Genomic DNA, 61,170 nt, shown 5'->3' on the forward strand with positions numbered 1-61,170 from the left:
ACAACAACAAAATATCAAATACTTGATACATGCATACTACGACCCACCAACCCACATGGCTCAAAAGCCTCAAATAAAAATTTATTAGTCATCAAAATTCAAAATAGCAACTAGACAACTTCTTACAAGTCATGGAAGCAGCTTACACAAACAGCAAAGCCCTAACTCAAAGCACCAAGTCATCAAAACAGCAACAATGAACTGTAGATTGCAGAACATATCAAGAGACAATAGCTACCATAGGTTATAAGTTATAACACAGCATAAATCATAAAATAAGCAGCCAATTGATATTACATAATTCTAACTGGAGGAACCGAGGAAATGAAGCAATACAAGCAACCAAGCAATCATAACGAGAGACAACAATAACCAAATTAAAAATTAGAAGGAAATAAATAATAGGCATGAAAGTCGTTGTATTAGGTAGTTCATATCTCAAATTCTTAAAACATGAAGACGATAATAACCAAATAAAATCATCTGACAATTGAACTTTCAGCCCGCTCTATATCATTTGTGTTCACATCCAAATTGATGATATCATCATTTACAACATCAAGTTAAGAGTCCTTTGTTGTTGCAATAAATAGAAAAAATGAATTTGAGTTCTCAAAAATATTATAGAAATGTAAATGCACTTAAAGATGAACGAGAAAGCACCATGTTCTCCATATAATCAATCCATCACACAAACTACTGCCTCAACAATATCATGTTTCAATGCACTTTTGTGAATCAAAATCCTATTTTTGATCTAGGATTCTGCCACTATTGTTGAAGGCACTTTCAAATGTTACTATTGTTATTAGAATGTACAGTACATCACAAGCCATAACAAAAACACCAGGAAATCTATATTGATTCCCTTGTCAAAATTTAAAAATGTCTAAATCAACCTTCCTAACAAGCTTTGGTTCATCAAGATAATTATCTAATTCTAATTTTCTAGGTATTATGACTTCATGCTTAAATGAATCAAAATCCTATTTTTTAAAAAGGCATTAGAACTCTTAAAGAAAAAATGAATAAACTTGCTACTTAACAGGAATGAATATACAACCTACAAAAATTATGACTTAATCAATAATGATAATGTGCTCTTTGAAGTAACATCTGGTACCATATCATATACACATGAACATTGCCCTAACGAACTATTCCCTCTTGAACTATAGTTGTCAAATAAGGAGATTAACTTAAGTTTAATCTCTCTTAATTCAAAGAGGTATCCCCACTATACAATCTCCTATAACACCACTCAACGAAAGTAATTTTGTATATCAAATCTAAAATGATAGTTATTACCAATATATCACTGAATTCTGACCATTATTTCTCAAACTTGTCAATTGTCTATGTTTCCATTTTCTTTATGTATTGATGTTCATTTTACATTTCATTTTTCAGTTCTGCATAAGCTTTAGAAATATATAGGAAATACAAATCTGTTGTTGGGTGCTTTGACTCAAAAAATGAGACAAGTTATTTCATATAAATGAACTAAGAATTTGTAAATTGCTTTAACTTTTTCCCATATAAGAGCTGTTGGATAGTTCTTGTAATTTGAATCAACTAATTCTGAATGTTGAAAAGCACGTCAAAATAGATAACATTGCCAAGCATAATAAAGGTGGAGTTTCATCTAGTTGGATAATCCTGACACAACTCTTTTCCCATTAGGAAATTTTGTGTAACACAATCTAGAAACTTTTGTTTCCTTGCCTGAGATCCTTTCTTATACTTAGTAATCTCTCTTATTTTCATAATAGAACTATCAATCTTCTTCAAACCTTCTTGTACCATAACATTAATATTATGAGTTGTATAATGAACTTGAAAAAACCACCACCACATAACAAGCCACCACATAAATTTATATCAAAAGTGCTTGGACTCCAATCCAATTAATACATTAAAAGAGAAAATTGTGCATAATAATAGATGCAATGAACACGTCATGAAATTCTATGTGATTAAACTTATTATTCGACATAAACATGAAAGAATTAGAATTGGTTTGTAAGATCAACTATCTTATATCGCGTATATTTCTTTTCCTACAATTTTGAAGGTGGCACCTTAGATTACCAATTCCATTTTTTCCATCACATAAAAAAGTAGAGCCACATGACTTAAATTTATATTTTTTTTTATTTCCACCTTTATATTAGGAAACATCTCAAAATGGCCCCAAAGAACTGAATTCATCCTTTGCTGCTTCTTAGTAAGTGTCCCCTCCTCATTACATATATATTTTTAAGGGCTCTACAATATTTTCAGAAGGTTGTTGTTCATTTTGTGTTTAACCAAAAAAATGTGATTTCTGCAGTGCTAGATTGCAGCGGTTTTTTAAAACCGCTGCTATAGATTTCATTTGCCAGCGGTTTAAACAGATACTATTACTAGCGGTTTAAACCGCTGCTTTAGACATGGCAAAATATGATTTATAGGCCTAATCTCTCATTACCCCGCGAGCCTTCAAACATTTTTCTCCTCTCCGTTTAATATAGAATGCATTATATGGTGAGAGTTGGAAGAATCAGTGTTGATATGCTCGTTTGGATGGCAGGAGCATAGTCAGCGAGCGATATAGGCCAGAAATATCATAGTCATATAATATTGGTCGGAAGGACCGTAGTCGGGCGGCGAAGGTTGAAAAAACTATATGGTGGGAGTTGGATGAATCTTAGTCATCATGCGACAGAGGTCAGAAGGATCGCAGTCGGCAGGCAACGGAGATCAGGAGGATCTTAGTTGGCGACGACGGTCAGAAGGACCGTAGTTGAGGGGCGACAGAGGTCGGGAGGACTGTAGTCGGTGGGTGACGGTGGTCAGAAGGGTTGTAGTTAAGCTGCTTGATTTGACTATAATCATGCCATATTTGACAATCATTTGATTATCTAATTATTGCTTTGAACCCTTCAAACATGCTTTGGATCCGGATTTGATTGATTTTGGTGCGTTGGGTTCGTCTTTCCGAGGCATTCAGGTCGAATATAAGTTTGCTAAAATCAAAGTTTAGATGGTCCCCATTTTAATTTTTGATCTCATATTTACATGGAGATTAATTTGTGCTTGATTAAGACTACTTTTAGTGATGTATCAAACTATATATTTAACTAAATAATATTGAAATTAATAATTTTAATTTATTAATTTAGGAGTTAAATTAATAATCAAATTTATTGGAGCTTGAATTATAGGTCCATAGGTCCCTTCTTCATCACCTAAGCTCTATTATATATTGAACACTAAGAATGTAACATAATATAAATATTAATTATGATCACATTAATAACATATTTATGATCACCTTTTAATTTTATATTTCATGAAGATAATGATGACTCATCATTAATATTTTCTTAATATTAAAAGATAAAGATAAGATTGATGATAAGTCATGATGTGTCATGATAATTATAATCAAATATCTTTTAATATTAAAAAGATATAGATAAGATTGATGATGTGTCATGATAATTATCATTTTAATATTAATTAAAATGCTTCATGAAATACTAAGAGGTGCTTATGAAAGATGTGAACATTTCTTATAAATAAGAATTAAGTTCTACATGAAATTGATTGATGATGATACATAATTCCTTCATGAGAGATGAAAGAATATGTATGAGAAGAATGTTACTCTCATTGTCTTTTCTTTTGAAGGATTAAATTGTGTTTAGAACACAAATTAGATTCAAAAGAAAAAGTGTTCATCAATAATTGATTGATTGTACCCACTCACTAAAATATATTTTGTGGGGTGATTAGAAGAAGAAGGCCTACGGTCTCAATCAACGTTTCGACGAAGAAGATCTCAAATCTCAATCAATTATTCGGTAAAGTTTTCTTCATTTCATATTATAAAATTATTTATTAAGAAAATTAATATTGAGAATGTCTTAATTTAATTTTCTAAAAATCCTGATTTTTATTTCTGCATTTTATATTATGATATAAAAATTCCAACAATTGGTATCAGAGCCAGAGTTTATTACGGAATAAATCTTTTTGGTTTATTAAAATTCTTATTTTATATGATAAAATTAAACCCACTTTATAATCATTTTGTTCTTAAGATGAAAAATGATTAAATGTTATAATTTTGATAGTTATGTAATTTCTATAATATCTTTTTATAAGATAAAATATTTCTTATGAGATATTTTTTTATGTAAAAGATATTTGAAAAGTGTTTATGTATTTTTTTTAAGCCAAGAAAATCTGAAGTATATTTTGAATTTACTTTAGTAATATTGTTCTTGAAAATTTCATGATTTAATCATGAATTTTTTCTTATATTTTATAAGATAAAATAAATAATGAGTGGGAGCGGGTTTTATAGAAATAAAACCTTTGGTCTCCATTATTAATTCAACACCATGAGTTTTAAGTGGCGCCTAGCAACGCATAGATTTCGTTCCCCTACGGAAGGTGTCCATTTAATTCAATAACAAGGTTGATTTCTTTTATATAAAATTTTTAAGATATAATTTTAAAATTGACCTACCCTACGGCGGTAGTTTTAATTTAAATTTTAAAAAATTATAATAATGGGTTACACTCATAAAGATATATATTAAATGTGTTAATTATATCTTGACCAAATAAACTGTTATTAATAAGTAAAGATAAATATGAGATATTTATGATTATATTTATTAAATGATAAAATATCAATTTAATTTTATAATAATATGACTAACCCTACTGCAGCATATTATTGATAAAATTAGTATAATCGTGGCATTAACAATTTTTTTAAATTTTGTTTAAAAGCATAGATCATATGTGTATATGAATCGTGCTGATATATACCAAATTTTAAATGATATGTCATGCTAATTTTTAAAATATGTTTATTTATTTATTTCAGTTATTATGACGAATCTCATTCTCACAATCTTTTCAAATGAAAAGTTAACTGGAGAAAATGTTATGAAATGGAAAAGCAATATGAACCTTGTACTGATTTGTGAAAATCATAAGTTTGTTTTGAATGAGGAATGTCCTCCACTTCCTGCTGCTAATGCTTCTCGTACTGTACGAGATGCCTATGAAAAATGGATTGACTCAAATAACAAAGCAAGGTGCTATCTCCTTGCTAGCATGTCTGACGTGCTAAGATCGCAATATGAAAATATGATATCTGCATATGAGATTATGGAATCTCTCCAATTCATGTTTGGGCAACCTTCTGAACAAGCTCGTCAAGAAGCTATCAAAGTAGTTATGAATTCTAAAATGGAAGCAAATGTCTCAGTTCGAGAACATATTCTCAAAATGATAAATTATATTCATGAAGCTGAGATTAATGGAGCAATCATTGATGAGGGAACTCAAGTGGGGATGATTTTAGAAACTTTATCCTCACGATTTTTGCAATTCAAGAGCAATTACTTTATGAATCGTCTAAAGTATAATTTTATTGAATTGCTAAATGAGCTTCAAACTTTTGAATCAATTTCAAAAGAAAAAGAGCCATAATTAAATATTGCTTATCCTTCTTCTACTTATAAGAATAATAAAAGAAAGAAGAAAGATAAAAACATAAAATTCATAAAAGGAAGCAAGGGCAGCAAGAATAAAAGAAATAAAAAGAACAAAAGCTCTAAAAAGGAACCCAAAGGAAAATGTTTTCGTTGTGGGATCGAAGGGCATTGGAAGCGAAACTGCAATAAGTATCTTGCGGAGCTAAAAGAGAAGAAGAAAGAAAAGCAAGATAAATTTGATTTACTAGTTCTTGAAACATGTTTAGTTGAAAATGATTTATCATCCTGAATAGTTGATTCAGGTGCAACTGATCATGTATGTTCTTCATTGCAGATGCTTAGTTCTTGAAGGAGACTTGCTAGTGGAGAACATGTTATGAGAGTAGAGACGAGAAGTACTATATCAGCTCAAGCAGTGGGAGCTGTTAGGCTTTAATTTGAAAATAAATATCTAGTGTTGACTAATGTTTATTTTATTCCAGGATTTTCTAGAAATATTGTGTCTATTTCAAAGTTGTTTGAACAATGTTTTGGACTCTCTTTTTTATAATAATGAGATTGTTATTTCCAAGAATGGTTTGAATATTTGTTCTACAATAATATAAAATGGACTCTTTATGTTAAAACCCACTAGAAACACACTGTTTAATACTGAAATGTTCAAAGTTGGAAAACCTAAACAAAAAGGGCAAAAGATTTCATATGAAGATAACACATATCTATGGCATCTTAGACTTGGTCATATAAACTTAAATAGGATTGAAAGACTTGTAAAGGATGGTCCTTTAAGAGAACTGACAGTCGGAACTCTACCAGTCTGTGAATCTTGTTTAGAAGGAAAAATGACTAAGAGAACTTTTTATGGAAAAAGTGAAAGAGCAAAAGAAACCCTTGAACTTGTACATTCAGATGTTTGTGGACCATTTAATATACAAGAAAGAGGTGGTTATGAATATTTTATCATTTTTATTGATGACTATTCAAGATATGGTTATGTTTATTTAATGACAAAGAAATCTGAAACTTTTCGAAAGTTTAAAGAATTTCGTGCTGAAGTTGAAAATCAATTAAGCAAGTCATTAAAAATACTTCGATCAGATCGTGGTGGTGAGTACTTAGATACAGAATTCAGAAATTATTTAATTGAAAATGGAATTGTATCTCAACTCACTGCACCTGCAACTCCACAACAAAATGGTGTTGCTGAAAGAAGAAATCGAACATTGCTCGATATGGTTAGGTCTATGTTAAGTTACTCGTCCTTACCAAATTCATTTTGGGGATATGCAATACAAACTGCTATGTATATTTTGAATATTGTACCTTCAAAATCAGTACATAAGACACCTTTAGAATTATGGAGTGGGAGTAAACCTAGTTTACGACACATCCGTATATGGGGATGTCCGGCACATGTATTAAAGACAAAAACTAATAAGTTAGAATCACGTTCAGAAGTATGCATTTTTGTCGGATATCCAAAAGGTACAAGAGGAGGTTTGTTTTATAGTCCTCAAGAAAAGAAAGTATTTGTATCGACAAATGCTACTTTTCTTGAACATTTGCTTTCTAAAATAGAGTTTTAGTAAAAAATAAAAAAATTTGTACTAAAACTCCATTTTAGAAAGCAATAAAAATGCCGTCCCAAACGAAGCCTAAATCTCTACAATTGTGTTTGACTAGAAGCAAGTATAAAAACCTGTTTAGCTTTGAAATGGCATCTTTAGAACCGCTAAGAAGCCAAGTATAAAAGCCTGTTTATCTTTGTCACAGTTTTGTATGTCTCACTATCATTTATTTTATTTAATTTATAGCCACATTTTTCATATGATTATATAAATATATTTAAATAAAATTAATATTTATTAAATCATCCGATTCACCCCAATTTGAACCCAGTCGAACCATCGAACCATGAACCTCCCCTTCGATCTGGTTCATTGTCTGGTCTGATTATCACAACTTTGCTCAAATGTTAGATAAGATAAAAAGGATCAATATGAACCCTTTGATGAGTTATTTTTATTCTAGCTAAATTTACCAAAATATACCACTAAAATAGGCTATGAATATTGATATGTCATCAAAAATCATCTTGATCAGACACGAATCTTGATGCACATATGAAATGGAAACTTCACAAAATTACATTTGGGACTATCCAAACACCGATTTCAGTAAACTTACAGCCAAATTGAACGTTTTGACGATATGAACCCAATGACACCAAAATCAGTGTAATTCGAGCCCAAGTAGGCCAATATTGAGGGATCGAAGCATATTTGAAAGCTTCAAAGCATTAATTGGATAATAAATAAATAACAAAAGATAGGCATGTTTATAATCAAATCTAGCGGCTTGAGAAGAAGAATCCAACGAGCGCAAGAAAACTTAACTTTTATATCATTAAGGCATTTAAATTCTTGACAAACGCTTTATCTCTATATTTACAAAGTATTCCACTATAAAAATTTTATAAATAAGCCATCATTCTTTACTTGAAGTGCGGAGGAAGAAGGGAGAGAACTCTTGCATTTTCTAGTCGTCGTTGTCGACGACCACCACCAGCTATTGTTGCTAACAACCACCACTGCCATCGAAGATCAGCATAAAAAATCACTATCATCTCCAAAATATCAATGAGATTTAACCCTGCTATTGGGTTTAGTTGTCCGACTGTATGCACCTGCTTCTTATACTACTCTCTATTGAAGAAGTCAAGACCTGTTGTTAGGTGTTAACTATCCCTCTTTGAACACGTCATTTTTGTAATCTTCCCAAGAGAAAATCATATGTTTGTTCTTCCCTTTGTGAAGAAAGGAGAATTCTTGTATTACTTAATACATAATGGATTTGTCAACTAGGCTAGGCCATATGGTTTTTTCCTTTCAGAGCGTAATAATTTGACATCGTCTATAGAAACTACATTCCCAAATAATTCTTCAATGGTTGATCGAAGTAATACTAATAATATATTCTCTCATTCTTACTCTCACTGAACTAGAAATCTATCTTAGTCATGCAAGGGGGGAGACTCAATCTCTAACCTTAAAAACACAAATTTGAAGGATGGAAGAGCATCAAGCATGATTTTTATAACTATTGGAAGAGATTGGTCAAAAAAGGGTATCATCACAAAATAATGGAGTTCCCTTCCCATAATATCATCAACAAAATATGGGTGTACAATTTGAAGATTGCCCTCATTATCATTATGGTGCTCTGCTTCCCCATAGCATAAACCAAAAGCTGATTATGTTACCAGCTTAAGTTATCCTCCTCGCAGAGCTCTTCAAATGAAAAATTCTCCACCGGTTGTGTTAGATTTGACTCAACCTTAACTTATAGATATTCCCATTATGTTATACGATATGAGCTATGACGTCTTGCCCGAGAAGAATTTTTTATAAGGGATAGAAATTAGTTTAATTTTCGGCACAACTTCCAAGATTCATCTCCCATAGCAAAGAATGTCTTATAGCTTCTCTTATATTTCTCTTTTAAAACTTGAAATAGATTTTGGTCCATCACTAACACTACTAAATTAAAAATATTTAGTGTAGATATACCATTTCCTATATCTCCATGTGCACATTTTGTACAGAAATTCCAAAAATATTTTTTAAAAAACTTCTAGAAATGAATTTTTATCATCACTTATTTTATATTGAAACTCATTTTAATAAATATCTAAGAAAAAAAAAAAAAAAAAAAGAGAGACAATGGACACCATGTCTCCTCCAAGTGAGAGCAAAATGTGCAAAGGCAATCAGAGAGGTCACTAACGTGGTTCCATTCAACAAAAGCTGGTCTATAAATTTGAGAAGTGAGTACAAATGTTGTTCTTCAGTGCATTATTCAAAATTTAATATTAAGATAGATGATAGCTCATATATTATTTAATTAAAAATTTAGTTAAATATAACTTGTTCAAATACTTAGTTAATAGTAATATATTATAATTTAAAATCAATTATTGCTTGATAGAACATTCACAGTATTAGAGAGATGAGTTTAATGTCTTGATTTTGCATAAAAATCCAGCATACACAAATAAATAAAAGTTGCATGTAACACTTAAATTTTACATGCAAAACTAGGAAAGATAAAAAAAAACAAGGTATTGCTAATTGAAATGATTCAACTAGTATAGATTTTAAGTTACATATAATGTCATTTCTCGTAATTGAGAACAATATTGAAAGAATGTAGTAGACATAAACTATAGATGATGGATTATATGATGCAAATTGGAGGAGCCTTGTGGCATTTGGATTGGTTTCATGACAACATATGTGGTATGTTTGGTCATTGTATTCTAAGGTGAGGTTTTCAAAGACAAATGAGTGAAGTATAAATCTTGGTACTAAAGTCAAAAGTTGGTGTTTGCGTCGACGGAGTATGTCGGCGTTATTGACAATGGTGTTCTGTGTTCATCAATGTTGTTGGTGATGAAGTCGGTGAGAGATGGTAGCCATGTGACAATTATCAGGGAGCAATGATTATGTGACCCTAGTTGGGCAATGGTAATTAAGAGATCATAATCGAATTACAATGGTTAAACGATTGAGATTGGGAAAAGAAATTTGACTGACGGTTGGACAATGGCAAGCAGGCAAGTACAAGTGGGAAATGATGGATGAGCAATTGTGGTCGATGGATAGTGGTTGTTGGTGATGATCTTTGGTTCGAACATAGAGTATAGCTCTAGAGTTAATCTCTAGATTCTCTCCAATTTCAATTCAAGGTCCAAGCTTAGAAGTTTTCCCATTACATGAAGGATGAGAGACATTTAAAAATTTTTAGAGTGATATTTTGATTATTGTGGTCAAAGTGCCAAAACACTTCGTTGAATTCCCCGTGTTGATTTTCATCATCACTCTTTTAGCATTTAAGGATCTTAATGGCCTTAGAATTGAGTGATCATGGGCTTATTAGATTCCTCTGATGGACTTGCGCATTTTTTACTATAAGTATGCAATATTTAGAGATTATTTAATACTTTAATTAATATCATAAAACTGTAAATTATATTTTAAGTGTTGGATGGGCACCCATTTGGGCTTGGATCGAAATACTTTTTATGTGGTTGGGTTTTTCTCATCAAAATATTTATTTTGACTTTAAGTTTACTAAAATCAGAATTCTAGTCTTCAATTTAATTTTGAAAGTATTTAATTTAGATATTGCATCAAGATTTGAACTTAATCGAATGAATTTTTTAGTGATATATCATTTATCCCCTATTTTCAAACATCGAAGTCTATATCTTCTAAAAATACATATCAAAATTTTAAAAACTTCACAACATAAAATTATAATTTAAAAAAAAATTACAATTTGTGATAACTCCCTAGACATAAATGTTGACTTCCCATTGAGGTAATAAGCTAAGTAAAATATCTCCAACCATAACTTCAGCCTTTTCTTAAGTTTGTGTATCAATTAGAGAAAAATTATTTAAAATTTTAGCTTCAAATCTTCAAAATTAATCAACATTATTGTAGAGACACCACCGGATCCAAATATATCAAAGTTGAGTCCATAATGTTAAAAAATGATACCGAGAACTTCATATACCGAAACATTGAGCCCAAATATACATAGGTTAATCGACCGCTGCAAATTGAACACGGATACCAAGCCTGTGCAAGGGGCCCTAGCTCAATTTTTTTATTTTTTATTTACTAAGAAGGATAAAACTTTTTTAAATATTTTTTTAATAAAATGTAAAAAAACATTAACATTTAAATGAACCAGAAGCTCCTAAATATTTTATGAAAAAAATCCAAAATCTTGTAAAAAAATTTTGTAACTCCTATTCTCCTCTTCAAGTATAGATACCCTCCATGAATAAGGGGAGAAAATCACAATTATCAAATCTCCTTTTGTAGGCTCTAGTTTCATCTCTTAAAAGATATTAAGCAATGCAGTACATAAGCGAAGTGTAATTCCCTTTCACAAGCTCTAATGCATCATTGCTAAGACTACTAAACTATCATTCATATCTGTGATGAGAGAATTTTTCCTCTCATTTTGAGGTTATGATTTTTCTCCTCAGAAAGAGTTAATCATCTTGAAAGAGAGTTGATCGACTTTATTTTGAGGAATTTTTCACTGCATTTTGAAACATTAATTTTTCCCCAATATGGAGATTATCAGTGTAAAAAGTTGTAGCAATGATGATTCCAAAATAATATTGATGAAGCTTCAATTCATGAATTTTGATTTTCAATTCCATGCTGAAAGATGATGTAGGAATTTCAAAATCTTCTATGTTGGCATCACATAATAGCTTGGTATGTGGCTTTGAAATGTATGATTCTTCATTGCAATATTGATTGATGTTTGTATTAAATCTATTGGAAATAATAAACTCATTCTTATGTAAGAGTAATTTTGATTTGTGGACTTGCCCCCGATAAGAAACTAAGTTTTTTATGCATCTTTAAAATATTGTTGTCCCCTCTTATTCAAGCATAGTGATTTCGATTTTGTAAGACATCTTAAAATTTACACCTTTTGAGTTTTTTGGAGAATCAGACAAACCTATACATATTGAAGCATTTAGCCTCTTGAGATTTTTTATGTATTTCTGATATTTATGTCTTCTGAGATTTTTAGATGATCTTTTACTGAACGAAACTTACGTCTTATGAAGTTTCTGGTATACATATATCAATTTAGATTTTTAGATGAACTTTTGCTTGACCAAACTTATGTCTTATGAAGTTTTAGGTATACATATATCATTTGAGTTTTTTATCTTCTAAGATTTTTATTATATATAATCCTTTTGAGGCTTGTGCCTTTCAAAGTTTTTGGATAATCTTGAACCTTCTAAGGCTTTTATATTCTAGGATTTTTAGATGAGTGGGGATATTGTCAACCACTTATTCTCATGGAAACTTTCAAGTGAGGAACATATCTGAAGTTGTGAGTGAAGACCTTTTTTTCCCACTTGCCCTCATGGGGCCTTTCTAGTGAGGAGCATATCCATTACTAGCTTTCCATCAAAGTTGCCTCATGGGCATGCCTTCTAGGGTTTTTTGCTATACGCAATATTATTTATAAAAAAAAACTTCATTAATAGTTCAAATAAAAAACTTGCTTGAAAGATACAAGAGTTAATATGTAACTTCTTTGACCATTCTTAGGTGATGAACTTCTTTGAGTTGTTCAATATGATGGAACTCATGTCCAATCATTTTAATAATTTTTTTATCATGACTCTTCTGATCTCCTCTATTTTAAAACTAATGATCTACAAGTTTCCCTTATAAATAATCGCTTAAATACTCTTGACAAATTTAATGTTCAATATCATCATTCAATTGAAATATTTTTCTGTTGAATATTCTTTTGAACAACAAAAGTTATAATATGTAGATTGATCTCCGCCATTTTGATTTCTTAAAGATTTTGGCCACTTTATGTGTTTATAATATTGAATTTCCATCATAATATTAGCTTTGGATGTAATTAAGGGAATACAATTAGGTGACATTAGTTGAATTTAATGTATGTGGTCTTTTGACTGCTCCTGCTTTCTTTGTTGGAGAGGTCTATAAATTTCTTTTGAATTTTTATGTTTAGCAAAGGATTGCTTGAACAGATTTTGATGACCATTGATGGTCTCATTAACAGTTATTTGAACATTTACTCAATGAAAGGGATCAGCATAAGAATGAACAATCTCTCATATCAGTAAATAGTAGAAGGATCCAAGGCAGAGATCATTGATGGTATCATTATATATATATTCTCCTCCACTCAACCTCAAAACCCACCCAGCCCTAAGGCTTGTAGGAGAAAGAAGAGAGAGAGAGAGAGAGAGAGAGAGAGAGGGAGAGAGAGAGAGAGAGAGAGAGAGAGAGAGAGTTGAATTATGACTATTTTTATCTACTGCTCCAGTTAAGAAAAGTCTTCTGATTATAGTAAGTAATCTAAATCTCATTTTAGCTTTTAATAACTTTATGTTTATTGATTTAAATCCCCCTCAAAAGTGATAAAATTTATTTCTCTTGATTTATCGAGCTTCACTATGTAAGTGTTTATATATGATACATGTAATTGATATGAACATTTTTATTATGATTTTATAAAATTTCTCTCTTAAAATAAAAGTTATGATTTCTTAAGTTATTGATTAGTATACATATTTTTTGTATTTTATGGCTTTGTACATTTCATGTTGCATTTCATACATCAAGAGAGATTGATTGATACAAGATAAATGTAGTGCTTGCATGTAAGCAAGGAAGGTTGGCTATTAATATTATAATTAATTTATTTTTATTTTATTTTAAACTATAATTAATATGGATTGGCTCTTAAAATGTGATTTCATATACAAAAGAGCGAGCCAACAAGCTTTCCTTTAAAAATTATTTATGATATTATCCTAGTTGTAGCCTGTAACTAACGAGTGATTACATTAACAGACGGAGCTTAACGAATCGTTATAGATTATTGAAAGCTACATGTAATAATAATTCAATAAATGAATAAATGATAAGATTTGTGGATGGCAGATTGATGGATGAAAACATTACATTAAAACTAGATGTTTTGTGTTATTGAACTTAATGATATTGATGTATATATTGATAACATATATAATAGTGGATAGAGAACTGATGATTAGATAAGATAGATGATAATATTGGATTCATGCATTATTATTCATGTTTATACAACAATTTAATTTTTATATCATTCATGATTTTATAGATTATAGATTATTATACTCAGCATATATCAGCATTATCGATACATGACATGCTATTATAATACCTACACATTCATGATTCATAGTACTGGTATAATGATAATATTGAATGATTGACGTACCGATGTGTTGTTTCCCACTATATCAATTAATTAATTATGGATGAATTTATTTTCTCACACCCATTATTAATTATAGATTTCAATGTGATAATTTCTGCTTTTTATTATTGATCATATTGACTTGTACTATTGATGATTGGTCATTTTATTTCACTAAATTTATTTAAAGCTATATTAACTTTACTAATTGAGATGAGCATACATATTGAAGTGAGTTTTGAGTTTCTACTAGACTTTGTGCTCATTATGTATATTTGATTGATATTTAAATTCAAGAAGGGGACAAGCTAAGTGAGTTAAATTATAGCCAAAATTATAGGTTTAGTTTATTTTTTGAATATTGTTTTATTCTTTTGTAACATAAGTGTCCAATGATAGTTGATGTTATAGATTGAAATTCTGATTATTGTGAAGAAATTTTGAATAGTTATGTGTATTGATAAATGATATTATATATAGACTTTTTTACTATTTTAATTGATATAAAATAAAATTAGAGGCGCTGATATATTTATTAGAATATAAAAAAGATGCAACTCTTCGGCATGATAGCTTGGTATTAGAGTGAATGTTGTTGGAAGAATTGAATTATAAGCCAGAGTCACGGGATTGATAATGATTATGAGTAAGATAGAATTTAGGTAATATAGATTTTTATCTTTGCATATTAGATTGATTGATCTACATTTATATGAATGTTGAGTTGGTGTTTAATTGATTAGGAAAGAGAATGATATTAATGAATAGATGGACTACATTGATCATAATGTACATAATGGATAGAGTGGAGCAGTTGTTCTAATGAATTTTGATAGTTTAATATAACTTGCTAGTATACTTACACAAGTAATGAGTGATGCACAAAGTAAACATACTGGATACAAGGAATGAGAAGAAGATAGATAATTACAAATGTTCCATAAATTGAAATTGTCATTGTTAAAAGGAGATGTGGAACCCCAAACAGCAGAACATTGGTTGCTGAGGATAGAAAAAATATTCGACAATATGTAGTGCCCTAAGAGAAAAAAATACCACTGGCAAGGTTGCTATTTGAGGGAGAAACTGGAAGGTGATGGATTGGACAGTAATGAGAGATGTTTCGGAGAAAAGTAAATGCAGAGATTAGCTGGGCAATTTTGTTAGTACATTTAGAAATTGGTTTGTACCTTCATCAGCCGATAGCAAATGCAAAAGCCTTCTATGAGATTGAGGTAGAAAATACAATAATATAGTATGAATCTAAGTTTACATCACTCACTAGGTATGCTCTATAGTTAATCAGTACAGATGAAGAAAAGTAGTGTTGCAAATTTTTTAGAGGACTTAGGCATGAGATGAGGCATCTGTTAGTACCAAATAAAAATTCATGAGTTTTTAGAGTTAATGGAGAGAGCCAAATAAGTATAGAATGATTGGCTATACCACTGCTTAAACATGATACTAGCATGAAAAGATTAGGAGATGATGTGATAAGGAGAGATAATAGTAAGAAGAGAAGTAAAATTTTAGACAATAGGAGAGGATCTGAGATGAGTGTGAGAAATGTATCAAAACGTGCTCAATGTGGTAAGGGACATTGGGCATCTGTGCATGTGGTGTGTGTGCGTGCGTGCGTGCGTATGCGGGTGTGCGTGCATGTGTGTGGGTGTGTATGTGTGCGTGTGCGTGCGCGTGTGTGGGTTTGTGTGTGGGTGTGTGTGGGTGTGTGAAGGAAGAGAGAGAGAGAGAAAGAGAGGAGAGAGAAAGTTGTGTGTGTTTGTGTTTACTAATTTAAGTCCCACCCCCCACCCATAATGATAAAAATGAATTTTCTTCTAGTTTATCAAATTTTCACTCTGTAACTTTTTATGGATTATATATATGATTGATATGGACATTTTGATTGTAATTTTATAAAATAAAAAATATGTTTTTTGTAAGTTATTAATTAGTATACAAGTTTTCATGTATTTTATGGATTTCTACATTTCATATTGCATTTCATACATCAAGAGAGATTGATACAATTAATACAAAATAAGTGTAGTGTTTGCATGTTAGCAAAAAATACTGGCTATTAACACTATAATTAATTTGAGTTTGCTCTTAAAACATGATTCTCTATACAAGAGGGTTTGTCGCAAGCTTTTTCTTAAAGATATTTTATGGTGTTATCTCAGTTGTAGCATGTAACTGTTGAATGATTATGCTAACAAATAAAGAGTGATGACTCTTTATAAATAATTGGGAGTCACATATAATGATAATTGACTTAATAAATAAATGATAAGATTTATGGATGACAGATGGAAGGATGAAAATACCGCATTAAAGCTTGTTGTCATGCCTTGTTGAATTGTATGATGTTGATGCAAACATTGATAGCAAACATAATGGTGGATAGAGAATTGATGATTAGATAAGATAGATAATAGGATTCAGACATTGTTATTCATGTTTATAAAATAGTTTAATTAGCATATTATTCATGATTTTATAGATTATAGATTATTATATTCAACATATGTCAGCATTATTGATACATGGCATATTGTTGTGACACCTGCATGTACATGATTCATAATACTGATAGAATGATAATAATATTGAATGATTGGTGTACCAATGCGTTGTTTCCTACTATACTGATTAATTGATTATGGACGAATATATTTTCTCACATCTATTATTGATTTATATATTTTTGTATAATGATTTTCTGGTTTTCGTTATTGATCATATTGACCCATACTATTGATGACTAATCATTGTTTCACTGAATTTATTGAAATTTATATTGACTTTATTGATTGAGATGAGCATGCATATTAATTCCTTGAATCGAAGGCTTAAATTAGTTTTGAATTTTTGCTAGGCTTTATGCTCATTATGTATATTTAATTGATTTTAGGGTTTAAAAAGGGGATCAGCTGAGTGAGATTGATTAGAGTTAAAATTGCATGTTTAGTTAACTTTTTGAATTTTGTTTTATTCTTTTCTAATCATAAGTGGTCAATGATAGTTGATATTTTAGATTGAACTTCTGGTTTTTGTAAATGGATTTTAAACAGTGATGTATATTGATAAATGATATAATATATAGATTTTTTGTTGTTTTGATTGATATAAAATAAAATTAGAGGCTCTCGTAGATTTATTAGAAGATAAATATATGTAATCTTTTGATTTAGTCTTGGGGTGTGACATAAGGTCAAAGTCTCCATCACATGTATCAATTACGAGTAACTTAAACCCTAATGGAATAGGATTTTGAAGAATTGCATCGACCATAGGGGAAGATTCTTGAAAGTTGCAATGATAAGTACACTGATTCCTCTCCATCAAAAAGAAATCCTCTTGAATAAGTCAGTTATAGCACATCTCTTATAACATCATCAAAAGGCACCCATAAAGTGATGTTGATTTAAGTCATCTAAGATTGGTGGAGGATTACGTGTTGATCAAATAACATAGGAAAAATGTGTTAAACTAGCTGTGTTAGAGAAAATTTGATGAGATTGTGGTGGAGGAGATATTGTTATATTGGCATCAACTCCAACCGGTTGCTAATTTTGTAGGGAGAGAATTCTATAATGTGATGGTGATCTTTATTGTTCAGACTCCTCTAAGAGTTGTAGGATTTGAAACTGAAGTTTTTCAACCTATATATGTGTTCCTCCAAAGTGGAAGCTGAATGGCCTTCACCACCTACACTTTGTTGTCTTGATTGATGGATTGATTATCAGCTATTAAAAAATAAGTATAGTATGCTAAAAATATTTTTCACAAACGACACTAAACTGGTACATGCTAAAAACTAAAAATAAAAAATATATGTGGTAGTAGGATGCATTTTATGTCTTAGCTTTTGACAAAAAATCAGCACACACACAAAATTGTATGAGTCAAGAAACTATTTACATAGAAATCCTAGAAAGAGAATCACGAGGCTTTGCCCAGTTGAATAACCCACTATAGATCTATAAGTAAAAGGATCCTCTTTTCCTCATTGTTTAAGAGGATAAAATTAGTTGAGAACAAATATTTTCTTTTCCTTCTAAAATTTATAGAAGTCAACTAACTGCCCACATGCGACAAGTTAAAAGCCCAATGGGGTTAACTCTTAACAGGAATCTAGATGCGGTGGTGGCAATTGTTAATTGTATTCGTTGGCGATGATAGTCGGAATACACAAGAGAGCTCTTTTGTTCTCTTAGCTCTTAAACCTCCCCCCTTCTGTAGAAAATAGGGCCATATTTAAAAGCTTTTTGAGATGAATATTTTGTTAAATTTCAAAAGAATCCAAAACACTTCATCGTACAATCTATATCGATCCCTTGATCATAAATTATTGATTAAATATTTAAAAGACTTAGCGATGTCAAAATCAAATAAGATTGAACTCATTTAACTAATATCATCAAGCCGCTAAATTTAACTATAAAAGTATTATAATTTAAAGACATTTATTCGATCAAGTTATATTTCCAAACTTTCCAAACAACATTCTAAGTGATTGATTCAAATTCATTTAGAATCAAATCAGATCAGTTTATAACATTGCTAAATTGGCATCATCAAAACATTCATTTGACTATAAGATTACTAAAATCAAAGTTCAAAATTTCCAATTCATACATTGCCTCGAGAGGTTTATGTTGATCGTAGAAATTTTCTATAATCATATTAATTAAAAATATAATACTTAAAAATGTCAACAAATATATATATCTACATTTTAAAATATAATTGAAAAGAAATCAAAGTAATCTCCCTATCATATGTACTAACCAATTTAATCTATTAATATCACATTTTTTTCAATTAAATCCCTCAACTATATATGAAATTAATCCCAAATAATATTTAGATAAAAACTAAATAAAAAAACTAGTATAAAAAATTAATCTCGTTATACAAAAGTCATCCCAACTTAATCCAAAAGGACCATTCAAGATTAATTTATATAACAAAATGGGGATAATGATTTTTAACATTGAAAACATAACAGATCCCAATAAAAACAAACATACTTCGCATCTGAAACAAAGCAGATTCATGGGGAAAAAAAGTAAATAAAGAATTTTGTTATACAGGCAATGAATCCCATCTGAAAGCAAATCAAAGTTCAGTTTATACAAAAATACGAAATCATTCTTAGGCCTAATGGTGTTAATTAGATAGGATTTCACACAGAATGATAAAATGTTCTACTAGCCTGATATCATCAACTGATCACAAGATTGTATTGCTTGGTGGGCAAAATACCTCACATCCACATCTGGGTCTTCACTGAGCTCAACAAGACAAGGCCTGATGGTTTTCTCAACAACCTGAGGTAAGAAAGAAAATATATATATATATATATGACCTTTAAGCAAAAAGATGGAACGCCTCGATCATTAAATTCAACGATTCATTATATTCTATCACTTACAGATGAGTCAACTATAGGGAGGAGAGACTGTAGCACCTTCGCTACGTTGAATTTGATGTTGGGCACCCTGAATATCAATAATGATAAACTATCAGAAAACCAAACTTTCTAAGGCTTCGTTTGGGACGGCTTTCTTACTGCTTCTTAAAGCAACTTTATAGTACAAAATATAAAAAATTTCTACTAGAAAACTGCTTTAAGAAGCAATAAAAAAACTGTATCAAACGAAACCTAACTTATGATGGAATGGAAGGGCAAAAAAGGTACAAAAATCACCTGTCTTTTGAGGCATTAATGACAACGGGCAAAAGCCTCTGGTAGGTTATGTCAGAACCCATGACTGGAGATAAAAGAGCTATAGCATGCAGGAAAGTCATGCGGTACAAATAGTGTGGATTATTCATCTTGTCCAGCACCTGAAGAAAACAAAATCCAATAGCCCTTTGATATCCTCTTCCCAACAAAGTAAGCATATTTAATAACATTGATTACAAGAGGTAACACTTAACATGTTCTATGATTGTAACATGGCACAATTTTTAATTTAAATTCAAATACAAGAATAGCAATCACAAGCCAAAATTATGTACATAACTATTTTTAAATTGAAGCAAGGCCCTAATAATTTTGATTTTAAATAGTACACCTATTTTGCTAACTTGAATTCAAATTCAAAATTACAATTATTTTGTTTAACACCTAAATATTACCTCAAATATGAATTCAAATTTTATATTTAATTACATAGCACTCAACTAATTTATTTATTGGAAGTGGATATGGATATATGATATTACTCTTTAACATCATAAAAATAAATTTATTTATAATTTAATAAATATTTATCTCACTTTAATTCAAACCTAATACTTCAAATTTATCTAAACTCTTTTTTATCATTATTTGCAATTCAAAGATATTCAATAGTTTATGTAACAGGTATGTATTCATGAGTATTCATGCATGCAAACATACATGTATAAAAATAGAAATAGAAAAAAATAATAGATATATTTTTGTAAGTATCATTTACTTTTGCATCTATAATTCTATATAACCATGCAATATGCATGTATATATGTATACATGCATACGTTTCTTTATAAGCTAAAAATGTATGCAATATTATATAGGCTTATATATATTCTTTATAAATTTTATGATTGAAGAAGAAATTATATTAATACAGTATTGATTTAAATTAATATATTTTACGAGCTCATTTATTATTTGTATAGTTATGATGTATGCATGCAAGCATGTGTTTGTACATTCATAATGCATGTATGTGTATGCACACATAAATATTACAAAAATATACATACATGCAAAAAATTATTAAACGTCCACATTTCTTACACAAACCAACAAAAAGAATGCCACTTTCCAAGTAGACACCAAACCACCTACTTAGAAAGTAACTTCATCAATTTTCAATTCCAGAACTGAGAACTGCAGCTACACTTAACAAAAATAAGTCCATACCAACTAGTTACATCAACTATGGACATGTAGAACTGAAGAGTAAGACCATTCTAACGCCAGGGCTGAGCCGCTTATTCATGATAACTTCAGGCTAATTTTATTTCATTTGGTAGCTTATATGGCAACATAGGATTAGTGCTCTCTTGTTTTGAGTGCAGCATATTATGGGCAACATTTGCCTACAAATAGGTAGCCTTTACTTGTAATAGAGATTAGATTTGGATATGAATAATATATGAGTTTTACTCTTGTGAATTCCTGTATCCTAAGATTTGTTCTTAGGTAGTGGGTTCTTGCTCCAAGGAGTTTTTGGAGTGGTGTACGGCGACCGTCACCGGATCATCGACGTGGATTCGTCGAGCCCCCTCCGGTCCGGTGTCACATTTAAATACTTAATAATTGTGATGGGCTAATTTAAGGGTGAAAGCTTTGAGATTGAAATAATGAAAGCTGAAAAGATAAAAATAAAAAACTAGAGAATAAAGCACTTCAATGTAGCAAGAAACAATCAATAATGGCAGACCTGTGGAACAATATGCTGCATTGCCCATTCCGGTCCAAATTCCTCAGCAAGCCGCTTCAAATTATTGGCAGCAGCATCTCTGATTGAGAATACCTATAGGAAAAATATATCTAGATTAATACACACAAAGCAGATGTAAGAAGTCAATCTTTTACAAAACCTCAAATTTCCACTCATCATGCCATCCACTTCAATATTGAATTAAAACATTTAAAATCTAAAGCATCCAAGCATTCCTAGATAACAAAAGAATGCAAAGTAATGGCAATCTGAATGATCAATTACCTCATTGCTAAGAAAATACTCATGTGAATCAAATAACTTTTGAAGAGTTCAAACTTGGGACCATTTAAATCAAATAAGTTCCACATCAATGAAAAATACCTAGTTTTGAATATTGCAGTTCACCAAAAACAAAACTCTGCCATCTGGAATATCCATTTCTACATCTATTGGATAACTAGTTTCGTTCTATGAAGAAGGTAAACAGCCATAATTATAATAAGACCAAATTTCTAGCCTAATGTCTAAGTTATCCCAATAATGGAAGTACGGAAACTAAACATGGGTTTCTATAAAAGGGAGTTGATGCAATCTGAAGCCCAGGTTTATTAGACAACTTTCTAAGGCAGCACGGACACATAAAAACTCTAACTGGCAGAGACAGGCATAAAACTAGTGGTTAAAGTTCATGAAATGAGAATTCATATAAAGGCTTCTATAAGAAAGTTAAAGAAGTATCAGGTCAGTTCTCTTAGGCCAATAACAAAATAGCAGCAGGCATGATCAACAATAATTAACAACTTATATGATATGAGAATAAAACTTATGTTTAAAGTTCATGAAATGAAATCCTTCAAATATGATCATATTACTGCTCGACTGCTCGATCAAGTTAAGTTATATAGAGAATTATAATAAAATATCCACATTGCACAGACATCAAAAACCCCCACCTATCAATGTGCTTTCTACATGTAATCCAACATACCTTGTCTTCCAGCCACTGCATGCACAGAGCACCAAGCTTATCATCGAAAAATCTTACACCTAATTGACTCGCTAACAAGGGAATGTACTCAATAATGGCCAATCGGACACGCCAATGTCTGTCCTCTGCAAGCTCAACAATGGCAGGCAACAATGACTGGGACAACAGGTCAATTCCAATCACCTGCAGTAGAAATTAAAATTTAGTGCAAAACAAAATAAACTAGAAAACAAAAATGAATTGTTAATTTATGATATCAAGTTCACAAAATCAACTAGCACGTCAAGATCCAAGTAAGCACAATTACATCTGAATTAATGCAAACCAAATAACCACTACAATTAATAAACAACCAAAAAAAAGATGAAGTAAATCCAACTAATGGCGTTCTACATAAGATAATGAAGATATACATATTATATTAATTGCATAACCGAGAACAAGACCAAGAATTAAGCGACTGCCATATTTTTTAATATAAATAAACTTTTGTAAAAAAAAAAAATCCTACCATTCAGCACCAAATACATCAAGTATTCCAAATATGAAATGAAATATTAACACATCTTTGCATCCTTTTAATGCTAATGATAAATAATTTCAACTTTCCTTAAAGTTTAACAATCAATTGTACTAATTCAGAACCATACAATATGAATTTCGTTAAACTCAACATCTTTATAATTTATGCATTTGCTAACACCTCTGCTTATTTCGAGTATGTTTCTCTCTCAAGGGTGTTATACTTATATGAAGTTCCAAAAAAACATATTCATCCCCAGCAGCCAAAACCACCAAATGTAAGTTCAATATTCTTGTGGTCTATTTAGCAAAATCGTTACACTATTCTCCCTCAATCAACCCCACCTGGGTGATCAGTTGAGATACGGAACCCTACTACTCTATGCTTACAGGCTCTACTTCATCATCCATTACTGGTTTGAAAAAGAGCCGCATCATAGGCACAGGTAACACAATCATACAAATTATATTGGTGAGCAAAATTACCCTCTTTTGTACTATCATACACCATAATTTTAAAATTCTAAATTTACGGTTCCATAATGTTGAAACAAACATACTATTTTGTATTCAAGATCCTCCAAAAAGCCTGAAAGAAAGCAGCTGAATAGTAATGCATGTCTGGGTTAAGAAGAAAGTATAAAAAATACTTGCAAATAATAACAGCAAAATAATCAAATTTGCATGGATGAAAACATGCCTTCTAGTAAATTTGGTAACACAATAGACCAAATATAGCAACTGTGTCCAATTTTTCAGAGCTCACACACACTAATAAACATCAGGAAACATAAAGATAAAAAAGAAAATTACAATAAAAACCACTCGGGATACAATGCATCACAATTCTGGTATAATTTTAGCATACATTAACAATAGGATAAAAAGGAATCAAGAAAAATATACCTGATTTACTTGGTCAAGCTTGCTGATGATGTTCAGTCTAACATCAGGGAATTCATCTTTCAACAATGAAAGAAAAATAGGAAGAAGCTGCTCAATTGTTGCATCCTGTTTATTGAAAAAAAAAAACAATTAAGTTTGTAAATAGAGCGGGAAAAAAACAGCAACGTACAATAGCAAGACAACAAAAAATCCCTGTTCACAGATGTACGAGCATTTTTTGAGAACCTCCATATTTTTTTGAAAGCCCCTCAAAAGCTTTGATAACGCACAGCATGTTCAAATAGTCATAGCATTAGGATCGGATAGACTAATCTTGTTATACTACCAAAATACTTAAATACAGAGCTAGCATCTAAAGCAAAAGGTCATGGATGAGTAACTTTTGCAAACAACAGTAGATTCAAAACCAAACAGCAGGAAAACAACACTACGACTTTATCTTATAACAGATATTTTAGTGAAAAGATAAGTGTAATCCCCTAGCATGCAATGGCATGGATGGAATTTCACAAGTGGGGCGAGAAAAGGGATTCCAAAGGAAATATGGTTAGCGAGATTAAGGGTCTCAATTACATTGACATGAGAAAGGAAAAAAGGTTGTAGCAGCGAGGAATCTGATGAGCCTTGGTAAAAAACAACAATAAATTCTAAGAGATTCAACACAAAAACAGATTTATATTGATAGAAAATCAAATACAAACAAAGCAAAATACAATGATCACCTTTGATGTGGTATCGTTTAGCAAGGATATGATGGAGGGCACCAGAACACCTCCAACGGCTTGCCAGCGTGGCCACTTCTCCTGAACGATCTCCAGAGCTCCACTACTCTTATTCGCATAATTAGAAGTATCTTAATTATTGCTTTCTAGTTATTACGTTATAGCCCTTTACTCATTTTAGCTACTATAGTATTAAGCTAATGGCTGTGGAGAAACTCAGTAGAAATTATCAATATCAGTTTTACTGTTCCATTGCTTTGGTTGTTTCGCCTTTGTGGTCTTCAGTTACAGGTATAGCTCGAGGATTCTATCGCCGATTCCACACCACTTATCTCCCAAAACCTAGACGTCATTGGGATCCTTCACAAAAAAAAAAAAAAAAATCAAAAAAAAAAAAAAAAAAACTGCAGCGCTCTCAAATCAAATTCCCCATACAAAAATAACAAAAATCATACTACTTATAGCAAACAATAAACAATAAATACCAAAACAGCCCTCTCCCAATTCCCTCCCAAATCAACCCCCCTCTCTTGCGGCTCCCGCTCCAGCTGTATCAATACCCTAAACCCTAATGACTGAGGAACACCTTCTCCCTAAGGGGAGGGGCACCTGGCCAGCCCTGAATCTCATATCTTGAGAACAATTATTACGTCATCTGACCGGACGTAGAGCTACGTTCGGCAGCCAATAACATGTCGCCACGTGCTTTTACTCTTTACCGCGCGGCCCGACGACTTGACCCGGAGCGGAACCCGGGAATGCTATGTTCGAGATTTTCTCGGTATTGCTCGGTATTTGCTAGGTATTGCTTTGCAAAATGAGAAATACCGCTCTGTGAAGACCAATACCATGCAAATACCGAGTTGTACCGAGTTTTTTACAACTCGGTACAACTCAGTATTTGCTCAGGATTTGCTCGGTATTGTTAGGTATTTGCTCAGTATTGCTAGAAAAAACTCGGTACAACTCGGTATTTGCTCGGTATTGCTAGGGATTTGCTCGGTATTGATAGGTATTTGCTCGGTATTGCTAGAAAAAACTAGGTACAACTTGGTATTTGCTCGGTATTGCTAGGTATTTGAAATATATCCAAAAGGTGATGGGATGTTGTTCGGCTCGTCAAGGATTTAAAAAAACGCACATGCGAGAACCCAAAAAACAGCGGGTCGGGACGACGACTTTTCTTCATGCTACGTGGCGCTAAAACATTGGTGGCCAAACGTAGAGGAGCGTACGTTCACCAGACCGAATAAAAGCTCCACCTCCAGGCTCTGCAACTCCACTAAATAGCTCAGCCTTGCTCCTTGTATTTCCTTGACCATGGTTCTAAGTAAAACCATAGTTTTGACAGGCTAGGATCCCCTCCAATAATCACTTTCCTTCCTTGAAGAACTTCATCATTAGCATCTGCCAATCAATTTTGATATTTCACAACTTTTGCAGCCATTTCATTCCAGGATGATAGCAGTGCTCCATAACTCCAATGGGAAAAAGTCCTCCCTCACTTGGACTCCCTGTATGGTCAAAACTACCCCCCTACACACTCCTCTACCTGACTCCATCTTCTCAGTGCCCATCATCACCCCATAGCATCCTGTGTCCTTCAATTTCACCCCCAATTGCTCTACGACATAATTGGAGATGAAGTTGTGGGTAGCCCCACTGTCAAAAAACACCACTAACTCCATTTCTACTATTTCTCCTCTCACTTTCATAGTGTATTTCGGAGTGAATCCCACCACTAAGTTCAAGAAAACCTCTGTCATGTCTAAATGCAACTTTTCCCTCTCCACTGATGCCTCACTCCCACCTTCCTCCTCAGCTTCCTCGTCATCACAGACGGTGACAACCAAAAGAGTTCGATCCTTACATCTATGCCCCAGAGTATACCTCTCATCAAATGTAAAACATAACCCTTTTGCTTGTCTATCCTGCACCTCTATTTCAGTAAGGCGCTTGAAGTTGTCTCCAAGGAGAACTCCAGTGCCTTTCTCCTTCGGTGCTTCCCTCTGAAACGACACCGCCTGGGTTCTTGGTGCCAGGGTCATCGAGGTACTCCTGTCAGCCCCTCCCATGATGTTGCTCATGTTGGCCTTCTCCCTTCGATATTTTTCCTCCACTCTCCGAGCAAGCTCCATTGTCTCTCTTAGCCCTCTAAGTCTCAGCATCCTAAGCTTTATGTCCTCCCTAAGCCCCTTCATAAAATTCCCTTCTAACCCTTCCCCGGAAATTCTTCTCAGCCTTGGTATCAAAATCAGCAACAAGAGATTCAACACAAAAACATATTTATATTGATAGAAAACCAAATACAAACAAAGATACAATGGTTCTCTTTCGAGATGAGGACCTTCTCTGCCAAACCCTAGACGCCATTAGAATCCCTCACAAAAAAAAATATAGCAATCTCAAATCAAATTCCTCATACAAACATAATATAAATCATACTACGTATAGCAAACAATAAACAATAAATATCAAAACAGCCCTCCCCCAATTCCCTCTCAAATCAGCCCCCTTCTCCCGTGGCTCCCGCTCCCGTTGCATTAGAGTCTTGGCATTGATTGAGATGGAACATTGTGTCTGATGTGGAATTGAAGCATTACTGTTGGGGAACTACGGCATTTCCTATATTCTTCCAGGAGTGCAGCTTCTGTTATTTGCATCCTACCTAGCATGAGATGCCACTGCCACTAGACTGTTCAGTTGCCATTACATGCTACCGCTCTTGCAGGATATTCAAGTTCCGTTAAATAGAATTGATGTGAAACGTAATGCATGGAAACAAGAACTGCTTGGGGATTTTAATATAAGATTGTTAAAGCTTTGCTAGTTATAGAATTAATGCTTACCCAAATTAAGTTCTCGGAATTATCAAGTCGAAATTAAGTAAGGCATGTGGTTACAACTAGATTAATGGGACAATATCAAACTGACAACATAGAATTATATAGTAATGTTATGGAGAGAAACAATAATCCACAATTAACAAATAGAACTTTTCACCTTAGGTCTCTCACTCACTCTCTTGTTGGTGGCACTTTTAATGGAGGAAGATTGAGAGCAACCGAGCGATGCCACTAGGAGACAAATGGCGCACAAAGTGTAATCCGTTGGAGTGGTAACCGGTGGCGGGTAGTCCATGGGATGACTAGAGGGCATCCAACGTCTTATCCTTTCTTCCTTGATCATCAAAGACGAAGCCGTTGTCGATGTCGGGATCGGCTGTCCATGGATGTGGAGAACTCTTTTCTTGAATCCTTGAGCCGACCACTTGTTGAAACAAAAGAGGAGAAGAGGGGGGGAGTCGACTATGGTGGGGGCTAAGAGACAAGTGCAGGAAATCTGAAATAAATTTCAGATTTTGGGCAATTAGAGGAAGAATTAATTTGAAAATTCAAATCAAGCCAAAGAGGGAGAGAGGGGAGGCAAAGGGGAAAGATTTGGCCTGATTTAGTGGAGTTATTAATGTGATTAGGAGAGAGAAAGAAGGCCAATGAAGGTGGCCAACCACATGGAGAGGAGAGGAATTTGGGAATAAAGAGGGTGGGGCCCAAGTTTAAGTAGATAAATGAAATAAATCTGAATTTTATTTCAGATTTAATTAAGTATTAAGTAACTTCCCAAGCCTTATAATGAGAGGGAGATCAAATTTGAAATTCAAACTTGACTTTAATTTCATTAATGTGCTCGCTTAATGATGGGGCACCAATTAGGAAAGTGTTTAGTCAAGGGTTTGAAATTCAAATGCTATGGATTCAAGATTGGGGAAGGCGGCGGGAAAGGGGACTGCAGGGCTGGCCGGCGGGAGGCTGGCCGAGATCAAATTTGAAATTCAAACTTGACTTTAATTTCATTAATGTGCTCGCTTAATGATGGGGCACCAATTAGGAAAGTGTTTAGTCAAGGGTTTGAAATTCAAATGCTATGGATTCAAGATTGGGGAAGGCGGCGGGAAAGGGGACTGCAGGGCTGGCCGGCGGGAGGCTGGCCGGCGGCGGCTGGATTGGCCGGTGGGCGATGGAGGCAGGGTGGCCAGCGGCTTTGGGCTACTTGGAGTAGGCGGCGGCAAAGACAAGGGGGGGAAAGAAGAGATGGAATTTTCAAGGTTTCGACGACTGCGGATTTACTAACCTCGCTTGTCTCCATGTTGACTTTCCACAAGATTAGATAATTCGAAAGCTAGAACTCACTAAGAGATCTAGTTTTCTCCGGCGAACTCACTAAGAGATCGTGGGGGAATGAACTCACAAAGAGAACAAAGAGCCAATTTCATTTCATCCCAAAAACTACTATTACATAAGAAAACGGCCATATATATAGGCCTCAAAATGACAAAGAAAACAAAAGACTAAAATGTCCCTTGGGCTACAATAGCGACCAAATACCCATAAGGGCAAAAGCGGAAAAAACTGAAAATAAAATAAACTACTACATAAAATGACTCAAAATAAAACTCATGATCGTGGCCGTCGATCTCCGGCGTCTCCTGATGGTACATGTGTCGAAATCTCTAACGATGTCCTCATCGAGAATTTTTTCAGTTTACAGGATTTCAGCTGCCATCCACATGTTGCATATTAGACGTGCGGTTTTGATAGGAAGTGCTTGTATTCACAAGCAACCTATCCAAAATCGGCGAACCAACAGCAGCCAAATGGCTGTCCACAGCAGGAAAAACAGCAGATTTCTGCTGTTTACAGCAGGAAAACAGCACTTGTTCGGGAAAATACGAGAGAAAACTCAAGAAAAGACTTGTATTCCACTTAGACGATGAATAAAAGAGCAAGATACAATTGATCCTCAATTCGAGAGGAGGATCGATCTCTCCCAAATCTCTAGACGCCGCTAGAGCCCAAAGAAACCTAAATCTACGAGATCTCAATTTTCAGCCAAATTCAAGATGCCCAAACCCTAAGAAAAATAACTATTTAATGCATACAAATCAAAAGAAATTCCCTAAACAGTCCCTACATTCAAATTTCCCTCTCAAAACGCTAAAAAACGCTTCCTAAACCCTCGACGCTGAATTCTTTCGAATTCAGCACCTCGGCGATGAGATCCCTCTCTCCTCCCACCAAAATCACCCTCCCTTCTGTCATATCCCATACTCATCTCTTCCCTCGAAAGAGGCTCTAGAGGAGGCCTGTCGTTCTCTTCCTCTAGGATCTCCACCTCCACATTTCTCCTCCCCCGCAAGGGGTTCGGATTTCCTCCCATGCCATGGCCGTCGGCGATCTCTCTTACTTCCGATGTCGCCGGATTGGTTTTCATCTCAAGTAGTTTCTTCAACATTTCCTCCATTGCGGTGAACTTCCCCTCCAACCTTTCATTGTTGGAGGTGATTTGATTTTGAAGGTTGAAGAATCTTTCCTCCAAATCGGCTTTCAATTGGCCGACTTCGCCTTCCAAGATGTCAACCTTCTTTCCGGCCATCTTTCTTCCCAATGGATCTCAAAAATATCACTTCTGGAAATGATAAACTTGCTGAAATTTCAGAATTTCAGCCGCCGGTGGTCCCAAATCGACGCTCTGATACCAATTTGATAGGAAGTGCTTGTATTCACAAGCAACCTATCCAAAATCGGCGAACCAACAGCAGCCAAATGGCTGTCCACAGCAGGAAAAACAGCAGATTTCTGCTGTTTACAGCAGGAAAACAGCACTTGTTCGGGAAAATACGAGAGAAAACTCAAGAAAAGACTTGTATTCCACTTAGACGATGAATAAAAGAGCAAGATACAATTGATCCTCAATTCGAGAGGAGGATCGATCTCTCCCAAATCTCTAGACGCCGCTAGAGCCCAAAGAAACCTAAATCTACGAGATCTCAAATTTCAGCCCAAATTCAAGATGCTCAAACCCTAGGAAAATCTACTATTTAATGCATACAAATCAAAAGGAATTCCCTAAACAGTCCCTACGTTCAAATTTCCCTCTCAAAACGCTCAAAAAAACTTCCTAAATGGCTCTACGGGGGCGGACGGGCCGCTCGTTCTTCCGCCAGATTCGCCTGTTTCGCGATTTATGCCCCCGAACCGGTCCCGCCTGGACCGGCTGGACCGGTCCAGTGGACCGGTCTAACAGGTTTCTATTACTTCATACTAGGGCTTGGGATAAAATTGAAGTCCTTAAAATTATCTGAAACTCAATTTGACTGATCTTATGCCAACCCTATGTATACTAAACTCGAGATAAGAGAATATAACAGATATAGATGATCCAATCCAAGGCATGTAATTGAACAACTCTGAATTCAACGAAAACTTCTGGTTTTTAATCTTATTGTATTAATCGTATGCGTTTCAAGTAGGCATAAATGTGACAACCTAGTGCCTGGAAGTTAAATCCGTGATTTCTTACCTTGGTGAATTGTTTTCTAGACAAATTATTTCTACATATCCTATTATTGGCTTGATAGTGTTCCTTATTTCATTCCAATTTAACACAACTAGGATTATAATTGTGGTGAACAAATTAAATTGCTAGATAATTTTGTGTTTAAAATTTTTATTGATTTCTTTGAACTTATTTGAAAATTGCATTATCATTTGTGTTCTAACTCTTGTATTTACAAGTTTTTGCATCTAAAGAAAACAAGTTTGTGTATCTAGTTGTAGATCTATGAATCCTAAGTTCCCTAACAAGATCTACATATATTACATTATTCTATATGCATTAGAAAACCTTAAAGTGAAACCAAAGTCACAATCCAACAAAGAGAAATGAAAATGAGAATATTCGATGAATGGGGTATGAGTGCAAGCGATTGATTTGGTATTGTGGATATGAAATAAAAAATTTAGTTTTATATTTTAAATAAATAAAAATTTTAAATACAAGAAATTGTATTTTAAAAAAATTATAAAATATTTAAGAGACAAGCGTCTCAAATTTGTATTTAATATTTTTTTAATCGAACACGTTTTCCACGTGTCCGACACATGTCGGAGGCATGTCGGATACTGCACGCCTCTTTGAGGAAAAGCATCGGTGCATCATAGCCCTAAACTTAAATCATCCAACATCAAATTAAATATTAGAGCTTATCCTTGTATCATCAAGTTAACTAAATACAGGTCGTTTGACTAAATCAATAAAAAAAAATTTAATAAATGATTTAATTTTAACAAAATTGAGTAGACCTATAATTCTGGTCATGACACAGGATCAAAGAGATCATGTTCATTGAAGTTGATGCTCACATAAAATCATAACTACAGTGCCACAAGAAGCTGAATGGATTCCTACTGCCACTATTTTGAACTACACCGATGGGACTAAGCAATACAGTGAGACCTGTTGGTCCACCAGGAGCCGTTGGAAGGGAAATCTGGTGTTATCTTCCTTTCTGAAGACCCAGAACTTCTGTCCATATCTGTTTTCTGCTGCCGTAAGGAAGCATAAACCCCTGCTGCTTTTTGCCACATCACCGAAAATGAAAAAAAAATGGTTTGCTGAAAACACCAGAATAGATACAAAAAAACAACCATTTGAATGTTATCCCACTGTGGAAAAACAAAAAGCAAATAAGGAATTTGCTATCCATAATTGGAACGATTCAAATCAGGGAGAAAAAGTCATCTATAGCATGGAACGCACTCATGGTACATTTAATTGATTGATAAATCAATAGGAAACCCTAAAAAAATTTTGAACCCTTTCAGGATTCATTCTATCATCTGATTGTAGAATAGCATCATAATGTTAAGAAGTTAAGAGGTTGGCTACGAATCAAGTGCTCAAAGAACCAATCCCTGGCGTATGACAAAAAGGATATAAAGGGAAGGGGAATTCAGTTATTGTCTTGGAGTTGTAAAAGAAGCCAATAAAATGAGATAAGCAAGAAGAAAAACATAAGTGAATCAATAGTTGACAACGATTCTACACAAAACCTAGAGGATAAAGCGTCTAGATCGACAGAGAAAATTGATAACATGATAAAATGAATGAGGATGCACAAAACCACAATATGATTGGTGAGTCAAGTAGTATTACAACTTCCATGCAAGCTGCAAACCCTGTTCTAAAAATACGGATCATGATGGGAGAATGCAACCAATCAAAGTAGAAGCCAAAATAAAGATTCCTATATACATGGGACCGTTGATGCTAAGAAGCTCGCCACAAGAACTGACTAGTTGGAGACTTAAACTTATATGAGTATTAGCACTCATGAAAAAGTTTTTTTCGTCTAACCGAAGTCAAGTGTTCATGTATCAGCATGGCAGAATGCCCATTTGATGATGAATGACTATTAAGAGGTGACTAAGGGGATATTCAAATACTTGGTACACAAAGATTTCTATCCTGATGGGGAATGTAGAAGAACAATAGGATAAAACAACTCAATATGAGGCAACACCAAGGATAATTTGTGCAAGAGTATACTGCAAAATTCCGAAGTGTGATGGTTACATTGAAAGTAAATCTTGGAGATGCTCTAATGAATTACACCTCAAGACATTCTTTTTGAATTGCAAATGAAACCTACTTTGCTAATCACTAATCTCAACAGGCCAAGATGATTTGATAGGCATAGGCCGCAAAAAAAAAAACAATAAGAAAACCCAAAAATCATCCATAAAAGGTTCTTACCTCCAAAATAAAAAATGAAAAGAAAACCGACGACAGCCCATCTTATAAAAGCAATGTCGCCGATAAGTTCAATGAAATTTTTAAGAAAGATGGCCGCATTAAAAAAAAATGCTAGAAACAATACCCTTAACTCTTTCTTGAAAAGTGCAAGAAAGATGAGAACGAGAAAAACAACTACTGAGTCCAGTGGCCAAGACAATCTCATATATATCTCTAATGGCAATGTCAAACGATATAAGAATAGGGTCATCCTTCAATATGTACACACGAGAAGAGTTGCTCAACATAAGGATACAGGTGAACAAATGAGATAATTAGCACCATCATTGACATCGACTACTAAAAGAATCTTATTTTGGCCAATCTTGTGCATAAATTAGGATTGGCTATTCAGGATACAAACTCAAGTTCAACCTGGTTATAAGATGCCTTTACCCCATTTACACCCAAGTCAAACAGGGCTTGTTAATTCCAAATCAATTCAAGATTTGATCCAATCTAGATTAATTTTATCTCAAGATATAAATACTTACTCCAACATACAGACATACAAATAAATATACTAATTTGCATATATACATGCATAGAAACACATATACATTAATTCAAATCTAAATACACAAATAAAAATGTGTATATCCATTCATGCATACATTTATATGCATTTAGATTTGAACGTGAACTAGCTCGACGTAAAGCAAGATCAGCTAAATATAACTTCTATCCAAACACAGCATGTATCATTAGTCAGCACATGAACTTCAATCCAAGCTCAATCCAAGCCAGAAGCCAACATAAATTTCAAGCAATTTGCAATCCTTTAGCAAAGTTTTTATCCCTAATCTGACTAAACCTTATAAAAAAAATTCAACATAAAGTTGGCCAAACTCTAGTTCAGCTAACTTGTATCTAGTTGGGTTAATAATTTATTCACGTAGACAAATGAGGATTTAATGAAATTTGATACATATAAATCAAAATTCGGGCTTGATCCAAGCCAATGAAAGCATATTAGAGAATATAAAGTTGTCCCTTGCTTAGTGTAGGCTTGCATTAGTGTGGTTTCGTATTATATAAATTTGAAAGCAAAAAACAAAAAAGTTATAAACCATGCCTATCAAAAAGCATATGGTTGATATCCTGCTTGTCAATGGTGCAAAATAGTACGCATCATGACGCACGGCGTGGCGCAAAGGATCAAAATGGCCCCCGCCATATTTGTGCCATGTGCTCGCAATGACACATGGCACGTGCAATTTTTAGTTATTTTTTAATATAATTACAATATTTTTTTAATACTTATATATTTAAAATTTTTAAAGTAATACAATAATGAATTTTAGAATTCTAGTTAGGTTTCTATTTGAAATTATTTAGGTTTCTGCAGCCCGAACCCACACGAATGACGAGAGTTCATGTTCTCTAACTAAGATTCACGATTTCGGCTTCGTTCGTCATATGATTCCTTCGCTCACGCAATGTTTACTTTGTTCATCTGTTTGATTCCTTCAACAACAGTGGTAAATATGAACATTTTTTTAAATTATTGCTAGAAGATGGGAAGTGCAACTACACCAACCTCTACATTGAGTGACACACTTTTTAAATCCTGAATATTTCTTCAGTAACCCTAATAATACTAAGGATAAAGAAAAAGTTGATGATCTTTATTCATGTATTAGAAGATTATCTAAAGATGTAGATGAAGAAGACAAAATTAATAATGAATTAATCTTATATATTATGAGTGAAGGTCTATTTGGTATTTCCCCAGCTATAAGACAAAGAACTACCCAATCTCCAAGTACCATTATTTGCATAAAATTAAGATTGATTAGCAATACTAAAAAAGTAGAAAATAAATATTTCATTTTTTTCATCTGATTGGTTTTTGGCGCATGGCCAAGGAGCCCCTCATTTATAAAGTTTTACTATCAAAGTCCTTAGTTTAACATGTAGTTAATCTGGGTGCAAATGCAATTGGAGTATATTCGAACATGTAAGTATTTTTATGGAGTATGTGTTGCTTTTTTATGCATGTTTCTAGTATAGTAATTGAAGGGAGAACTAGCAAGTTAAAAGACCAAAGGAGAACACTAAGAAAGTAGAACACAACTCGATTCAAACCTTAGTAAGCAAAATCACCATATAACATTAAACAAATTGAAATTGTTTTATAAGAAGAAAGAAAACCAAAACAAACTACCCTTAAAACAATCAACTAGTGGTCACCTAACATGCATCGATAAAATAGGTAAATAGAATGCTCAAGGACATGCAAACCAGTGGTCCACCACAGCTACTTTGATCCAATCCAATGTATGCCGCAACTCATCTGTCAAATCCCAACAAAGTTGGCCAACCAACACCACTCTCAATTTTTTTAGAAGAAAGATACAATGGGGTGAAAACTTGTGGAGAGAAGAAAGGGATTAGAAGACTTGGAAGAAACAAATAGAAGTGAAAAATTAGCTCTCAAGCTAGAAAAGAAACCCTCAGGGGTTTTTACTTGGTTTTCACTTCCAAAACTTCTTCAAACGGCCAAAAACTTCCCTATAAATAGGATAGAAAATGGAGGCCAACAGCCATGTTCAGCCTCCCACCACATCCAACCAAAAGGACAAAAAAGAAGCAAAAAAGGCATGGTTGCACCCCCACCCGAACAGCCACAACAAGGGAACCAGAAAAGCAGAGAGAGTGAACTGAACAACAAGCAAGGGAAACCGGGAAAGCAAGGAGCAGAAACCGAACAGCCCAGCAAGGGAAACCGGGAAAGCAAGGAGCGGGAACCAAACACCCATCAAGGCTAAGAGGCAGCTTAGCTACTCACTAACAAACCCAAGCACAAAGGACCCAAAGAAGCTAGCACACCAAAGGAAAAAAAATATGTCCAAGAGCACCAAAACCACAAATGTTCATTGGTTGCCTTCCAACATTGGGTAAATAAAATAAAACTTAAAAATTACAATAGCATAAAATAACATAAACATTTGAATGCACCAATAATGTAATGTAATGATATTTCAATTGTAGCTTCATAACAAAAGAAACATAATGGATCATAGTTACTTCAAGGATTTAGTTTATGAAAAATAAAATAGGGCATTAATTCGTAGATATAATCATCATGATGTCATTGACACTATTTCTTTGACCGAGATTGATGATGCAAATGAATGGCTAACCGAAAAAATGTATGATGAGTCTGATGAAAAAAATGAATTCATTGTTGGAGAGGAAGATTTGACATGGATTACTGTTAAAGGCTACCAGTGTTTATGACAAAAACTACAAAATTTGAGAGCGATATAAAGTAAAAACAAGGAATCTTCATTTAGGCATGACATTATTGTTATTGAGAATGAGGATGACGTGGGTGATGAAAAGGATTATGAAATTGGAGATAATATTGATGAAGAAAATGTAGCTTTTTTAACCTTTGTTGATGATGATGATTCCCAAAAAAAGTAGATTAAATTATTACAAAATCATTATGCTTTAAAAAAATGATTGCAATAATTTGAATTATAAAAGTTTGATGTGTTGTTTAAGTACTTATATTTATGCATGACTTTAATTATCTTTTATTATTATGATAGTTTATCTTTCAGTTTAATGACATTTCATATAATGCCTATTTTTATAACTATTTTATATTTTGCGTCATTATCAAAATGGTACATGCCACACTGTGCACTATGAGGCATGGCTTCAAGGAAAACTTGGAACCGTGGTGCGTCATTCATTGTTGACAAGTATGGTTGATAGGACCATTAGGTTTAGATGAACATATACTCTAGTAACAGCAATATAATGGATGACTAAGTATTAAGTGCATCATCAACATTAATGTCAATTGTACTATTGGTATAAGGTACAACTAAACAAAATAGCATGTTGTGCACTATTTGTGGAATATGCGTAATAAAGCATACACCCTATTTTGTTGGTTTAGTTTCTTGAATGATTTTTTTACTGTTTAGAATGGAATAATGTTGCAAGAGATGCTATGCTTGGGCATGAAAAAATATACAACATTTGAGATTGATTTAAAGGAAAAAAAAAAGGAATATTCATTTAAACCAAGTAAACTTGTAGACCACCTGGAAATGCTGATGATGATGAAGAAGATTATGATTAAGGAGATCATATTAATCTAACGAGATTACTTTAGTTTATGATGATATATTTCTCAATATAACTACTTTAATTTTTAATGAATATGAGACTTAAAAACAAATTGCTTATTGAGGTTGGTGCCTCCATGCTCTAAAAGTAAGTCTTTTATCCTATTACTATGCATTACTCTAACCATGATGGTTTTATTTGCAAATTTAATTATTTTCTTTACTATGGCAGTTGATAATTCATCCTAATCACAATTCATCAACTTTCATGTATGTTAAATTGATTTTATGTTCAACTACATTGTTGTTGTTGTTGTTTTCTTCTTTTTTTTTTTTCTTTAAGGATATTTTCTATCTTAAATTCTTGAATTATTCATAATTTTATGACTCGTGATATTTTAAAATAGCATGCGCCATGCTACGTACTATGAGCTATGACTCTAAGAAACCCTTTGATACACTAGGGGGGAATACCTTGTGGGGCTCGGGGAGAGTTAATATTCACTATGTAGAGAGGAGAAATCAGGGGAGAAATAACTAGGAAATTTTATTTAGAAAAAGATGTCTAATTGAATTTAGATTTGGGAGGAAATTAGGAAAGATTTATTTAAGAAAATGGGGCTGATTTGAATTTAGATTTAAGAGGGAATTAGGAAGGTTTTATTAAGGGTAAGAGGGTTGATTTGAATTCATATTTGGTAGGGAAATATGATGCTTTATTTAAGGGTAATTAGGTTGTTTTATTTTCATTATGTAATTGTGTTTGTTGTGGTTTATCTTTGGAGTTGTTCCTAGAAGTGCCTAGGACTTATGGGAGAGCAGATCTACCTCTCCAATAGTAGATCAATTGTATATTTCATTATTATTGAAGTATTAATCAAAATCAACCTCTATCTTCAAATTCCTACAGTTTTCTACTTATTACCTAACTGTTTTAACCTAACCAAGATTTGACCGGGATTCCCTTGACCGAATCTAAGGGAAAGGAGATCTGGAGGAGTTCGATGAGGGAGGATCGGGAGGTGAAAATTTTGGGGGAAGAAGATGAGATGTCACCTTTGGAGCCACTTCCAAGGAGGGCCAAGAGTGAAGGAGTGGGGCTTTTGGTGGAGCTACAAAGTTTGGAAGGAGAAGAAGATGGGAGAAGATAGAAGCACCAAACATGGTTCAGCCACTCCTACAACAATATCGAGAGGTGTTCCAGCTAATTTAGTGCTGCAAGCAAAAATTTGGGAAGGGCCCCAAATTTTTTATTACAAAAATAAAACCTTAATAATCTTTAAAAAACATACATGGGATAAGAAAATACAAACAAAGAAGAGACAACTTAGAAACTTTAAAACAAACTCTTACATTTCATAACACATACAAACATAAAGAAACCGTTACAACCTTCAAGACCAAACTTAAAACAACCTAAAGATGATTTTCTTTCATTTAGAATAAGGATACAAGTGGAAGGGATACTTGTGGGTAGAAGAAGGGATTAGAAGACTAGACGAAGTATAGCTCGCAAGCTATAGAGAGGAGAGGAAGGAGAAGGACATAGCTCGCAAGCTATTCCAAAGAAAACCTGCAAGTTTTATCTTCCAAAAATCATCATCACAACCTCCTTTTTTTTATGCCAAAACAACTCCTATTTATAGGTAAGAAAGGGAATACAAACAGCCACTAAAACACATTAATATTTTATTTAAAAACAGGGAAATGAATGGCCAATCAGCCACAAAACAATTCCCAAACGTTACAGCAAAAACAGAGAAGGAAGTACACGGAACCAAGCAGGGAACCGCAAAACCAAACAGCCCAGCACGAAACCAAGCAAGGAACCGCAGAACCGAACAGCCATCCATGGGAACCAAAGGGGCAAAGGCACAGGAAATCCACCCAACACAGTCAGCCACGGGAATCCAAGGGACAAGGCTTGGGAAAACAGTCAGCACAAGAAAACAAATAGAAAAAGGGAGAAGAAGGGGCAAAGTCCATTCCAAAATGAATCCAAGATATAATAGCATACCTTTATAAATTAATGAGCTAGGAAGTGCAATTAATCCCCAATCATTGAGCTAAAACTTCAGCTCAAGCATTTATGAGCTAGCACCAAAAAAAATTCATAATTTTGAGCTCAATTCCAAGCAACCAAGGCTCACCCGAGAACACTAGAAGCCCAAGGGTCAAAATAAATTTTCATCTTGTTTTGACCCCCCCCCCCCCCCCCCCCCCCCCCCCTCCCCTGCCTACATCATTCAGAGGGTTGCCTCCTCCATTTCGGAGGGAATTAGGAAGTTTCCTAATCAAGAAGAAACTATTTATGAAGGTTTTTAATCGAAAGGGAATTATATAAGAAAATTTTTATTACAATTAGGAGAGAATTATTTAGGGCAAGAGATCTAATTTGAATTCTAACTTGGAGGGGATTAATTAAGAGATGTTTCCAAATTAAAAAGAGAATATTTTGGGACTAATTTGGAGGGGATTACTTAGGAGATGTCTCCTAATAGGAGAGAGCATATTTTGTGCGTGTGTGTGGGGTAGTGGTGGTGGTGGTGGTTGGGGGGTGAGGGCCCTGATTTGAGAGGGTATGGGGGAAGGGCTGCTTTGAAATTTGTTGTTTATTGTTTGCTATAAGTAGTAGGGTTTATGTTATATTTTGTATGCAGAATTTTGTGAGTATTTGCTGTCCAATATTTTTGTGAGGAATCCTAGTGGCGTCTAGGGTTTGGGAGAGGCGGTCCTCCTCTCGAAAGAGGACCATTGCATCTTATTTGTTTGTATTTCCTTTCTTATCAATAAAAATCTGTTGCTTGTTGAATTTTTATTGGTTCGTTGGCTGTTTTTGATACCAAAGCGTATCACCCTTGTGCTAGAAAGCTTTGTTCATTTTCAACAAGCATGATCATCAAGTAAGAAGGTGAAAGAAAAAATCTTGAAGCATAAATGACAAGGACCAGCAATGGAACGGCAAGGCAAGGCAAATTGAGAAGGATAGAAATGACTGAAATGTGACCAACCAAATCTAATATGGATAGAATTCATAAAAATAGATGGCAAAGGAAAGTATAAGAACACAAAACATATCCCCTATAGGAGGTGAGAGGATGATAATGATGATAATAATAACCTAAGCCATAGATATTTTGTGCTAAAAGAAAGCAAATGGAATAGGTATATGTGTGGCAGAGTGGCGTTGCACCAAACTTATTAAGGGAAAAGTATAAACATTGAACAATTCTTATTTACCCTTTTCAGATAGACAAAAAAACATCTACCCAGGAAATGTTAAAAGAGAAACAACTAACAGCAAAAATTGGGAAAGGAAATACAAATAAGAACATATTTCAACAAATACATATGTGAATAAGTCAATTATCAGAAGTTATTTCCTTCACCAGAATACTAACAAGAACATCAGAAGTTATTTCCTTCAACAGAATAATAACAAGAACAGAGCAGGATAACTCATACTTTTCCTAAAACTGGTGCCATTCCCATGATCACTGACGCCAAGGCTGAGCGAACATGTTGGGATGAATCTGATGACAATTCCTGAATTTACAGCATGAAAAAGCATTAATAAAACTAAAAATAATAATAATGAAAGAAAATATTAGGATAATGAACCGGACAGAATTTAAATTAAAAGCACCAAAATATGCATGACAATCATGGAATGGATACCTTGACACAAGGAAGAATGTGTTGGATAGCTAGTGCAGGGCCCAAAATCTGGCAAAACTTTGTTACTTTGCCAGCAGCTGCTATGCGAACTTCTGCCTCATTATCACGGAGAAGTCTAACATAAGCCGGAACCAAATCCGACCTAGCACAAATAAAAAGTTTGAATCAACGGAAATAACTCCTAAGAGATAAAAGAAAGGCAAGAAACTTAGTGAATAATACATGATCTCTAATTCAAATATTGTAGAGGCCAATCACACGAGAAGTTAAAAGTCCAAAAAATACCACAGATTGAGTGCTTTGTCAACAATGTACAATCGAGAAGGATGAGACGTAAGCGGAAAAGAGGACCGTGTAAAAACTAACAGAATTTCATAAGATGAAAAAAAAAAAGCCTTCTTAGTGTCATATGAACAGATTATGCATTAAGGCATTCAAATAACTTTTAAAAGGGTATATACACACGCACGCATATATATAATTATCCTACTTATATATTTAACATCTAAAACTTTTTATTTACTCATATAGCACTTAATATGGTGGGACAAAGGCTTGATGTTGTTGTTGTTGTATATAGCACTTAATTATTTAAAAAGCATCAAAAATACCACCTTCCTCACCCTCTCAATAAACTTTCCATCACAATGTGTTAGAGTAAACTCCTCTTCTTCTTAACTCACCATCGATCTCGTCAATGCGCTTCCCTAGCGATATCCAATTACAATTTCCTCATCTCTTCTTTGTCATCAAGGGCTTTGCAATTTTGAGTAGGAGCAACAGGACAATTGGAATATAAGTTAGCAAAGTGATTGCTTAGTAAATAGGAAGTTTAAGGTTTTGAATATGTAAATAAGATAGTTTTAATTATTATGTATGTAAATCTCCCATTTTCAAAATTTAGAAGGCTATATCAACAATATTAAAACGTTCAAAACATTTACTAAAGAGAAAATTCAAAAAATGATAATAAATATTGAAAAAAAAAATAAGCTAAGCAATAAGTGCAGAAAAACCATATCAGAAACCACAGATACTGTGAGAAATGAAATGTATGAGGGAGGTATGAATGAATTTATTGGGAATAGTGTTGCCACAATACAACATATAAGAAAAAGGAACGAAAAAAAATCAAATAAAAGTTCTACATAGCATGAATTTGTTCCAGAGACTTCTTGTGGGACCAAGTGCACGTCTTTAAGTGAATACGAACCAACACAAGCATGCATAAATTTAGGTCAATTAGCTTATAGAAGTAGCAATATCTCAAAATATTCTCCCACATATGGGATAAACAGAATTTTAATAAATAAGAAAACTTATAAACGCAAATGTATTTCTATAACAATATACAATGCTTGCCAAACACTACCTCGTAGTTTCTGGACCAACAGCTTCACTTAGTTCATACAATTGATTAGCAACCATATAGCGAACACGCCATGATTTATCCTATTAAAAATTTAAAAAATACACATTAATGCAATAAAGTTGTCAGACTAATTAACTGAATATTTATTAACATCTGTTAGACAGTGTAGCTAAACAATTTTGAACAAATTCTTCTGGTTAATGCAAAGAAAAAATAATTCATAAACAGAACATAATAGACAAACCTGAGAGAAGTTGATAATAACTGGAAGTATGTGAGATACACACTCCTGGGGTTCTAACAGTTTTCCAAGAGCAGCGCATCCTTCAACAGCCAAGAGACGCACAGAATCTTGATCTAAATGAAAAATGACAAAATATATCAATAATGAGGTGTACATAACAATGAAACTAACAAGAAAAACTATAATGAGTAGTTATCAGACCTGGCAAAAGTCGTTAAAAAAAATCAACAAACCAAATGATTTGTAGATACTTACAGCCATGGTTTAAAATTGTGCAATAAAAGGCGCGCCTCGGCGCAATATGGCCCCTTTAAGCCTCAAAGCCCACGCAATAAGTTCAAGTTTTGAGGCTTACGCCTCAAGTTTACTGAGGCGCGCCTCTCCTCACATTTTTTAGGCGCCGCCTCTAAGAAAAAATAACTAACCTAATATATTTTTGTTCAGTTCTGACCCCCCAATTGCCGACGTGGATTGTCTAGTGAGATGTCGACGTGGCTTCAACATTTAAACCCTGGTAAAGATAAAATGGCAGAAAAATTTCACAGTTCACACGGCGTTTCGGTTTTCAACTTCCGGCATACGTTTCAAGCATTCACTCCGGAGCAATTTCAAGCATTCACTCAGTTCCTTCTAAGATGTCGTCACCCCAAAAAGAAAGGTAATTTGCTTGCATGTTTTCTGTTTAAGTTCTACGTATTTTATGTTTATGCTATGTGTATGTGTTTAGGGTTTTGAAGTTCTTCGTATTTTGTGCTTACACTATACGTATGCGTTCCTTCTCGAAACTTTTTAAATGTTTGATGTCATCGTATTTTCTCTGTATTTAGGGTTTATGTTGAAATTTGAAACTTAAACCCTAACTAAATTTTAACAATTAAACCCTAACAAACTTTTAAAATAAAGTAGTTTGTGTCAATGTTGCGTGTAGGATGTGCATACGCTGTGCATAAGTACTGAGTACTCTATGCGTATGTTGTGCGTACGCTATGCGTATGTTGTGCGAATTTTTTTACTTATTTTATATGTTACTAACCTTGATTTTTCATATATATGTTCGTCCTATTACCTATCGATGCTATGTTTCGACTTTTCGAACAATCTGAGAAAATTTTGCTCAGTAAATTTCTCCTGAAGACGTGGACAGATTGAACTGTTTAAATATTATACAATTTTTGTAATTTCCTGGGTTTGAGCAAAATGTCCCACTTATTTATGAGTTGATCTCAAGGTGGAATATTTCAAAGCAATGCTTTATTCTAAAAGGTCAACCTCTTCCTTTCACTGCTGATGAAGTGGCCCTTCTTGCTGGTCTGCCAAATAAATAAGAAGAAATATCCTAGTTTTCCTTAGCACATACATCAATTACATCATTGAAAATTAAGGCAGGCATGCTGGAGTTGAACAAGCAAAACCCCCCACAAACTATGTTAAGAACGTTTATTATGTATTTATGTTCAAATTTATTTTTTCAACTTAACAACTTTAAAACCTCTCGGTTGTTCAAAGAATAGCTAATAATGAAGATGATTTTTTGTCAATAAACTGAACAGTGTCGATTAGAGAATTTTTAACTGAGGGTTTAATAAGGCCTCCTCTAAGATTTCAAATAAGAAGTCAACATGTTATATCAACGGTTTTGTACCTCTGTTAATTATGAGTGTTAAGTGCTAACTGCTAAATTCATTCAAAATTTTATTTAATTTCAATAATTCATTTGCTAAAACTTTCTTTCATCTTAAGCAGGTTTGATTCCTGGAGTATACTTCTATTCATGCTCCTATGAATGCTGACAAAAGGCCTCGTTTACTACGATGGGTTGATGATATTGCATACACTACAGAGGTGGTTACTAATTTATTTGTTAATCTAAGGAAAAGTCAAATTTTTTGTCCTCCAGGGAGTTTCCTAAGCTGAAATTGATCTAATTAATATCAAGAAATATCCATCAGACAACCATCCATCCCTTGATTCCCCTCATGAAATAACCACCCATCAACGCACCCAAATCTCCCCATCATACCCCACCTCCTCAACAAGACCCCCACCAATCTCCTCAGCAACCACACTTAAGTTTTTCTGCTGAAGCATTGAATTCTCTCTAAGAAAGAATAATCAAATCCTGCCAAGAAACCTGCACAAAACTCTTTATTGAATTTGAAGGTAGGATGAGCAGAAAGTTTGAAAATCTAGCTAAAAAAGTAGAAGTTCTTGAGGTCAAGCTCAATAATTACATTGATCAGAGCAAATTATTTCCTCAGAAATGATCTGTTAGCTATTATACATCTTCCAATAAGAAACATAAATCAAACATCCCTCCCCCCATGTTGAAGAACATTTGGTTGTACAAGTTATGACAGATAATGCAAGTGCTTACAAGGCTGCAGGTAAAGAACTTATGGAGAAGAGAAAAAATCTATATTGGACTCCATGTGCTGCACATTGCATAGATCTGATTCTTGAGAAGCTTGGGGAGCTACCTCAACATAAAAATGCACTTAATAAAGCAAAAAAAATAACCAAGTTTATTTATAACCACTCATGGGTTCTAGCACTTATGAGAAAATTTTCAAAGAAAGAAATTCTAAGGCCAGCAGCAAAAGATTTTCCACTGCTTACATGACCTTAGAGAGCATACTGGATGCTAGACAACTTTCAGAGGCTATGTCCACATCTACACAGTGGTTGAGTTGTGCTTGGGCGAAAAAGGCTGAGGGAAAAGAGATTAGAAAAATTGTTTTAAATGACAGATTTTGGCAAAGTGTCTTATATGTCATTGCAATCACTAGACCTTTAGTTTATGTTTTAAGGATAGTGGATGCTGAGAAGAAGCATGTAATGGGTTTCATCTACAATGCCATGGATGAAGCCAAAGAGATGATTGCCTCCAACTTAGGAGGCAATGAGAGAAGCTTTAGGGAAATTTAGAATATTATTGATAATAGGTGGGAGCTACAGCTTCACCGACACTTGCATGCAGCTAGCTATTACATAAACCCTCAATATCGATATTCAGAGAAGAAGTCTACAAACCCTGAAATAAAGTTGAGATTGTATCATTGCATAGATCATCTAATAAGTGATGCAACTAAAAGATCAAATGCTGACATGCAATTGATACCTTTTAGGAACAAAGAAGGCTTTTTTTTATTACAGCAATCAAAGGATACAATTATCAAACGATCTCCAAGTGATTTTATTTGATGTTTAAACATTCATTTAAAAGTTATTTTTTCGCACTAATTAAACTCTCTTATATAAATATTAGTTGAATGGTCGATTCAATTTGGTGATGGGACTCCAGAATTGCAGCGTTTTGCTGTGAAAGTTTTGGGTTTGACATGATCTTCATCTGGCTGTGAAAGAAATTGGAGTATCTATAATCAAGTACATACAAAGAGAAGAAATCGCTTGTCCGACATTGAGGATGAATTCACTGGTGTACATTATGTACAATATGAGACTCAGAGATAAGAATTTGGAGAAAAAAAGATTAATGGATGATGAAGATCATTTGCTTTGTGAGGATGTGGCAACTGATGATGAGTGGTTTGTAGATGATGAAGTTGAAGTAATGCCGTCTAAATTACAAGACGAAGATTTAAATGTTGATTTCTTTGATGGTCTTAAAGCATCTACATCAACCACAACTCAAGAACAAATCAAAAAAGGTATATAAATAATATATTTTTCTTAGACTTTTATTAATGTATTACACTATTATTTATTATGATATTGTTCAAAAATATTTAGGAAAGAGGAAGATAACTAATAATGAGGAAGGAGCTGATTGGGAGACATTGGACTCTATATGAGAGGAGGAAGAGGAGAGAGCATTTCATCATAATGATGATTCAAATGAAGACCCCCTTAGTAATGACTGATGACAGTATTGATGACTAGTGAGTTCTTATGTGATATGTCAATGTCATTGCTTATCTTGTGCATTTTTATGTTTTATATATTACTCATTAGTATATACAAAATTTATCATTTTATGTTTATGCAATTTTTTGATTTTGAGTCTTACGCCTCAAAACGCCTTAAGGCTTACGCCTCGCCTCACGAACGAAAAATGCCTCAATACCCGATTACGCAATTTTAAACATTGCTTACAGCCGGCATCAGAGTTGAAGAAACAAAAAATCATAATAAATTTAGATACCACAACTCACAAAAAATGCAAAAAAAAAAAGTACAAGTGAGTTATAGAATCCAGCTTACAAGAATAATATTCAAAGGATGAATCAGACTTGTCAGGATACAAAAGATAACGAGAACTTTCTCAGCAGCAATGATTTTCTACTAGGAGACAACAACTTTAGCATTTGCTGTATCCAAAGAATTTTCTGAACAGTTACAGCTTTGTCCAGGGCTTGAAAAAACAGCTTAAATGCACAAAATCACCATTCACGTTAAATTAGTTCAGATTAATAGGGCATTAAATACTAGTGATTTTTCTCCCATTAAAGACATGCCTTATTTCTTGACGAGATGTGAAAAAGGGGCTTTACAATCTTAAACTAGCTAGTGTCCTTCCTCTGGTATTCCACTTACATAGCAAGCTAAGAAAACTGCCACAAATTCCTTTATAAAAAAATTAAAAAAAAAAAACTAGGGTCCAAATAAAACAAATAAGAATATCATTTAGATAAAATGTTCTGGGGACCCTTTAGCAAACAAAAATATAGTCAGGTACTTCATGTTATAGAAAGTTACAAACAGCTGTCTATTTAACAAAATTCTCTGTTTAGCACATCAGCTGTCTATTTAATGGCAATTATTATTCATGATCACAGAATCCGATCAAATGACTACACTAACCTAAATAATTTGTCATTTCTATTTTCATCGTTAGCCTTGTATCAACCATTTATAGTGGGCAGAGATGGTGGAGAAGAATTTAAAACAGGTACGATGAGTTGTATGATGACTTCAGATGGGGTGTTAGATGTTAAGGAGGGGCAGGACCAACAACATAGGTATTTGGTGGTTGCAAAGTACAATATGTAGTAGACGTCTGTAAAGAAAAAAAAATAACCTGTGAACTAATTTGCATCTATTTAATATGTAAAGATTCTATCAGTGCAATGGAACAGAACAAGACCTTTGAAGAAAAATAGGATCACAATATGATTCACTGAAATGAGGGGCCAAATTAGACGTCTGCAATTCATTTTTTAAGGCTAAAAAATATTTATTTCGCACTTCAATTTTCAATTGACTTCGCAAGTTTTAACGGCAAAAATAGCAACCACACTGTTGTATAGAAACCTGTCAACTCAAACTGGGAAAAGAAAAACAAGTGGTTGAAATAACATACCATCTTGAGTAAGATCCTCAAACATAGACATCACATCTGTCTTCAAGTGACTTTGTTCAACAGTACTTGCAAATTTTCCCAAGTTGGATGCAGCAGATCTTCTCACCATAGGCATGTCATCTTGACAAAGCTGACCATATATGGATCTTAGTTCAGCTTTCAACATATCAGGAGAACTTGGATAGGCGATATGGAACAAGCCACAAGAGGAAACTCGAGCTGTAAACCATTCACCAGCTGCTAATCTCTAGACATTGGCAACATGATCAAAATAAAAAATAAGTGAGGTTTCAAAGTACAAAATTTTATTTACTGTTTTCTATAGTACAGAGAGAATAAGAGAGGAGAGTGAGTTTATAAAAACAGAATAAGGAAATGACAGATAAAACTAAATAAGATTCAGAATAAGAAAACATGAATATATCTAAAAATTATCAAAAGAGCATAGAAAAACATTATGTATCTAAACAGACAAGATAACAACAATTGCTTCCATGTAACATACCTACTGCACATGTAAGATACAAATAATCATAAACTTTAAGAATCACATAATTTGCTGAATGTGAAGAAAAAGGAGATTTTGGTCCAGAAAGACTAGAAATAATAACTCATGTCCTCTACATATGGCAAATATATAATTTATCAAAGTTTGAAGAATCAATAGCTTTGAATCATGCTCCTGAAAGGTGTCAAGTTATATTTATTCACTTTCAACAAAAATCAAATATGAGAAAACATGAATTAAACTCGCAAATTTTAGAAAACTTTCGTATCAATATGAAATCTTACAACAACAACAACAACAAGCCTTTATCCCACTATGTGGGGTCGAATATGAAATCTTCATTGCCAGAAAAGTATAATATAATCAAAATGAAATAATAATTCAGATAAGAAAAAATAAGAAACAAACATCCTATTTTACCTCTCATTTCTCAAATTTGAAAACAACAAGGATGAAGATCTTTCTCTAAATAAAGGGAAATGGTGTGAATCAGTCTTAGGTTTCATATATAGCTTGCATGACAGCCATAGTTTCTCAACATCAAAATGTCATAATTTTCATTAAACATTGGAGTTAAAGTATGCAGGTACGAAAAAGGAAAATAGGAGAAAGACGGCCAATATAATAAAGCAAACATAAAGAAAGAGTAAACTTCTCACCTTCACCAAAGGAACAAACCAATCTACAATATCACTTTCCTTCATCTGAGACCCAATTCGACACAATGACTCAACAGCTTTATCCCTGACACAAGTTTCCTCCACAGAACACAAAGTCTCCAAAGGAGGAAGCAAAACATGAGCATATTCCACGCCTCCAACATATGGAATAAATACACCCAGCTCCTCCGCCATTGCAAGAAGTACTTCGTCGTCGTCATCATTGTTCTCACTGAGGAAAGGAATCAGCTCCTTCCTAGTTCTTTCTTCACCAAGCGCCCTTGCTATAGTGGAGAGCCTGCGGATGGAGTTCAATCTCAGCTGAATATCTTCATTTTTAAGTTCATCAATTAGAATAGCAATCGGATAGAGTGGCTCATCAAGCATAGCCATTACGCTTCACAAATCCCTTACAGCTGCAAGACAGGAAGGAAATAAAATCAAACTCACATTTTATACTGATAATTAGAGAATTACAAAATTGGAGCATGGATAAAGTGATAAGAGTAAGAAAATACAATATCAATATTTAATACTAGCAAACACCACCTCATTCTCCAAAAAGAATACCTACTACAAAAGAAAAGCAAGCATTTACCTGTGATAGTCAAGAGACCGTGGATCTATTATAATAAAAATTCAATTCCTAAGTATTTCATAGTCACATACCACCCAACTTTTTTATATTGAGTTATTTACAAACAAACAAAGTCGGGGTTTGTTTATTGTTTTAAAAAGGAATTTCACAAGTCAAAAATCATGAGAAATAGTTGCTATCACAAGCTAGTAATGAAATTTCCAATCAAAACAAATGTAGACTGATTTTATTCAACCCCTATGTAAAATATTTTGTGTTGCATATCAGAAAGAAAGAAAAAATTATTCCATTAGGCATCACAAATGAAGTTTATAAAACATCAAGTATGAGAAACATGTTATCCTATGCTCATGCTAATAATTCCAAATAAAGCCTCTATAAAGTGCAAAGTGTCAAACACTCCACTGAGAGGAGGGAAGGGCGGTGTAACAGAATGATCACGGCAGGGGTTAGGGTAGGGGAAATCAGGATGAAGTTGAAGTACCCCATTAAAAAAGAATGTTAAACAACTTCGCTTCCTAGGTCAGAAACTTTCATAAGTATACATTATAAATAAATAACCACATCAAACTGATGCCAACTTTATAACTAAAATGGCATATCGACAAACATCATAATATTATATCAATTAGTGAGAAGATGAACTAAATATTGAAGTTGAGCATCTATCCTGGGAATAAAACAGATAGTTAAAGTTGCTCATATAAACAAACGATGTTATCTCATTTTTCCAAAGCAAAAAAACTTGAGCAACAACATAAATACAAATTGCATGAGTTTTAATACTGAATTTTCCTTACTCAATGCTTATAATTTGATATAATTACAACTACTATCAGATCCCTGAGTCCAATGTTGAGAAAAATATAATCATTTTTCATTTTTATTTTCCCATAAAATGATGCCACCATTTTTTATAAATTGAACTTACAATTTTTTAAAAAAATAACGATCATACATGAACAGATAGCTTCCTTTCATATAGGTTCTCTTAACTTGAACTGTTATAAGAAATTAATGGATAAATACTTCATGAAGATTCCACCTAGGTCCTCCGAATAGCCATGTCACTGCTGTTAACTTTAACTTCTTTGAATACACAATGACTTACTGGAAATTGACTTTTAAAAGTGGTTCATGTTTCAATGCTCATTACTATCAGCATTGCATAATAAAGTTCAACTTTTCTTTTTAAAAATAGCCTTTGCATGTGCATATATCATATAAACAATTACAAAGGTTTGTATGACACCAAGAGGGGTTAAAACAACTACTACCAAAGTCACTTGCATAAGAATAAGTGAGCTCAGACATGTTGGTAGAAATTCCTCAATTGCTCCCATTATGCATAAACAGATTATAAATAGTTTGCCTCCTTAAAGCATTCAAATCGTTCCTTAGTTCATCTAGATAATGTATTTCTACATTTATCCATGTTTTTTAATAATCTTATTTGAAATTTCATAAATAAAGAATACAATTGAAAATTATTGCTTCATTCATGACAATGGAAGAGTGTAACAAGACATATTTTTGCATATATCTACAGATGAAATTTAAGAAGCCATATTAGGGTACACCATTTCATCATTTTTTACCGCATCTGTTACAAGCTTTCAACAGAAAATAGTAGTGAAAAGAATTAAAATCCAATGTAAACTATATATTTCAATATAAAGAAATAGATTTGTTACTTAGACACTATGATAACCATCAATGTACTTGTTATATCCCAACACGGACCGAACTAGCCCGGGACTTTTCACGAATGCAAGCAAGCCGCCCCGCTCTCTTCCGCGCGAACCAAAGCCAAGCTCCCCTCCTTCGCACGCAAGCGAGCCAAACAGCCTTTTTCGGCCGCAAATCTCCCTCCAATCGCTATTCCTTCCATATTCGTCAGATCTTCACGCTGGATGCCTTCCTTTTTATCATTTAAGATGAATAGGTGAACCTAGGACATCATTCTAAACCCCCTCTTTCCTCCCTCGTAGCAGCCGCCACAACCCTTCCTTCTCCCCCTTCCTTGCTTCTTTCTCGCAACAGCGCCTACAGCATGTTTCTCCTTCAATAGTAAGCTTCTTCATCTTCTCTTCTCACCTCCCTTTATTTTATTTTCTTCTTTGTGTTTATCAAGTTGTATAATCATGTTTCATTCCCTCATTTCATTAGTTTTATTTAGATTTTATTTCAGTTTTATTTTATTTTATCAATTTAGCTTGCTTTAGGAAGAAGCTTTATACGTGTTGATGTTTCGAATCGACCTAACCCTGTTTTATCTTGGATATTTTCAAACTTCGTTGTTTATGGCATAAATCTTTCAAGCATGGTTATTAATATCTAATGTATTTTTAGGTTTGATTTATAAGTTTTATGTTACAAACATTTGTTCCCTTTAGCATCATCTTCAATGTTAAATTACAATTTATTGTTTGTAGGACCCTTTGAGTTTTATCTTTGAGGCGTGAGCAGTGAAGCATCTTTTGGGCTTTGAGTTGTGTCACTCGCCTAGATGTAAGCATTGTTATTTATATTTGTGTAAACGTACTAATCTTTGTTAAGGATGCAATCCATGCCAATTGTAGAAGGCTCTCTTATAAATATTTAGATGAGTCCTATGTTGAATTCATTAGCATAATAATACATGTACTAACCTTCTTTATCGTTCATAATGAATCAGCTTAGGTATAAACATAACTTTACCTTGTATCTTTTGGGCTTTGAGTTGTGACATTCGCCTAGATGTAAGCATTGTTATTTATATTTGTGTAAACGTACAAATCTTTGTTAAGGGTGTAATTCATGCCAATTGTAATAGGCTCTCTTATAACTATTTAGATTAGTCCTATGTTGAATTCATTAGCATAATAATACATGTAGTAACCTTCTTTATCGTTCATAATGAATCAGCTTAGTGGTAAACATAACTTTACCTTGATTTATTCATCATTAGTTCTTATTCATGTAAGTTAAATTTATATATTGGAAAAGTTAAATTTATCTAATTAAGCTTTGTTAAATAAAATGAACCTCATTCCCACAAATCATAACAAATATACAAATCATATATGACATATTGATTTATATAATATGTGTTGGTCATTCATAAAAGCAATTATCTTGTATGATTGTATGCATGTCGATGGAATCCTATTTGTTTTTAGCTAGCCAAGGTCGATATGCCCCCACAGTGACGACTCTACAGGAAATTAATGGATTTCCTTGTGTTGGTGTCTACCTTCTCGATATGGGTATATGATGAACCGACCATAAATATATATGTTTAAATGTAAGAAAATGTAAGTAAATATGAATTGGAAATAATAAATAATTGTATATCATTTTGAGGTATGATGATACCTAGTATGATTGCACTTTCAGGCATTAAAATAATTGCATTAATAGTGATTTACCACATACATTAATATCACAAGCATATTAGATCTTTGTTGTAGGAAACATGGCATGTGTTGGTGCTATTTGCTTTGATGACTTAAAGTTGTTACTTCTACCCTTAGTTGTCCATATTGCATGCCCCACTCATTTGTTATTTATGCTTTGATAGATAGTAATTACTTGTTAAGTTTGATTTATCAAACTCACCCATTACCTTTTTTTAGCTGGTCATATAAGCGTGTTTTGTTGAATGTCACCTCAGGAGCAGGGTTCCTATCATTATACTATATTTTGTTGTAGTAGTTTATTATGTTATGTTTATGATTTTTGTGGGTTGGGAAGATTCGTTCCTGCATTTCGTTCTATTTATATTGGCTTGTATCAGAACTCTTATTATTAAATGTTTTGGATATTTAAACTTCTATTAATGAATTGGATCCTTATTCACTTCCTCCGTTTACTCTAATGTATATATGTATCCTTTGAATATACATATTCTCTTTCTGAATACAAAATAGGTTTTCTTATTCATTCACCATGCGTCCCATGTTGTCGGGGTGTACCGCCTTCCGGACTCAGGGTATGATAGTATTAAACCATACCTTGAATACCTAAAACATCATACAAAATGCTACATTAAAATAATTCAATAAAAATTAAATTTAATTATTAAAGATACTATTTATTCTGGCCTATATTATTGTATTGTGCATAAAGGTACAAGCTCAATTATGTCGAACAATAAGCAACATGCCACATGAAGTAAGAATTAAGAATTCAATAAACATGGGATATACAAATAAGATTACTATAATGAGTATTGCTATGGTGACCAACTCATGGCCCCTTAAAAAAACCTTCATGCCATTGGATGAACGATAAGTTGCATGCATATGCCACACATGTCATTTATAGGCAATCCAAAAACTGAATCATTCAAAACACTTTAAATGCATTAACCTTCCTTATCATGCAACTTTATTCCAAAAAAAAAAAAAATCAAACTGCCATCTAGACAAAATGAATTCTCAAAAATATGAAGCAAGAGAAAAATGTTTCCATCAGAAATTGTAGCACATGAAAAAAGTAAAACAACATTTTTCTTGAATTAACATTTTAGCTTCATAGCACCTAAAATGATCAATTAGAGCTTTTGGTGAAAAGAACTCCCGCTCCAAAGAAATCATGTACAATAAAATCATAATTCTAACACATAAGTTGCCCAAAAGAGCAAAATACGATAAAAGGAGGTTACTATTGCCTAAATAAGACATTAAAATTAAATGTTCACGGTAGAGAATGATTAATATAGCAATCACTAACGAAATGTATCTAGGTGCTTGCAGCATTTGATGTCATGTACCAAACAAAACGAAGCTATAACCCCAACTTCAATTTAAAATATATCTCAAACAAAAAATGCTTTCCATTCATTCAAATATGAAGCTTCAGGGAGAATAGGCCGCTCAAGATTTCACCGACCCAAAATAATGCACTGAAGTCAAACAAACAGATCTAGATCCTTTTTTCCACGAATCCATCCCTAGAACAAACGCTCAACCAAAACCTATAAAACCTATACACATTCCGTAACTCCAGCAGGTGACCAAAAAATCACAAGAACCACATAACATGATCTAAACCAATATCTTCCAGGAAAACCAGATAAATCCGTCGACAATTCCTCCGCCAATTCATTCTCCCAAACCCCAAAAATGCCCTAATCCCGACAGACGCGCTCAGGAACAAAGACAGGCGCCGACTCCGTTAGATCGATTCCGTTTAAAGGATATTGTGCACGAGGGCAGGAAGAGATGGTTAGAGGGAAACATTACCCGGCTATGCAATGTTGGTCGGAAAGTCCCGCGAGACGGCAAAAACAAATAGCGAGAGAGATAAGCAAATTCAAGAAGATCTCATTTATTTTCCGGAAACGGGATGATTAACTGTCAAGGTTGTAGAGAATCCAAGCTCTTACCTGTAATCGCGAAGAAGACGACTAATCCTATGAATCGATCGGGAGCGTGCGTGCGTGCGAGCGAGAGAGATCAGTCGCGGCAACCGATTTATCGTAGGATTCAAGTCGGATTTACGCTAAATCCAGCCAAACGGTTTTTGTGCGCGCGTTAAATACCGGGATTCCGTAAATCCCGGATTTACGGCTTAAATCCCGGATTTACTAAATCCCTCGGTTCGGCGGATTTAACGGAATTTAGCCGAACAAGCGTGCGAAAGGGAGAAAGTTACCTTCACAGCCAGCGAACTCCCGTTCTTGCTTCCGATCAAAATGTCGTAACTTCCGATCCGACAGGAAGGGAAAATCGTAGAAGGAACGAAGTCGAATAGCCACGAAGGAGCCGAAGAAGCGACGCGTGCAATCTATACACCTCCTGCAAAAGCAACGAAGCCGAACAGCAACGACGAAAAGAGAAGCTGAAAGGCAAACCCTAGACGTCGAAGGGAATTTTTATTGCTTCTGGCGAGGAATACCGAGCATAACGAGTGTGTGCGGAGCGCCTGAGCACGGTACCGAGTAATTTAATGAACTGACATTTTGTTATTGTTCGTTATTGGATTCCGGATGCATTCGGTAATCTAACGGAATAATCACTCCGTAAGAGCGAAGTCGAAAAGATCTTTATTTACTCAGCCTCGCGCTTCGTTTTTGGCCCGGTCCGTCTATACCCCGCGTCCACGCGATTTAATCGAGCCGGCTCAATGAGTACTGGAGCGGGACAGTATCGAACTCGAGCTTCATAATAAACTGAACTCGAATTTCAGGTCGAACTCGAGCTCCATACTTCATAAATTCGACTCGTGAGCTTCTTAACGAGTCGAGCTCGAGCCAGCTCATAAACCGAATTGATTCATTTGCACCCCTAATTCGAGCTGTCTACCCTATTAAAAGACGAGTTAGTTGTAAAGTTATAATTATAGGTTGATTTGATTTTTTTTTAATAATTTATAATCTTTAAATTTAATTGACATAGTTGGCTTGATGTAACAAATATACATCACATATAGTGCATTATATGATGGGAATTGAAAGAATCAGAATTGACATGTTTGTCCGGTCGACGGGACCATAATCGACGGGTAACTGAAGTCGGAAAGATCGTAGTCTGGTGACGGTGGTCAAAAGGATAGTAGTCAGCATGTGACGGAGGTCAGAAAGGTTGTTGTCTAGCGACACGGGTCAGAAGGACGGTAGTCTGATGACGGAGGTCGAAAGGACTATAGTTGGTGGGCGACGGACGTCTAAAGGACCATAATCAGCGTTCGACGGGTCAGAAATACAGTTATCATGTGAAGGAGGTCAGAAAAACCTTAGTCAGCAGGCGATGAAGGTTAGAAAGACTATTGTCTGGCAACAGAGGTAAGAATGACCATAGTCTGCGAGCAACAGAGGTCAGAAAAATAGTTATCAATTTACGGAGGAAGGAAGAATCGTTGTCGGTGGACGACAGTAGTCAAAAAGACCATTGTCTGGCGATGGAGGTCAAAAAAATCGTAGTCAGAGGGCGATAGTGGTCAGGAAGATCGTTGTTTGGCAACGGATGTCGGAATGATCGTAATCGAAGGGCGACAATAGTCAGCAGGACTATTGTTTGGTGATAAAGGCTGGAAAGATCATAGTTGAAGGGCGACGGTGATCAGAAAGACCATTATCTGGCAACGGAGGTCCGAAGAATCATAGTCGGAGGGCGACAGTGGTTAAAAAGACGGTTATCTAGCAACGGAGGTCAAAAAAATCATAATCAGTGGGTAATCAAGGTAAGAAAGACCATTGTCGGGTGGAAGTCCAATAATAATTGGAAGTCCGGTTTAAGTCTTGCATTAGTTGGTGGCTGAGAAGAAGTTCAACTTCAATTAGTCACCTGATGTAATTCTGGAGAAAGGTGCTGGCCGGGGGGAGGTTTGGCGAAAGCCAAACGTCATTCAGTGCTTGGGCAGAAGTCTGACGCCTTTCAGTAGCTAGGCGGAAGTCCGCCGATAGTCAGGTGGCCGTGGGAAAGTCCTACAGTGGTTGAGGAGAATTCTGGTGGTGAGAGAACTCTAGTTTCTCTCTCTTCCTTTTCTTCCTTAATTATGTCCGGCCGATAATTAAAAAATACAGTATACCTTAATTGTCTATGGCGGCAACTTCTTTCTATTTTGAGCTTATCGTCCTGGCCGATACATGTATCGTCCAGGCCGATATGTTAATGTCGGCTGCCTTAATTAAGAATTCATATTTAGACTTTCTGTTTTAAGCCTGATCGTCCAAGACGATGTAAATATCGTCATGGTCGATATGAGTAAAAACAGAAATTCTAATTCTCTCAAGTGTGTGTGTGTAGGGTTACTTAGCATCAGTCTCTTTGACCATTACAAATAGACTCAAGAAGAAAAAAAAACAAAGTACAGACTGAATCAACCCTAAACCTACGCAATCTTGAGCTGGCTTCGTTTGTTCGTTCGATCTTCGATTCCTGAAATGTTAGAAGCTACAGGAAGTCCAAGTGTTTGTCAATCATCAAAACATAAGTCATGAAAATAGATTTGCAACAATAGATTATTTAATGGGCATTTGAATGTTTTAATGATATCAGAATTTGGCGATTTTAGGCTCATTGGACTCGACTCATCAAGCCACTCTATTTGACAATAAGCATGTCACATTTGAAGTTTGTTTGGCCATCCAATTTATGGATTGAACCTTCCAAATGTGCTTCGGGTCTTCGATTTGGTCCAATTTGGGCTTAGATTGAGTCAAATTTGGTGTTGTTGGGGTTTGTTTTTTCAAGCCGTTCAATTCGACTAAAGTTTGCTAAAATCAGAGTTCAAATGGTCCCAAATTTAATTTTGAAAGTTTCCACCTTGATTTTGCTAAAATCGGATATTTGTGCCCGATCAAGATAATTTTTTGATAATATATCAGTTGCTCCGTATTTTTGGACGTTGAAGCCTGCAAAGTTCGCAAATATAGGTCATATCATTTGAAATTGTTCGAATAGCAAAATTATAATTTTTGAGAAATTACGAGGTGCGGTCGCTCCCTCCACTTCAATGTGGACCTCCACTCGGGGCCGTGAGCCAAGTAAAAATACATTTAATTATAAATTGAGTGTGTTTTGAAGTTGGTGCGTTGATTGGAGCAAAATTTTTGAAAAATTACATCCCAAAATATTTGAAGTTGTCCAAAATTCATTATAAAAGCACCATTGAGCTCTGGAAGTGGAAAAATTGGATCTTGAACGTTGAAAAATGGTTCCGGTGATCCTAAAAATGTCTGATTTGGGTTAGGCAGATGAACAGGCCGGCAGTCATTGTCGGAAGAGACATAACGGCACGCCCTTCAGGGCGCGCAATTCTAAGCATGCTATTTTTAAAAAAATTTGATGGGTCCACATTTTTTTAGCGGGCGAGCTATAGTGCATCCCACCTCTTTTTTTAAGAGAAATGATTTTTTAACATAGAACTTTTTTTTTTCTTTTTGAGAGTTTTTTTAAAGAATATTCATTCTTAGAATATTCTTGAAATATTTTTAGAACATTCTTATTCCTAAAGAATATTCTAGAAATATTTTTAAAATATGCTGATAATGTTGAGGTTCATCCAGGTCTACATTATAGAGAAGAGTCCGAAAGGATTTTGGCATATGATGTGAGACAATTGAGAAGCAAATAAATTCCTATGGTTAAGGTGCAGTGAAAGCATAGGACAGCCATATAGGCTACTTGGGATAAGAAATCTGATGAGGCAGTTGTATCCATGTGTATTCTGACTAATTCTGCTTTGCTTTGGGAATGTCGAGGAAGACATTTTTCTTAAGGTGGGTAGATTGTGAAACCCCTTTGAATTTTAAAAAAAAATTTTTTGGTTGACCTAGAGAAGTCCAAATCACAAAACGTCTTCGCCGGAACATTTATGATGTCATGTTTTAGCTTTCCAAATTTTTCATAATTTTTGGGCACTATTGAAATTTCTTAAAAAATCGACACCTATAGGTACAAAGTGGGGGTTTTGGGATCATTAGGTGTCCGTTTTGGAAACTGATTTCACCATAATTTTTAAATAAAATTTTTTAAATTACGAATATTTTTCTGTAATTTTTGAAATCTCTAAAAGAACTTTCATAAATTTTCAATTGAAAAATTAATTATAACATTATTATTATATATTATTTTAAAAACAAAATTGAAAATATATAATTCCACTATTATATTACATGAGAAGCTTTGTTTTTTTATTTTTTTTTCGGTTTTAAGCTCAAACAGAGAATCGGCTTGAGGGAGGTTGAGAGAAAGAGAAGTGAGAGAGGATGGAATTCGATTTTTGGGCGTCTTCGGGCCCTTTTTGTCTGTCGACGCAGTTGGGAAAGTTGTTCGTCCTGAGGTAAGGCATATTATGCTCATTTCAATTTTCAAAAATGTGAAAATTTTAGTGAATATTTCAATTAAAATTTTGTATCCGTTAGCGAAAAACGGGGATAACTTTGTACCGGTAAAACTTTCACCGCGTAACTTTTTGTATGTTGTAGATATTATAATTATACACATTTTGAATATTTTCTAGAAATTTTTCACCAGGGGTTTTGAAATTTACGGGTTTTTAGTGAATAAAAAATTATCGGGATTTTAAAAAATAGTGCAATAGTACAATAAAAGTCTTAAAACATTATTTTACACAATCTCTGGTAATTTGGTAATTTTCTTAAAATGTGCATTTTTGCCTAGTTGGATTTTATGTTACCTAGGGATATCTGATGTATTCTGGTGCTATAAGCATAATTAAAAAGGGAGTCATAAGGGGTCAAAATTCTTTGAGATTTTGTTTGAGTCGAGGAAATGTGATCTGAACTACTCTGTGATATAAATTACAATTTATTCATTTGGTATGTACTGTTATCTGAATCATATAATAACTACAATGCATTTATTACATTTTCTAGTTTTGTGATTCTCAGTTTAGTGATTTATTTATAATTAACTGCTTTTAATTATTCATTAATTATTTAGTAAAAATTTTGATAAAAGAATATTTAAAAATTTAGATTGGTTTATATGGCTTGCTGACCTGTTGTAGCTCAAAGTGGTTTTACTTTTGATTTTCAGAATCTGGTAAGAGAAAAGAGGTTGCGGACTAGCTGTTCAGGATCAGATTTGAGGTCATAGCTATTTTGCTATTTTTATTTTTATACAGTCATGATTAATTTAATTTTCAATTATGTAGCTCTTACTTGTAGTCATGTACTATAGTGTATATATTTATTTTGATGAACGAAAGAAATTTTATGGATGAGTTTTTAGTATTTGGATATTTTAGTAGCTCTGTGGTTCATCATTGTTTAAATGAATATCGACAAAAAATCTGAAATAATTCCAAAACTAGATCTTGAGGTTTGCCTGTGTAATATCAAAATCTGCTCCAGGATCGTCCAGGACGATCTGGGATCGTCCTGGGACGATCAGTTGAGAATTTGCTCCAGAATTTGCCCAGATTTGCTCCAGGTGTTTTTCTGTAGGCATCGTCCAGGCCGATCGAGGCATCGTCCAGGACGATGTGCACTGTTCAAAATATCGGCCGGAAAATAGTTCTGGGAACCGTCCAGGACGATCAAAATTGGTCTGATCATCCTGGGACGATCTGGCGATCGGCCGGGCCGATCTGAGTATTATAAAGCTGAAATCAGTCGTTTTGAAGAGAGAGAAAATCAGAAATTAAAATAAAATATCTTGAGGAGAGAGAAAGTCGAGGGATTTTTGGAAAAA

General features: G+C 33.9%; 1 protein-coding gene across 2 annotated transcripts; it reads right to left on the reverse strand.

The window, feature by feature from the left end:
• Positions 1-19,311: 19,311 nt before the first annotated feature.
• LOC110094524 (serine/threonine-protein phosphatase 2A 65 kDa regulatory subunit A beta isoform) lies at positions 19,312-55,926 on the reverse strand. 2 transcript variants are annotated; one of them, XM_020819771.2, is made up of 13 exons: positions 55,664-55,926; positions 49,426-49,841; positions 48,259-48,505; positions 42,939-43,051; positions 42,695-42,774; positions 41,323-41,464; positions 41,110-41,190; positions 24,201-24,305; positions 22,773-22,955; positions 21,782-21,874; positions 20,050-20,189; positions 19,774-19,840; positions 19,312-19,669 (listed from the first exon to the last, which is right to left on the reverse strand). In XM_020819771.2, the coding sequence occupies exons 2-13, from the start codon at positions 49,816-49,818 to the stop codon at positions 19,550-19,552; spliced, it is 1,764 nt and encodes a 587-aa protein (XP_020675430.1). In that variant the 5' UTR covers positions 49,819-49,841; positions 55,664-55,926; the 3' UTR covers positions 19,312-19,549. The 2 variants fall into 2 exon arrangements, with proteins under 2 accessions (XP_020675430.1, XP_020675431.1); XM_020819772.2 differs by lacking the exon at positions 55,664-55,926 and adding an exon at positions 55,395-55,534.
• Positions 55,927-61,170: the final 5,244 nt, after the last annotated feature.

The sequence above is a fragment of the Dendrobium catenatum genome, unplaced genomic scaffold (assembly GCF_001605985.2).
Source record: "Dendrobium catenatum unplaced genomic scaffold, ASM160598v2 fragScaff_scaffold_1076, whole genome shotgun sequence".
Lineage (NCBI taxonomy): Eukaryota > Viridiplantae > Streptophyta > Magnoliopsida > Asparagales > Orchidaceae > Dendrobium > Dendrobium catenatum.

Bases quoted from the DNA above. Each gene is read 5' to 3' on its own strand.
- LOC110094524 (XM_020819771.2), bottom strand. From the start codon at position 49,818: ATGGCTATGCTTGATGAGCCACTCTATCCGATTGCTATTCTAATTGAT. The intron at 41,465-42,694 runs GTAGTGTTTGGC...TATTTGTGCTAG, and splicing joins GTTGGTCCAGAAACTACGAG to GTCGGATTTGGTTCCGGCTT. The intron at 19,670-19,773 runs GTAAGTGATAGA...TTCTTACCTCAG, and splicing joins TCCCTATAGTTGACTCATCT to GTTGTTGAGAAAACCATCAG.